Source organism: Mytilus trossulus, chromosome 3 (genome assembly GCF_036588685.1).
Source record: "Mytilus trossulus isolate FHL-02 chromosome 3, PNRI_Mtr1.1.1.hap1, whole genome shotgun sequence".
Lineage (NCBI taxonomy): Eukaryota > Metazoa > Mollusca > Bivalvia > Mytilida > Mytilidae > Mytilus > Mytilus trossulus.
In genome coordinates, this window is record NC_086375.1 from 42,142,398 (window position 1) to 42,208,788 (window position 66,391).

At 33.1% G+C, this 66,391-nt stretch overlaps 3 protein-coding genes across 4 annotated transcripts; 2 read left to right on the plus strand and 1 right to left on the minus strand.

Annotated features, from left to right (window-relative positions):
- Nucleotides 1-6,298: 6,298 nt before the first annotated feature.
- Nucleotides 6,299-19,432, plus strand: LOC134711505 (monocarboxylate transporter 3-like). Of its 2 annotated transcripts, none has more exons than XM_063572132.1 (7): nt 6,299-6,401; nt 12,377-12,440; nt 14,083-14,138; nt 14,580-14,723; nt 15,164-15,310; nt 16,542-17,675; nt 18,506-19,432. In XM_063572132.1, the coding sequence occupies exons 3-7, from the start codon at nt 14,084-14,086 to the stop codon at nt 18,670-18,672; spliced, it is 1,647 nt and encodes a 548-aa protein (XP_063428202.1). In that variant the 5' UTR covers nt 6,299-6,401; nt 12,377-12,440; nt 14,083; the 3' UTR covers nt 18,673-19,432. The 2 variants fall into 2 exon arrangements, with proteins under 2 accessions (XP_063428202.1, XP_063428203.1); XM_063572133.1 differs by lacking the exon at nt 6,299-6,401 and adding an exon at nt 10,430-10,503.
- A 4,585-nt stretch (nt 19,433-24,017) lies between these two features.
- LOC134709417 (monocarboxylate transporter 13-like) lies at nt 24,018-36,099 on the plus strand. Its single transcript, XM_063569578.1, has 6 exons — nt 24,018-24,087; nt 27,845-27,917; nt 29,393-29,536; nt 30,514-30,660; nt 32,574-33,704; nt 35,915-36,099. The coding sequence occupies exons 2-6, from the start codon at nt 27,863-27,865 to the stop codon at nt 36,097-36,099; spliced, it is 1,662 nt and encodes a 553-aa protein (XP_063425648.1). The 5' UTR covers nt 24,018-24,087; nt 27,845-27,862.
- A 4,868-nt stretch (nt 36,100-40,967) lies between these two features.
- Nucleotides 40,968-42,162, minus strand: LOC134709426 (lysophosphatidic acid receptor 6-like). Its single transcript, XM_063569588.1, has one exon. It carries the CDS (start codon nt 42,160-42,162, stop codon nt 40,984-40,986), a length of 1,179 nt encoding a protein of 392 aa, XP_063425658.1. The 3' UTR covers nt 40,968-40,983.
- Nucleotides 42,163-66,391: the final 24,229 nt, after the last annotated feature.

Genomic DNA, 66,391 nt, shown 5'->3' on the forward strand with positions numbered 1-66,391 from the left:
ATATCTGAACGCCAATGCAGACGATATACTGATGTCACAAACGATATTATTCCGCTAGGCCACATGACCCTTTTTGAGAAGCGTAGCCAGAAAATTGCAAACTAACATTATAAAGAAACTGTATAAAGAAGGTAACTCGAATAACTGAAACGGCAACTTCACAGACTCAAAGCATTCTATCCCATATTAGGATAGATTAAATTAGTCTAAGGATCTAAGCCGATAAGAAGTATATCCAAGTATGCAATTGTATTTTCGTTCCCATACCATAAGTTTGTTCTGATTTGTCAAGCATTTAATTCAAGGATAAATTTCATAGAAGTAGTATGTCTAAGTATGCAATTTTGTTTATGTATCCATAAAATAAGTTTGTTCTAATTTTATTTAATTGAAGGATAAATGCCGAGAAGTAGTATGTCCTAGTATGCACTTCTATGACAAGCAGAACAACACATGTGAAAAGATTTTCAAAAATGAAAAAGACGTGTTTTATCAAGCCTACTACAAAGTTACAGTTGAACAAGAAAAGTTGGATCAAAGTGAAATGAAATGTCAAATACACTGTGTGTTGAAAGATCACATGAGAATAAAGAATGGTATTTGTTCATATTTTGAAAGGATTCTAAGTGGTGTTAATTGTTGCTACCTCCCCGATTTGCATTATCAAAATGAAGTTAAAAACTTAACACATCACGAATATTTAATTTGGGTAATCTTTTTAGTAACAGTTTTCCATAATCCTACAATGTATGTTGAAGCAATGTCGTCTTCATTTGAAGAAATATTTGAAGCTAAAAAGCCTCGTTTTGGAACCAATTTCAAGGAAGGCAATTGATCTTATTCCCGACTTTAAAGTATCTAAATTGTTTTATGACTTTCCTATCTTTGAGAATATATATAGTGATTACCTATTTAATTATGATAATGATGTTGATAAGTGCTCTGCAGACTATAAGACCTTAAAAATAGTTGCAAACTTCTTTTGTCCAAGAATCAAACTTCATTCCAACGAAGTCCAACTGTCTACCAGTTACCTTAAAAAACTAAATACAAAAATAGATATTGATATAAACAGTGTTGTTCAAATTGAAAATGATTTCCTAGTTTGTTTAGATGACAGCGTCGTAATAAACAGCGGAAGTAGAGAACAAAATTCACAAACACAACAGAATGACATTGAGAAAATTTTATCTTTGAGTTGTTCAATTTTATCAATTACATCGCTTGCACTAACCTTGGTTGTCTACGTTTTATTGAAGGAACTTCGAACTCTTCCAGGAATGCAACAAATGATGTTGTCCTTTCACTTATTGAGTGCGCACGCACTCTACCTTATTGGAATGAATGCAACAACCGATACAGGCCTATGTGTTGCTATTGGACTACTGACTCACTATTTCTGGTTGGGGTCAATCATGTGGATGCATGTCTGTACGCTTGATATTTTTAGGGTATTCTATTTTATATATCAATATAAAAACTCTATGAGTAATTCAAGTCCAATGAAGCTTTTTAAACGCTATCTTCTGAATTCTATATCAGTGTGTTGTCTTTTTTTAACAATCAACATTGTTAACTTTTTCGTTAGTGAAGACTCCACCTTAGGCTATTTAGGGTACGGCTGTTACATTACAAAGGACGACATGGTTCTATATACGTTTGCTATCTCAGTGGGCATTTTCACACTCATAAACGTCATTTTGTTTTGTTTTGTTATTTTTCGAATGGAAACAATACCGCAAGTACAACCGGATAGAAAAAACAATCGCCCAATGTTGATCCTTTATATCAAAATTACTTGCATCACAGGAATGACTTGGATCTTCAGATTTGTTTATCAATGGACACTTTTAGATGTTCTGTCGTACATCTTCATTATTTTAAATGCTTCACAAGGTTTGTTTATTTTTCTTTCGTTTGGTTGTAAAAGTATTGTTAGGTCACGCTTAAGGGAAATATTATTCGGACAAACAACACAAAATTCTAATGAATCGGATGAGAGTGTAGGTAAATAGATTTCTAAGACTTCCAGAAACGAATCGAGTAGGACAAATCGATGAGGCAAAACATAGGATTCCTTTTTCTGGGTCACGTGAGTTAATGCAAGTCTTTAGTGTTCAGTCCTAATATGTTTTCTGTGTGTGTTTAGAAGGCTTGTTTGTCATCGTTCTCATTGTTTAAGTTTTGTTTTGTCATGGCTTTGTCTGTTTCTTTATCTTATTTAGCTTTGAATTTGTCTGTTTCTTTATCTTATTTAGCTTTGAATTTGTCTGTTTCTTTATCTTATTTAACTTTGAATTTGTCTGTTTATTTATCATTTATTTAACTTTGAAGGTCAAGTTGGTATCTTCTTTCGTAGCAATATTTTGACTCTTTTTACATGAACATTTTTTTGAATATATTTGAGTTGTATGTGAGCTGGTAAGAATTTGTATTCAGTAAATCTCAATTTTATTTCTAAAACATATGTTTACTACACCATTAAAGACTTAAAAGCGCCAATGACTTAAAAGTTATAAAGATAGCAGAACATTAAACGGTCATTATACATATTCAAATTCATTTCCAAATAGTATAATGAAACTACCGCACATGCAACCTCGGTGTTATTTTTTTTACTTTTATCTACTAACAATTGATTACGACTTAGATAGAGAGTTGTCACATTGGCACTCATACTACAATTCTGTTATTTGTCATTTCAGTAATTTTAATGTTGAAAATATTTCAAAATGAATATCCAGTAAAATATATTTATATATTTCAACTTAAATACATTTAATTATATATAATTTATCATGGAATTTGTCATAAACTATTTATTTTCTTTCGTGCTTTTATATTATAAATCATGACTGACTATATTACCATATGTTATTAAATATTTGTTTTTTTTAAAGTATTAAAACTTTTCACACTTTTCTAACGACATTATGGTGATGGAACTGTTTAACAACCTTGCCTGACTGGCTATACAGACCTTGCAAGGTCGGCCCTGGCTTGCGTCTTTTTTGGGGCATAATCTCGACATTATTTTCTCCCCATGTGTTTAAATATTGACAAAATTTTGACAAATGTAAACAATTTAAACGGGAAATTTTGTTTATGAAATATTTAATTGTTATAGCAGACTTAATGCATTCAAAAGATGCATACTGTAATAATTTATGTTAATTTTTCCATTGTGTATATTGTATTGTATTGTTTGTATATGCCTTCAACCCCCAGGGGTATAAATGTGCATTTCATAAATAAATATATGAAATAATAAGGTGTTATTGATCTTTTTTACAGTATGTATTATGTTTCATGACGACAGAGTTTTCTATTTCACAGCAATAATCTGCCATGAAGTACCTTTTAAGAGAAAGTGTTTTTTTATACTCCAATTACAGACTGTTTATAATGGTGTATATAATGGTGATTATTTTTTCAAAAGAATCGCTTTTTGATATTATGGTGTTTTACGCTCAGATATGATTGATGTATGTTATATATGTAATATTGTGTGTTTTAGTTTCTCATATCTACTTTTGAGAGTGGCTCTTGTATAAATTGATCTGTTTATGTTATGTTGTGTTTTATGTTATAAACAAATGTTTTAAAGAAGTGAGACTCCAATAAAGTAAGCGTTTGTTTGTTTTTCTAATTGCCAATTTCCTATTAACACTCTTCTGTATAGTGACCGGATGACGAGAACTTTACAAACAGTTTGCCGGTAAAAGAGAGGCAACAATTACAAAAAGGGACAATGATAAGTCGAAGATAAACTGACTACGCCATTTGATAGAAAGGAGAGACCAAAAGTCAATCAGCAGTACACAAAACAAAACATAGAAAACTAAGGGAGCTACTATTTGATTTTTATGGGGGAGGGGCTAGGATGAAAAATTTTGTCCTTTTTTTTTTTTAGTTGTAATCTCTGTCCTTTCACTCTATCCGGTCCTGCTTTTTTTTTTTTTAGTTTATCCTGACTTTTTTTACATAAATTGTCATCCTGACTTTTTTTTTTGCAAGTGTCTCATACTGCCTTTTTTTTTTACTCAAAACTCCTGTCCTGCCTATTTTTTTCAAATTTCATCCTAGACCCCCCCCCCCCCCCCCCCCCATAAAAATCAAATGGTAGCTCCCTCAAGACCGAGCAAAACGAACCTCACCAAAACAGGGGAGATCTCGTGCTAGTTTATGCAATGCTAACAAATATATCATATTTTCGTATTGAACTACCGGGTAGTTCTTAGGTACTAAGCAATTTCTTTCGGTCGTAAAGCTCTTCCCGCGTCTTTACATCTTTGTTTAACAAGAATTTGGTTTTGATGTACTATAGTTTAAACAGATTTTATTGTTCAAAATGACAAAGATACCAACAGAACATATATAGAACTCCGAAGAAAATGTTTGAGGACACCATGGCTGAAAGATGAACTCTGATAAACAGCAATACGAACTCTGACAAAAACCGGTAGTTCACTCTTGTGCTCAATTAGAATTTACCGATTAAAAAAAAACACAAAAAAAATGTTGTATGATACCGGACTAATGTAAATTGTCGTGATATTGGTATATGACTGTAAATATGACCCACACTTAAAATAAAAGATATACATATGACTGTTGATTGTTACATCCGGACAACTTTGACAACAATAATTAAGGTCATGTTGAAACTGTATTCACTAGTTTATACTCTTTGTTTTTTGTAAAATTACTTGTTGAATAAAAGTAATATTTTGTTTCTGATTTATTCATTCGATTGTTGAAATTAAAGGGCATTATAATACATAACATGCATAAAGAGAACTTGAAACCGTAACATATTGGATTTCAGAAAAATGTATCATCTATTTTTATTTTTGAAAAACTCTTCTAAACATAAGAAATCATTGTTTGTGTACATTCACGTTCTAGTCATGTTACCATATCGTGTAGGTTGCCCTCGTATTAGTGCATCAATCCTAAATTATTTCACTATAAAACTGTTATTGGGTCAATTAAACCTCTTCTGTGTTATATCTGTTAACACAAGTACCATGTTAAGGACTGGATAAAAGAAAGATGTCAAGTTCTGATGACGGAGCTCAGCTGTGGAAATATATATGGAAGGATTAAATGCATCTACGGGCCTGCTCATATTTTATCGTGGTGTTTTATTTATTAAAAGAAAGAAAGGGGTTTATAGTGTTTTATGGTTGTTGTTGGATAATTCAATGTTTATCAAAATTAGTAGATTTGGTAAAAATACTGAATCATTTACCTTTTTCGTGTTTGTCAAAGAAATGGCATTGTCCACGCTGTTATGAAAATGATTCTACAACTAAATAGGCCACCGTGCAACTTTTAGCAATGAACAAAACCAATACCACAGAGAAAGCTTCAAAAACACTGACATGGCAAACGAGGTAACCAAAATTCTGATGTGTATCATTAAATATCAATTGAAATGGCTTAACTCAATCAAAAAACATATTAACACTAGTGAACATACAATGAACGAATATTGTTTGATCTATGATACAAGGTAAATACCAAATAAATAAAATAAGGGGGAATAAATAAAGCCAACAGAAGTATGCCGCTGTGAAATGTTAAAAAATTAAAAAAAAAAAAAAAAAAAAAAAAAACGCCATATTCAATAAGACGAAATCAGAGAATGACCCCATTATAAGTTATATGTAATGCTGTGTGCGCCAAATTTTTAAAGTTGTATAGATAAAGCTAACTAGGCTCTTCTATTTTCCACTTAGGGACATTATTTTTCGGTCTGTGCGTCCGTCTGTCCGATTTCATTTTAAAGGTTTTGGTCAAAGAAGTCCAATCAACTTCAAACTTAGTACTCATGTTTCCTATGGTATCATCTTCTTAATAGTAATGCAAAATAAGAGTTTTCATCACAATTTCACGATCCACTGAACATAGAAAATAATACATACGGTATGTAGAATGATGTACGATGACAGACAATCCAAACTTTGTAAACAGACACAAAACAATAATTGTTATACTAGAATAAACGGATATTTCAGTGTATGCCATATTTTTTTATGTTATTTCTTATAGACAGGAAAAAAATCGCTTAATTTAAAAAAAAAGTTTATTGTCTCGTGAGGGTACATTGCACCAATCTAGTGAAATATTCATTGTTGAATGAAACTAGCTTATTAAAATTAGGATTAGTGGCGTGTGTATAAAACTTTCTCGTCAAAGATACCAGAAATACATACTTACTTTTGTTTTATCAGATAACAGTTAACATAATATTACTTAGTTTTACACATCATCTTAGCCTAATTGTTAATACGATAAGTATACTGTAAGTGCGTGTAACCTTTTCTCTGCGCTTATGTTGGTGTGATTGGATACAATATCATGGAACAGCTCTTGAAAGCCGGTATCAACTGAAGGTTTGTTGTCTTGTTTCGTTGACTTTCTTTTTTTTTTCTGTTTATGGTTTAGAATGCGTTTTTTTCTCAATAAAACAAAGAGAATACGTGAAAATAAACGGTATATTACTTGTCTCCAAAACAAAAATCATATCCCCCTTTTCACCCTTTCATGAAATTATACGGTTGTTTCATAACTTATTTAAAACTCTTCCTGTAATCTCTTAAATTTATAAATGAAAAACAATTGAAGCTCTCAAATATCACAATCACCATTTCAACCAGATTTAATTTAGCTGCGCATAATGTATACATGTATACGTGTTTATACATCCTCTACGGCAAATTAGACAAAAACCATAAAGGAATGCGGTCAGAGAAGTCCGGATGATTTTAACTGAATTAACATTGAGACCTTAAAGTCATTGATCTTGAAACATTTCCTTCATTGACAAAGCTATCCCAATATAAAAGCGATATAATTGTACTTTTATCATCGCGGATAATAACATTGATTTAAAATGCTTACAACGGGAAATGTATAGAAAGATATAAAAGATAAATGTATGAGTGCAGAACTAGATTATAAACACACACAAAACATGATTAATGAATCTTTTAAGGTTAAATATATAAACTTGAGATACTATACGTAAATGTGTTATTAGGTCAATAGTCTACAGCAAATAAAGTACTGTGACGTGTTAAATCATTAATTATTACATCTATAGTACACCACAGCATCTGCTGTATTACATCTATGCTGTAACTCATGAAGGTAGGCTTGATTAATATAATAGTACAATGTATGTGTTATTTCTTCACTATAAACAAGATAATATAGTAAACACATACAGTTGATTATAGTTTGTTGTACTGTTACACCACTGTCCAATGTTAGGGGAGGGTTGGGCGCCGCTAACTTGCTTAACCCCCACCCCATTATGTATGTATGTGCCTGCATGCATGTCCAAAGTCCGGTGCCTGTAGTTCAGTGGTGGTCCTTTTTTGCTTTCATGCGTAATTGTTTGTCGTTCATTACTTTGTAAATTCATTATGCCGTACTTTGTAGGTACATGCAGCCAGTGTAAACATATGCGTTGATATAAATTATTAAAGAGTCAAAGTCAATGTCTCTCACCAGAGACCTTAAACAAAAAAGCAATCCTCTTGTCATTTTTTGCAAAACATTCGATTACTATATCAATGTCGATGGGTGTCTCCTTGTATGCGATACATAGCCCCGGAAGTGGCGCTGTTGTAATTGTATAACGAAGATGTTTTAATCCGGCGCATGGCAATGAAACTGTGTGTTAATATTTCGATACGTGTCAAAATTGATAAAATGCAAGCTTTCTGCATGTAAGAGAACCAGGGATTTTCCCTTTGCTATAGCCCATCGTGCTTTCTACATTTCTACCTCGATGTAAAAAGAATCATAGTAAAAGTAAAATGGAAAGTCATCCGCAAATGTGTTGAAAAGACGGTTCACAACTTGTAAAGAACAATTCTCTAATATTGACGGAATCAAATATTGCGCTACTAACCTATCTTCAGGTTTTATTAGGCTATCCCTTAGCCCCTGAAGTAGATAATTAATAAACTGGATGAATTACGGTCGTTTCCAATACTCCTTCTGTCCGGTAGCTTGAATTCCCCGAAGCTGTTGTCTTACTGCCCCTTGTGTCATCGACTGAGTCTGAGAAGTGAAATCTCTATCTCCTTTATATTATATTTTTTGGTCGAAACGATGTTGAAGTCTTGGCTTCCGCCAAGCTACACCACTCACAAGTTTTAGAACTACTGCAACAGGTATGTTAGGCGTCCGAGGTGGATGATGCAAGACAAAAGTTGGTCGTATAATTGTATTTACCCTCATTTTCCAAAGGAAGTCTTTACCGCCCCCAATACTACAAAACCTATCATTTACATATAATATGTGCAATAATAAGTAAAGGAGGGACGAAAGACACCAAAGGGACAGTCAAACTCGTAAATCTAAAACAAACTGACAACGCCATGGCTAAAAATGAAAAAGACAAACAGAAAAACAATAGTACACATGACACAACATAGAAAACTAAAGAATAAACAACACGAACCCCACCAAAAACTAGGGGTGATCTCAGGTGCTCCGGAAGGGTAAGCAGATCATGCTCCACATGCGGCACCCGTCGTGTTGCTTATGTGATTACAAATCCGGTAAATAGTCTAATTCGGTAGGTCAAATTCATGAAAGGGAAGGAGATGTGTTCCTATCCTAAATATGCATGACATTTTGACATTTGGCTTTCATTTACAACGGCAAAAAACATGCATTGAACTAAGGTTTATATATTAAACAGGCACTTAAAATGAGTACTTGAATTTGACATCGTTTGTGATTGTATAATTTGATCTGAGCGTCACTGATGAGTCTTATGTAGACAAAACGCGCGTCTGACGTATTAAATCATAATCATAATTATTATGTACATGTAATGTGGCAGGGTTAAACATGTGAGCGCTCAATCTCTCTTCTTATCGACGGAAACAGTAGAGTATTCCCAATGTTTTAGCTAAACTTAGTTTAGTTAATGGCTAAAATTAAAAGATACAATCATACAAGCGATAAATATGAATCGATGACTTCATTAAATTCATTCATGGTTGTACATTATATAGATATATATAGATAACAATATACATACGCCTGAGCTAGTGACAACTCTACAACAGATGTATCCATCGGATCACCAGCAGTGATCGTGATACATGGCTGTGTACATTATGTATATGCAACTCTTCTAAACATCAACCCAACAATGTTAAATCTGTAAATTTGCTTTCGCAATTTTTTTGTTCTTCCCTCGCTGAGATTCGAACTCATGCTACTGAGATATCGTGACACAAAATCGCCTCCACTATAGTCGTCCCGCTAGACCACACGACCACTTGGGATAAATCTTATACATATATAGATTGAAGTTGAAGTAGACACACAACTTAATCAGCATGAAGAGTAATATAATAAATCATATCCTAGGCCTTTCAAAGTGTTCTTTTTAAAGTTAGCATGATATTCTCTTAATAGGATTTTACTGAAAAGACACTCATCTTATATTTAGCCATCTTTCTGATTAAAAAGGCTGGACCTGCAAATGTTAAAATTATAAATAAAAACTATGCACACTTCCATAGTTTTTGCTCGTTTCAATAGCCCAAGACGGTTTTAGAATTAAGGGGGAAAAGTTGAAAGATGTTTACTTGAATCTACCAAGATTGCCAGTAGCGCTGAAGTTTATGTATTATTGTACAATAAACACCGATACAACTTTAGTTATACTTGAATTTTTCATTATGCGATTATTGGAAATTTAAACAGAAAAATGTGGTTGTGTGTGCGTAGGCTCATATATATAGCTGATTGTACACTACAAAAAAAAGTTGAGATTACAGTTGTTCTCCGTGGTGTTTTTTTTATGTTTATTATTTCATGTATTTGTATTTTGGTTGATGGTTTTAACTTTCAATGTGCACGTGTATCTTTCGTTGCGAATTTTGTTATCTTTTGACCTAGTACCAAGATAAGATGGTTGTCTCAATACTTCAAATAATCAGATAGCATATAAATCAAGATCAGATTTAATATACCATTCAGAACACTCGAGTCGAGATAGTAGGGGAAGGAAACGATGTCTATTATTTAAGGTTTCTGATTCCTCATTTATTTTTATATTTCCTATTTTGTATACATATATATATATTGATAAACCTATTTGTCATATGTGTTCTGCTTTTTTTTAATATACGTCTATGTTGGACTTTCATATTTATGAGTTTGATTTTAAGTAGAGGAAGGGTGTTGACAGTCAAACAATTGTTATTGTATGGTTCGTAAACGTTTATCAATATTCAATATCAAAAATGTGAGTGTTTGTGTTACACGGCAATATTAGACATAACAAAATAAAACATCCCGGTCTTAAAAGTTGATATATAGTAAGTGTTGTTACCTTGTTACAAGATAATTGGTTTTTAACCAGTAAAGGCAAGTTTGTTATATTTTAATCAGATTTTCAGTTTGGGAGAAATCCTGTTCTGCTCAATGGTGTAAAAAAACTTCTGAGAATAACCGAACCAGGTATGTTTTATCACTTAATTGCTATCAGAATGATGCTTAGGGGTCCATAGATTTTAAGATCAGTATATTTTTTTTTATATTGTTCACAGTGCAAAGCCATGTATCGAAAACAACCCTTTTTTTTAATACTTGTGCCTTTGCTCATGGAAGATATTGTATAGGAAAGAGAGATAGCCCCATAACTTTCTTTTCGACCAGGCAGTTTGGGAAAGATTATTAACCATTATATGATTTCAGCAATTAGTTAACGAAACATTAAAATTACAATTGTGTAGCCTTCTTCGAGTGGCTTTGTCTTTCATAATTTTATTGAATGATTGATATACCATGCAGGACTTCGTAAGTAATCAACTAGTATACATGTACTTTGATGAAATTCAAAACGAGGAGAGTCGGTAACACTTTTGTTGCAAGGACAATTTGGTATAGAACAAGTTTCTATGTATAACCAAGATATAATGCATATCACAAAATCCAATTTTCTATAAAAAAAATACACTTCGGATTTATTAAATGGAAGTTAGATACAAATTGTTATATCCATCCTTGTCGTTTGGTTTGAAACTCCTCAGTCTCGAACCGGTATCGCTTTCGTCTTATATTACAAGGAAAATATCATTGCATTTTGTGTCAGTTTATTTCCTCGCTTATATAATGCATTACTAGTTTATTGTTTCAGTTTATTAAATATTATCTAAATAAGTCAAAATAAATGATGATAAAATACATTTCGGATTTCCCAATCTTCATGTCGTATGTTTCGGTTTATCATCGGAAGAAACTGTATATGTATTTCCCTTTGCAATATCGGTCACATATAAATTAGACAACTAAAATGATAATATTAAAAAAAAAGAATAACTTAAACCTTTTGCTTGGACTAGATTTTATTCTGTGTGTTCTTATTAATCAGGCAGTATACAGTAAGACACCAGATTATATAAGTGCTATTCTCGTGGTCTTAAAAGATTCTTAAAAGCAAACATTATGTCACTTGAATGGTTTAAATCTATTTTTATTGTTCTCCTTCTACCAAAATCATATTTGTAACAAGTCTTTTTTTGTTCTTATAAAACCTTAGCCGTATTTGGCACAACTTTTTGGAATTTTGGATCCTCAATGCTCTTCAACTTTGTACTTGTTTGGCTTAATAAATATTTTGATATGCGCGTCACTGATGAGTCTAATGTAGACGAAACGCGCATTTGGCGTACTAAATTATAATCCTAGTACCTTTGATAACTATATGTGCACCAATGCTCAGTATTAGACTGTATCATGCAGTTGTAGAAATATGACAGAAATATGCGAAACAAAAGACTGTGCGCTTGGATCATCCATATGGGTTAAGCGGTTTATAAAACACTTCAATGATAACTTGCACAAAAATTCTGCACAAATTAATATTTGCACAACATTACATCTTGCACAAACATTCTGTACAAATTATTATTTGCACAACATTACATCTTACACACAACATACATAATACTTACCCCTATTGGTTTATTTTTTGTGAAATGTCACTATGCTCAATTTGTTTTCTTTACTCTAATTGTCACGTTTTATTGCTCTCGATGTTTACTAGTTTATCTATTTCTATAAACATTTATCAATATCACACATGCTGTTTATTCCAACCAGAGACATATATACATATGTCTCTGTCCAAACTGAGAGCCGAGCATGTTTTTTTAATTTCCTTGTGTTTCCTTGAATATCATTAGCTGATAAACTCAATTTAAATTATAGGAAATGACTGGGGACTAATAATATTCAATTTGATACAATGGATAGATTAGGTTTTAGCGTCCGATCTACCGATGTACAAGATGAGATGTATATCTTTGTTGTATTGATATATTAACAACAGGTTGCACATGACAGTACACAGATAAGACACAGGATCGTGTACATCAACTGAATAATATTGAAAGGTAAGAATTAACTGAAAAAGAAAAATATTTCGGTATTACTTTTTTCACAATAATTTGACTGTTGCAGCTTTTCTATCGATCGTATATTAAATATCAGACATGTTTTTATGGATCGATTTGTGAAATACACAATTATTGTTTATATACTCTGTCTAAAAATTAACTGCCAATATTTGTATGAATTTTAAATGCGTTTTGATAATTAAGTTAATATAATATATGTTGTCAAACTCATAAGTTCTAAAAACAAGACAGACAACGTCGTAAAAAACCGCTAAAAAACATGCAACAGAATAGACACAACGACAATCTGAGCATTAAATACCCTACTAACAACTGGGGTAATCTCATGTGCTCCGGAAAGATAAGCTTATCCTTTTCCACTTTTAGAAAATTGACAAATAAAATATATACTAGCTGGCATGGTTTCTTAAATGTAATTAATATATCTATGTATATTAGCTACATCTGATTAGTTACATATCCGTATACGATATTTAGTAAAGTAAATAAATGATGGTCCTCTAAATATATTCCATCCCAAGTTTGCACCGTTATATACTATGTTGCACCAATAACTTACATATTCTAGCGACTACAAATTACAAAATAGGATGTGCACCCGTTCCCCCTTTTTCCTTCTCTGACAGTTTGTGTTTCTGACCTAATTCAGACACTATCATGTCAGTCTTTTTATTGATTATTGATTTGTTCAATTTTACTGTTTATATATTATTTTAGTTTTATCGTCTTAAAATGATTATTTTCTGATCGAGTTGTTTGCAGCTTTGCTGTAATTAAAAATAGATGTACCTTCGTAGTGTGCCTTTGTTTTTTGTTTTGTTGGGTTATTATATAATCTCATTTACCTTTGCGCTATTTCTTTTACTCATATGTGAGAAATTGCAAAACAATGTATTTATAGAATTGTTGTAACATCTGGTTCTTGTTAAATGTGTGTTACACATAACGATTATTATACAATATGTGTTTGAATAAATAATTACATACGTGAACGTTCATATATACATATAGGTTGATAAACATACAGTGGCAAGTATTTCAGGAATAGTCAAGGCGAAAGTTTTGTTTGAGACACCCGGATGCAAAAATCGGTTCCTATATAAAAGACTATTTGTAATTGCAATGTTTTTCATCTGATGTAGACAAATTATCGTTGGTTTAAACCTTACAATCACATTATTAAATATAATAACTGTTAACCGTATATTTGACGGTGGACGTTATTCAATACAAAAAAATGGAGTTATATATACAGTATATTGCATTAGAATATTGCTATCGTTGTCGGCTGTTGCATGGTGACCTTTCGATATGAACATAAAATATCCGGGATAAATTTAAATAAGACAGCATTCCAACAACATTAAAATGCAAACGACAACAAGTGGCCAACACAAAGGTCTTCAAAAACAGACAAGTGTCTATAACGATTTCAAGCTTGAAATCACCCAGAGGTTGTAGAAATTGTGAATTACGAAGACTTGTTAGTACCTTCCATCCATACAAATCTCATCAAAGGACACACGCATTTAGATATCTTTAATTTTATTTTACAATCGTATATTTTCTCATCGAAGTGCACATTTAATTTATGTTAATATTGATATAAATGTACTAGGATGTTAAAAGACAAAGAAACAACAAAAGGATGCTATGCTTGGATAGTTTTATTTGGTAAGTTCTAAATACAGTTTAAAGTATTAGCACGTTTTGGTTGAATATACATAGCTAAATGAAAGTTTTTTTTATAAAGAGCGAAAAATAAAAGTGTTTTGTGAAATCACGATATTTTCATCCTTCAAATTGCTATTTAACTTGGTTTTACTTTTAAAACTCAGTAAAAAGTTGTTTCTAGATAAACTCTATACATTCCAATTAGGTAGTGCTGGATTTAAAAAATATACTATTATATTGGAGAAAGGCAAACACAACTAAAAAGTAAAATCACAATAATACTAAATTCCGAGGGAAAGGTCCTGATCCAAATTAATGGCAAAACAAATAAAGATTTGTTTCACTCGTTAGAGACACTCAAATGTATTCTAAATAGATAGATACATTTAAATCCCACAGATCTACAATACCTAATTGCATGTTTTTTTAATCCATTTGCAGCCTGTACAGTGTTACAGTTTCTGACAGACAGCATTCTAAAATCTTTTGGACTCTTTTACGTTGAAATTATAGACGAATTTCATGAAAGTGTCTCATTTACCAGTCTAATAACAGGAATAATGTTTGGCGTTTACTGTTTATCAAGTAAGTTCAGTGTCCATTACCAAGTGCATCGGAACTAGACTTGTGAAACTATAAAAAAAAAAAAAAAAAAAAAGAAGAAGATGTGGTAGTATTGCCAATGAGACAACTCTCCGCAAGAGACCAATAACACAGAAATTAACAACTATAATACCCCTTTACAACAGGGAAAAGCGCCAGCGGGGTACTGGTACCTGCGTCAACACAAAAATATAGTATATACAATCACCATATATGATTGTAATGGAAAAATTACAAGATTTTTGCAAATATTTAAAACAGCTAATAATGGCACTACTAGTTATCAGAGAGAAAAACACATGTTATATCAAACTGTTTGATACTTGCGTTTGTCGTCCATTATTTTTTTTCTCGCAAAAATCTTCTCTGAAACTTTACTCAATGCTTCCTTATAAACATATTATACGAATTTACAATTTCAGCTTTACCAGTAATGATGTATCTGATAAAAGCTATCCAGCCAAGAGGTGTTATGATAATTGGGAGTGTGCTGATAGCAGCCGGATATAGTCTCAGTTGTCTTGCACCGAACATTTATTTCCTACTCTTTTCAATAAGCATATTAGTTGGTGGGTATGTCAAATGAATGAATACTTTCTCGTTTAATATAGTAAGTAATCATAGGTACCAGGATTGTTGATTGACCGTGTGGTTCTTTCGTTTTTTCAGTTTCGATAATTTGATGTGGAAATTAATATGCAATCTTTTTTAAGTAACCGTACGCGTTAGTTCACGTATTTCTCAAATTTCGTATTACAAGGAACAATTTCCTGCTTACAAAACTTTTGAGTTTTTCGAAAAACTAAGGACTTTCTTATCCCAGGTATAGATTACCTTAGCCGTATTTGACACAACTTTTTGGAATTTTCGGTCCTCAATGCTCTTCAACTTTGTACTTGTTTGGCTTTCTAAATATTTTGATATGAGTGTCACTGATGAGTCTTATGTAGACGAAACGCGCGTCTGGCATTCTAAATTATAATCCTGGTACCTTTGATAACTATTTAGTTCATGAAGAGAATGTCGAAATATATTAATTGGAAATGAAATCTTTTTGGGATATAATAATTAAGTTTTAAAAGTAAGTAATGTGTGGGTTTAATTATAAACTACGCTACTTATGCAATCACTCTGGCAGAAAGAGATCAGAAACACTCTTATCGTGAACACGGTATCTATATCAAATTCCCTTGTATATTTGACACAAAAGGAAGCTATTAACCGAAATTGCATGAGTACTGCATGGACAATTAATCACGAACATAACACGCCGATAAGAACACGGCCGTTAAATTGGTTCGTTTGAATACAGAGTCCATCCCTCTAGAATGTATGCGGTTGTTGAATTGACCCCGGGTCGGGCTAACCATGATGTTAAAACTAATATTTGGGTAATTTGCTGCTTCTCCGCTAATAACACGGCTTCAGGAGTCTAAAACTAAGACTGGCTGACTGTGATTCCCAATTACATGTCAAGATAGAGTTACACATCTTCTTGTTAACGTGTGTGTTGGGACGTATAAATGAAAACCTTACTTGTCGGCTAAATACAACAGCCCTATTAATGAAACGCTCAAATTGTATCATCATTCGGACTTTTATTCAGTTTCTGAGTTTAACACACAGTTAACACATCAATGAATATATCTAAAAAAAATATACTACGACTTGTCTTAGATGCATCTTTCTGAGATGTGTCGAATGACGATGCGGTTTGCAAAATTGAATATTTGAATTCTAATTGATGTTGTAATTAGAGGTAAAGATTAATCATTTTATCTATAATATTTACATTTTCAGGTGTAGGCATGGCATGTATATTTCCACCATCAATTTATGCCTTGGGTACATATTTTACGAAGCAAAGAGCGACCGCAAATGGCATAGCAATATCAGGTTGCAGTTTAGGAGCACTAGTCACTCCGCCTTTATACCAATATCTAATAAAAACATACGGCCTTAGAGGAGCACTGTTATTAGCAGGAGCAATTCTTCTCAATAACTTACCGATGGCATTTCTTCTAAGAACTCCAAACAAAGTTGACCAATCAGAGAAAGCTCATAAGTCGCCTTTAATCAACAGAAACGAATCAGTGCAGGAGATGAAACCGACTAAAACATTAAATGGAGATATCCATATAAATTATTTTCATTTTTTAAATGGACATACTAGTATGTCAGAAAGAGTACATAAATCTAATCATAATGGAATAGGTTTATTTAGTTCTCATCCTCAACTTTCGACTAATTTAGAATTAGAACTTGAAGTGAAAGTACCGAAGATGGATGAAAATAAAAGTAATTCTGACGAACATCTTAATGGTAAAACATTTTATCGGGAGTTTCCACTGAGTTCATTCAAATATTTCAGCAGTAGTGCATTAATAGTATATCCAATATTAGCTGAAAGTGAAGATAGAATTAACGAAAATGAGAGCTCTGTAAAACTAAATGATTCTGTCACTAACCCAGTGTGCGCCTTATTAAAGAAACCAACATTCGTAATATTCTTATTAGCGAACTCTTTATCAACTATTGTGGCGTCAACATTCTTGTCATTCTTGCCTTTACATGCCAAGCAAAACAATATAAGTGATGCTAAAATGGTCATCCTTGTCTCACTGACTGGAGCAGTGGATTTAATTGGGCGAATCTTGTGCGGTATCTTAGCGGACAGGTCACACGTACAAAGTTATCAAATCCTTATTGTTGCACAACTGATATGCGGTGTTACTTATAATTGTAATCAGTTTATGACGTCATTTTCGGGACTAGTCGTATTCTGTGTTTTGATTGGTCTATTTAGTGGAATGTTTTTACCTCTGCGACATTCAATAATGGTGGATATCAGCGGATTAACATTGTATCCAACTGCTTTGGCGATCACAACTGTATCTCAGTTACCAGTTTATGTGGCTGGACCTCTAGCATTTGGTAAGATTTTTCCTTGTTTTTTTAGCTCTCTTGATTCGAAAGCGATTATTATAATGATATCTGCAGGATTTTTAAAGATTTAACATATAATTGATCTTTAAAGTCATATGAAACTTTAAATTAAAAAAAATGATGCATATGCATTTTATAACTTAATAGCTAGTTTTTATTATAAAATTTATGTACATCTACTTTTTTCTAAAGACAATTCTATAATTTGTCCAAATTTTGAAGAAATTTACGTATTTTAATTGTTTGCTTCCAGTCAACAATTAGCCAATATGTTTTCCGTATGCAGTGATCTCAGAGTGACATTCTCGAAAAAAATCCGGTCATTGCAATACGCGTGGATCTGTCATTTAAATAAACTATTATCTTATCTGACGATTATATGATATTAATGCGGGGGAAAACAATCGTGCGCAGAGAACTAAGTTGATGATATCTACATGTATTGGTTCAATAATTTGATAAACATATTTTACACCAGTCACTCAATTCATGACGTGTTAAATAAAAATTGAAAAAGTAAGGAAAACAATTCCTCATGTCCAACTAAACCACTTTTAAATAATAAGCCCAAATACCCATTTATCGGACATTTCTGATGACCACGTCCACCATTAGAAGGGTTCGGGAATACAATTAATAAATCTCTTTGTACATGTCTTAAAGAAGAAGCTGTTATAAGTTTATTAGTCGATATGCACATTCATTATAGTCTTTAAAAACATTTCAGGAATATCGGCAACAATAATTATGAATGGGCTTTCTTTTTTGATCTTTATTTTAAAGGACTTCAATGATCCATATTAATACTTTATTTGTAGGTATACTTCGTGATCTCAACGGTAATTTCATAGCATCTTATCACTTAATTGGTGTGGTTGCCTTGATCTCCGGTGTGTTATTTTTATGCGGACCATTATTTAAAAAATGTAAAACGGATGGAGCATGTTCGTCAAATGAGGATAGACTTAAAACACAAACAACGTAGCCGTGTCACAAATAACTGCAATATTGTTGCTCAAGAAATGAACACAAAGCTACTAAGAATCCCCATAGACATGTCCGAACATCTTCAGTAAAAACAGAGACGTGAAATGAATCCGAAACTAAAGGTTTATAACACCGATGAATGAATGGTTGTCATGAACTCGTGTGCCTTAGCTGTTACACTGTTACAAGTTACGACTGTTATTGCATATATCTTTGTCGTTAGATCGGAAGAGCCTTGCCTATATTTATTGTCATTAAATATCAGCTAATGTTTCTTTAAAAGACATTAAAGCTGCATAATTCTTTTCAAAGTTGATGTGTTTCTAAAATTGTAAAACATTTCACAGCAATTTTATACTTTTACTTTAATATATCATCCCTTATTTTTATTAACTCTGTATATACATTGTATCACAGATCAAATGTATTTGTTCATTGTTTGTTTATTTCTATTACTACGTTTTTTGATTAAGTTAAGCCATTTCAATTGATATTTTGTAGAGTGTCTTTCTATGTTATGATGTTATATTACTGTTTCAGAAAAGGGAGACGGTTTGGTACAATTTGAACGTTTAATCCACCTGCAATTGTTTGCACCTGTCCTAAGTCAGGAATCGGATGTTTAGTGGTTGTCGTCTGTTTATATCTATATAACGAAAAACCTAACTTCGACTATGAGAAACCCGAAGTTGTCATGTATTCAAAACTGTAGATTCGATAAACAGATTATCTAGAATGTAAGGTATCAACAAGTTTGACGTCAAATTTTCCTTTAATTACTGAAATTATTTTCTGATGAAAGATAAAATGTTATACATTCTAATAAAGATTTTGTTAAAAGAGAGACAAAGGAACATTCAAACTCATAAGTAAAAGAAAAAGACAAACAGACAAACAACAGTACATATGAGAGCCGTGGTGTAGTGGTTAGTGCATCCGACTACTAACACAAAGCTTCCTGGTTCGATTCCCGTTCGGGATGAACAATTCAGGAACTCAATTTTCGACTCTCCCTTGATACCATTTGCGAGTATGCCCTTGATACCATTTGCGAGTATGGTCTTAAGGCAACGATGACAGTCCGTCGGAAGGGGACGATAAATGGCTGTCCCGTGTTAAGAGAGAGCCATATCTCTTACACGTTAAAGACACCCTTGTAGATTTCGAAAAAGAGTAGGCTAATGCCGCTACACGGCAGCACTCGCACCCGCAAAGTGGAAAGGGATTAATATAAGTTGCAAAACTTGTTTCCCAATCCACTATAAATACATGTAAGTATGTTTAAACTAAACAACACAAAAACCAAAGACTGAGCAGCACGAACCTCACCTTAATCGGCAGATTATTTAAGGTGCTCTGGAAGGGTAATTAGCCGATCATGCTACACATCAGCACCTAATTATTTGGAAAATGGAACATTACTATTGGCTGGTTTTCTTTCTCATTTTTAACAAAATGACTTAATGAATATAACAGGCTATTAATGTTGTATACCAGAATCGCGTTTCGTTTACAAAAAGACTCATTATTTAAGTTACGAAGTTAAGTGAAGAGCATTCGGGCCCCTAAACGTTTTGTCAAATACAGCTAATAAAGGTAATCTATTTGGATGGAGAGTTGTCTCATTGGCACTCACACCACATCTTCCTATATCTGATATAAAAATGCGTAGTTCATTGTATTACGAAAGTTCCAAAATTTTGTAAATAGTTGATTTATGAATATGACCCCATCAATGATAATTCTTGTCAATACATATACACGAGGTTGAATACTGGACTGATGATACCCTCGTAAACATCATCAAACAGTTATGTGTACTCACCAAAAACACCAGGTTAATAATTGTGTATGTCGGACGAATATTTCGTCTACGAACAACACAGTAATCAGTGAAAAAGATTTCGAGATGTAAATACAAAAAATCACATCATAAATACCAAAAACTAGGGGTGATCTCAGGGGCTCCGGAAGGCCAAGAAGATCCTGCTCCACATGTGGCACCCGTCGTGTTGCTTATATGATAACAAATCCGGTAAATAGCCTAATTTGTAGGTCACATTCATGAAAGACAAGGGGATTGTAGTTACGACGTTAGGAACATATCCGATATCATTTGTGAATCGGTTATTCCACAACGGTCAACTAACTCGTGATGGCGTCCGTAAAATTTACGAAGGGGTGATTTCAACTTCACCATTTGGAACTCTTGGTTTAATAGCTTCATTGTGAACCGCAACCCTCTATCAAGAAAATCATGATAGGAAATGCAAGCACGAGAATATCGTATTAATAGGGAGATATAAAGGAATGAGAACGAGTTAGTCGACTATGTAAGCGTCTTCTGGTATACATACATCACCCACCATGCGAATCTACACTCATTTAAAACATCACATTCTGGAATAAAATGCAACCGCGCAGGATCGGTAAAGTTTAATATTATATAATCATTCTTGTATCTTCAGATATAAGACACAGAAAAACGTCGCTAGCAGGTTGATATACAGACATGTCGCAAGTTAGTGGAGAGCATGAATTTCACTACAAAATTGCTTGTCTCCACCGGGAATCGAACTCGAGATTTCTTTGTCACAAGGCGTTAGCCGACTGAGCTAAAGAAGTCCCCCCTTAGCTCAACTGGCTACGGCTGACTAAGTCTCTACCACATGTTCTAAGGGAAACAATCCTGTCGCATTTGTAATGAAAGAACACAATAGTTTAGGAAAGAAAGCCGAACTGCCAAATCGCTCCAGACCAAATCGTCTTAATTTTTCACCAATTGGCTCCACTTTCTACCAACTCGCATCACTCTTGTTTACAAACTTGCCCAAAGTATACAAAGGGTAAAATTTCATTATACTTATAGTCCTGTCATTGGGATTAAACTTTTTTTCATGAGTATGATGAGGATGGTAATCTTTAATGCAGTACGGTTTAATTCTTTTTTCTTCATTATTGGGGCGAGTTTTTATTGGTACTGTTTGAAAAGAAAGCACATTATGTATCAACTTGTAACACAAAATCACGGGGGCTTGTTTATTGTCAGGGTGGAGTTTTATTTCTAAGTCGTTATTACAACTTATATAAGCTTACTAATGTTATAACGACTTAATTTACTAATAGTTAACTCTCTACAACGGCTTAGTTAACTCTTTTAAACAACTTAAAGTTGTCTAATTGACAAACCTGTAACATCTGATTTAATTATCAAGCTTTTCAAATCTTAAAAATACATTATAAAAATACTTCCCACTTAGGGAACAACTAGCCTAAGTGTTATTAAATATGAGATGAAACCATTAGTTGATAGAAAAAATTAGATGCTAGATGTGTATAGGATTTTTTGCCATCCTCTGAATATAATGAAAAAGCGTGAACAAATACATCTGTCAAGGATTTCATTCGGTTCATAAATTATGCATTAATATTTAAAATCTAGTCAAATCTAAAACAGCGGGAGTAATTCGGCCATTCGTTGGTAACTGAAGTCTGACTATACCAAGAGATAATAATCGATGTTATAAAGTATAGCACGATTTCATTGATGCGGACACAGGTATAGTATTTTTTCTTATTTCTAAATTGTTAGTTTTGTTCTTTCTGAAAGCATTTGAGACAAATCATTGAAATTGATATAAGTTTGAAACATGTTTTTATTAATATTACCGAAAGCATTTAATCTCAGTCTAAAACGCTCAACTTCGGGTCATTCATTCATTATCAGGAAATTTGACACAACTATAGGTTACCGATTTTACACAACTATAGGTTAACGTACGGCCTTCAACAATGACTACAGCTCATACCGAATAGTATGACGTCATTTTTCACTGACCTAGTAAACATTTTTGTAAAGGGGGCAGCTGAAGTCCGCCTCCGGATGCGGGGATTTTTTCGGCTGTATTCTTGCTCTTTGGTCGGGTTGTTGTCTCTTTGACTCGTCCCCGGCTATTTAAATTCTTAATATTATTCTGATGGCCTTCTTTTGAAACAAGATTGCTTTTTCTTTTTTTAAAGAAATGGGATTTTCGCTTCGCTTCTACCTCTGAATTGATTAGATGAGTTAATCTACTATTAAGTATTTTTAAAACTACACGTGTTGTTTCTCATGCTTTTTCAAAAATAAATCTCAGGGTTTTTCTTTACAAATTTGACAGCCATTTCCTCTGGATATTTGAATTTCAAGCAAGGTAATCCACTTTCCAAAAATCTTAAAAGATGCCTTTGAATATAATGCCAGTGTGTACATTCTAGGTACTAGTAGATGGAATTAGTTTTTTAGTTTTTCACGTAACTAAACGGTTCATATAAAGTCATTTTTTTTTACGTGAAAACTTTAATTTATATTATGAATGTGCTAATATATCAAATGTAATCCTCACAACTTTAGATGAGTTTATTTTTTATTAAGTTCAGCAATGTATTATCTACTTAAACAAATATTCATTTATCAACACATCAGAGAGTGTTAGCCTTTATCAGGTCTGTAAACGTCACGCAAACTTATTCAAGGACACATCGTGGTCACTCGTCATAAAGTTGTAATGATGTAAATGTCGAATATGAAGTAGCAGTTTCTGAGATGTCAAAAAAGTAGTATTTTTATAACAGATTCTATAATGACCGAACCTTCACAATAATGCATCTTTGGAAACAAAGCTCAGTTTGAGATCCAAAAAGAACATTCATTTTTTTTACATAAATAAGGCCGTTAGTTTTCTCGCTTGAATTGTTTAACATTGTCTTATCGGGGCCTTTTATAGCTGACTATATGCGTATATGGGCTTTGCTCATTGTTGAAGGCCGTACGGTGACCTATAATTGTAATTTTAGTGTCATCTTGGTCTTTTGTGGATAGTTGTCTCATTGACAATCATACCACATCTTCTTTTTTATATGAGAAATAAATTATAAGCATTATATTTCTTTAACCCAAACTACCCAAGAATAGTAGACATTACCCCGGTTACTTAATGGAGAAGCAGAAGGTAATGGTTTCAGATTTATATCCTATGATGTAAATTTTTATAGCACCATTTTATAACCTACCATTACTGCTCTCTACATTTTTCTTTAGATGTTCAATAAATTAATCTTTATGTTACGTTTCGTTAATCTATTACAGCTTATCTTTGCTACACCTTTCCCGTTAAATAGCCACCTTTTGTTTAACTTATTTCATCATCAAAAATATTGTCTATACTACTATCTTTCGTCCCAGATTCTATACAGACATGCTTGTTTAAAATAAATACAAGTACTTTGAATTCTTTGAAGGACAAATTTGTCAGTCGTTAATATAACGTATCATCGGACCACTGATATCAATAGTTCATATCATCCGAAAGGGATAGTTTACGAATGGACGGTTCATGGTAAATATTATTTATAAAGGACATGTGATAATAAGGTATGGGCAATTAGCTAAATTTGTATATATTTTTTGTAATTTTATGATGCTTTTTTTTTTCTTGAAATGCGATAACTCAGCATAAAACCTTTCCTTTTTTTTTAAGTTGTGTTATATAAAATTGAGAATGGTAATTGAAATAGAACAGACAACAGCAGAAGGTCACCAATAGTTCTTCGATGCAGCAGTGAGAACCACCCGCACCGGAGGCGTCCTTCAGCTGACCCCTTAACAACTATCTATACTAGTTCAGTTATAATGGACGTCATACTAAACTCCGAATTATAAAAAAGAAAATAAAATTAAAAATCATACATGACTAACAAAGGTCAGAAGCTCCTGACTTGGGACAGGCTCAAACATGCGACGGGGTTCCCTCTATACCTCTAGCTAATGTAGAAAAGTAAACGCATAACAATACGCACAGTAAAATTCAGTTCAAGAAAAGTCCGACTCCGATGTCAGAACAGGTAACAAAAGAAAATACATAAATAATAACAGACTACTAGCAGTTATTGACATGCCAGCTCCAGATCTCAATTAAACTGATTGAAAGATTATGTCTTCATCATATGAATATCAGGTACAATCCCTCCCGTTAGGTGTTTAGTAATGCACCATCATAAAATATATGAGAAGAACATGACCCGTGTCATGCCAACCACTGGTTTTTAAATAAATGTGTTTAATTCCGATGCAAAGACCCTATAAATGCATATTAAATCCAAAATATGCATTCTTATTTTATAGCTATTTAATTAAACGGAGTTTTGTGACAAAAATGTCGGTTATTGATTTGGGGATGTACGGCGGTCGGGCGGCCGGGCTGTCGGGCGGTCGGGCGGGCGGCAATCAAATGTTGCCCGTGCATTAACTCATGAACCGTTCAACCAAAGCTTTTAAAATTTTAATATGTTGCTACTGACAACTAAATGAAGGTCAAGTTCAATAATGACTTTAACCGTTCAGGAGTTATGGTTCTTGAAAGGTTGAAAATGGAGTTTCCAGTCGTGTCCGTGCATTTACGCGTGAACTGTTCTACCAAAGCTTCCCAAGTTTTAATATGTTGTTACAGATGACAAAATGGAGGTCAAATTTAATAATGACGATTTTGACTTTTACCGTTCAGGAGTTATGGTTCTTGAAAGATTGAAAAATGGTGTTTCCAGTCGTGTCCATGCATTTTCTCATGAACCATTCTACCAAAGCTTTTGAAATTTTTATATGTTGGGTACTGATGACAAAATAGAGATTAAGTTCAATAATGACGATTTTGACTTTTACCGTTCAGGAGTTATGGTTCTTGAAAGATCGTAAAATGGCGTTTCCATTCACGTTGTTGCATTTACTCATGAACCATTCAATCTAAGCTTTTCAAATTTTGATACTGATGACAAAATGGAGGTCAAATTTGATATTGACGATTTTCACTTTCACCATTCATCAGTAATGGTTCTTGTGATATTGCCAGGACACAAATAAATGTTAGTAAATCCGATTTGCTGTCGTTGTGACAGCCTCTTGTTTTATATTTTAACGCAAAATGTTTTACTGGATACTAATTTAACTCTTACTAGTAACTATTTATTTAGTAATTGGTTAGTTTAAAAAAAAAAAAAATGATCATAATTTCTTGTTTTCATCTAATTGGCCCTACAATATGAATAAAAAAATATGTAAACTAAACACCAATAATCCAACAACCCGGTTCTTATACTGTAACAGTTAACCAATAAGTAAACATAAACGGTACCATTTTTTCCTGCACCAGATGCGCATTTCTACAATACATGTCTATTCAGTGATGCTGATGCTCGTGGCCAAAACATTTGAAATTCAAAGCTTATATAAAAGATGAAGAGCTATAATCAAAAGGTCCAAAAGTATAGCCAAATCCGTGAAAGAAATCAGAGCTTTGCACGAGGGAGCTACATTCCTTAATTTATAATAATTACTAACATTTTGTAGCAGCAAATTTTAATAACAGAAAAAAATCGTGTTTTCATGCCAGTACCGAAGTACTGACAACTGGGCTGGTGATACCCTCGGGGACTATCAGTCCACCAACAGAGGCATTGACCCAGTGGTAGTAATAACATAAACCGTACCAATTTTTCCTGCACCATGTGAATGTGATGTTCAGTTAGTGTCGTTAATTGATGTGGTTCATAAGTATTTCTTGTTTCTGGTTTTTATAGATGTAACCGTTGGTCCTCCTGTGTGAATAGTTTTATACAACTCAATTTTGGAGCCATTTATTATAGCTTGTTGTTTGTTGTCAGTCAATGTTCCGTGTTGAAAGCCGTACTCTAACCTATAATAGATTTTTTACAAATTGTGACTTGGATTGAAAGTTGGTTCATGAGCACTCGTATCACATCTTCAGTAAGCTAGCAACACCACTCATCACTAGATAAGCGCTATTATATATCAACACGAAAGGCCTTCAATGTCAAATTCATTTCAAAAGATAAAATGATTTATAATTTAAATTGTCCTTTGACAAACTTGACAACTAAAGACATTATAAAGAAACTAAGATTCCAATTTCCTTAGGTAAAGTTGACCTTTGGTAAATTTGTCCTTTTTTTAATTTCTTTTAGTTAAAAGTTTGTATTACGTGTCTGTCTTATACATCCTGGGCTTTCAACTTTTTTGGGTCAAGCGATCCAGAAATTCACCTTAGACGCACGATATAAATAGTTTTATTTTTATTTACTACGAGTATGACAAAGGTCTGTTCGCGTAATGCATATCTCTACGGAAGTACTTGACTGTAGAAGTTCTTGCTTAAACAGTTGAATGACAATTATTGTCACGTGGTGACCTCACTTTTCTATCTAATAAAATACTTTAAAAAATATTATGTAAGTGGTATGATAGTCATAATTTATGCACATATTTCATTTCATTTTAAATGTAAAGAATAACAGAACTGAAATTCTTTTTTTTATTTTTAATTTTAATATATTTTTCCAAAATAAATAAGCAATATTGAATTACCAAAAATACATCTGCGACTGATTTTTAGAAATGATGAATTTATTTAAGATGCTAGTCGCCAAAGAATGAATTCATCTGTCGTTTGTGTTTGTATCCAAAGTATATTGCAGCTATAAAGATTTTCTTTAATTCAGACAACTCATTTATGAACGTGATGGACTTCTCTTGAACTGAATTTTAATGTGCGTATTGTTATGCGTTTACTTTTCTGCATTTGCTAGAGGTATAGGGGTAGGGTTGAGATATCACAAACATGTTTAACCTCGCCGCATATTTGCGCCTGTCCCAAGTTAGGAGCCTCTGGCCTTTGTTAGTCTTGTATTATTTTAACTTTTAGTTTCTTGTGTACAATTTGGAGTTTAGTATGGCGTTCATTATCATTGAACTACATGTAGTATATATTTGTTTAGGGGCCTGCTGAAGGACGCCTCCGGGTAAGGGCATTTCTCGTTGCATTGGAGACCTGTTGGTGACCTTCTGTTGGTGTCTGCTCTATGGTCGGGTTGTTGTCTCTTTGGCACATTCCCCATTTTCATTCTCAATTTTATCTTTTATTGACCTATGAAACAAAAAACATATTTCGGCTTATCTACTTTTTAAAATATATGTTTAGTCCAGAATGCTTGTCAATAAGCAGTTTACGATGAAATTGCTGTGTAAAATAAGAGCGAAAGAAGAACTGAAAGGGATATTAACACATTACAGATACATGTACGCAAATGAAACTATAAATATAATTCATTTTTAATTCTAGATATAATAGTCAACAGAAATGGAATCCGACAATTTACCAATTGACAGAGGTTGGGCATGGGTTATTTTATTTGGTAAGTATCCACTTCATCTTGATAGTCACCATAGTACTTAAAACCTTAAGAGGCTGATAAATAAACAAGGGAGGGGGTAAATGAATATTTAGTGGTTTCCGACCACTATGGCTCTGACAACTCCGGTACAAATGTAGCATCAAAACAATAATGTTTCCAACAAAACCGCTAGCGATGTTTGGTTTTCTGATTTATATTTAATTTTGCTAGCTATGACATTTTACAATAAAATTATACTTTGAAAGACATTTAATCCATTGTATTGCAGAAAAAAACCCAGTTTTGAAAAAAATAAGAACAACTATTTTTCAATGGTAAACACAATTTACAAAAATCCTGCTAGTAACCAAACGAACAAATAAAAAAAAAAACATAAGGGTACTCTATACACTAGAATAAACATTGTATATTGGCCATAAAAGCAGCATATGGTATAATTATAGTATACATTTACATTTCTCGCAATATATTGTAAGTATTAGCCTGAAAGATAATAACATCTTATAACAAAATAGTTTTTTCAAGTCGAGATAACCGATGTCAGTAAACCTCCTCAGTATTTATCAAATGAGGATTACTGTTTATCGGTCGTCCCACTGTCTATATCACTCTTTTCAGCTCTTAATATTATTCCGTATCATGTCTTTTTCACGTCAAATACGTTAACCCGGCCTTAATAACTTTAACCCGGACGTATCAGCAACGTCATAATGTATGCACCGACGTTAATAACTTTGACCCGAACTTCATATTATGTCTCGCAGCTGCTATTTTACGATATCAACATGCAGATAACTTGATAATCGATACATACACTTGAATTTTTAGAGAGGGGTTAAAATTAGACATACTGTATTTTACACTTCAATATCCTCTATTGAAAATAAATTGTTTCCGATTGTAAATATGTGTTTATGTATATTATATATATATATATATATAACATATATAAATCAGCTATTGAAAGCCTATGTAATATGCCAATTGGTGTAACACCACCAATTCGGGCCCGGCCAGAAAGCACATACCAGAAAGTAGTACATATTTAACACAAAATAGTTCCTACGCATGGACATAACTTTCAAAAATATTTAGAATATTTTATTAATTTTGGTATCAAATGAAAGATGCATGACTGGTGATCATTGTAGAACAATTTTTGACTGATAAATTTGAATAATAAAAAATGTCATGAAATTTAAAACGGAGGGTACATTTTGCCTTTTTGTCAGATCGGAAGTACCTGTTTTGGTACATCCGAAGTTCCGGGAACCAGTTCTTTCTTATATGCCATGTAAAGTATGTTGTTTTTTGTCAGTACAGGACACCAGAAGGTGTTGCTTTGACATGCAATGATTGTCACTTTATTTGAACTTAAGATAAAAGAGCTGTGACCACTCGAAATCGAGGAATTTAACATAGAAAGCAATGGGGCCATTAATTAGTGGTGTACTTCCAATTGTTTTATATTTTAGCCGCTGTCACTACAAATTTCTTGTACGTGGGGACCCTGAAGTCATTCGGAATATTTTTTGTGGAAATTCTTGCTGAGTTCCAAGAGAGTGTTTCGGTTACTTCACTGATCAACGGTATTCAGACTGCCATGTATTGCACAACATGTACGTTAATACATAATAATAAGGAGATGGTGTATGATAGCCAATGGCACATCTACAGTGTATCAGCCATACGATATAGCTCAATTGATTTATATGCCAACGTACAGTTTCAATAATTAGAAAACACCATACCGTATAGTCGACTATAAAACAAGGAAAAAAAAAGAAAATACTAATGGCCTAAACTGTTCCGGTAAAATAAAACGACAAACAAAAATCAGATTGAACACTTTCATTTATCAAAATAATCAACACGCCATTTTTTTAATTTGTTACTGGTCTAAAGTGAATTAAGAACTGGTTTTTTTCACTATAAATTTAATGATGCGTTGTTAGATGAACATATTGGCAACAGTGTCTTTAGTAGGTTACAATCTAGTTCGAAAGTATGTCAATATGCAAAAGCGTTTTCAGCATTTCTAGATAGAATTCGATCTGTAAAACACACATGTGAAAAGTAAAATCACAAAATACTGAACTCCGAGGAAAATTCAAAACGGAAAGAGCCTAATCAAGTGGAAAAATCAAATGATAAAACACATCAAACGAATGGACAACTGTCATAATCCTGACTTGGTACAGGCATTTTCAAATGTAGAAAATGGTGGATTACTGGTTTTAAAGCGCTAAACCTCCCAACTTGTATGACAGTCGCATCACATTTCATTGCATTGACAACGGTACATGTAAACAGAACACACAGACATAACAGGTAAAAATGTAGGATCACACGCAATGTTTTCTAGACGGGCGGATATATAGCTAATATAAAATCACATATTCGCGGAAAACAGATTTTTCATTTATACAAATCATAAGATTTGAAGGAAAAAAATCGACAAAACTTTGCAAAATCATTGTAGTAAGGACACATGTAACATCAAAACATTTTCTCTCACATATAATACATATGAAATAAAATTAAATGTATCTTCACGACTATGTTTTATATGTAAAATTCAAACTGTATTTTGTAGCTCTTCCAGTATTGTTATTCTTCATGAATAAGATTGGTACCCGTACACTTGTATTTATAGGAAGTTTAACTATATCTATAGGATACGGTATAAGCAGTTTGGCTCCTAATGTAGACTTTCTTTTCTTCTCCATTAGTGTTGTTGTTGGTGAGTTTATATGTTCTAAAAGAATTAAGAAAATAATTACTGAACCATATAAAAGTTATAGAGTTCTGACTTTTAGAATACCTGCATGGTGATATCCTAGCATAATGTTTAATTAATTTTAATTTCCAAATTTCGACAGACAACATCTTTATATTACTTACAACCAAACGTTTCACTTCTTGGCATGGGTCATAGTGGTTGATACGATAATAGAAATTCTAAGATATAAGACGATGTGGTATGAGTGCCAATGAGACAACTCTCCACCTAAGTCATAATTTATAAAAGTAAACCATTATAGATATAGAAAGATGTGGTGTGAGTTGCCAATGAGACAACTCTCCATTCAAATAACAATTTGGAAAAAAAACACATTATAGACCAAGGTACGGCCTTCAACACGAAGCATTGTCTCACACCGAACAACAAGCTATAAAGGGTCTCAAAGTCCAGGTTACCATATTTCTATGGAGCCCGTCAACTTTTTTAGTTGCTAGAAAAAATCGTGCAAAGTAATGAATAATGTTAGAAAGACACATTTTTTCAATTGTGTATCTGCAATCAATTTCAAAGAAAAGGGAGATAACAATTTTATCTTGAGTTACACTACTGTAAACAGTTGTAATTTAACTAAACGATACAGGGGCGGATCCAGGACCTCGATGTCTGGGGGGGCACCATGAACCATTTTTTAAATTGTATATATATATATATATATACATGCGAGTGTGAGTGGTTGCTAGGTTTGTTTTTATTGGGGGGGGGAGCTCGGGTGGGGAGGGGGTCAGATATCATCGTTTCTACATTTCGACATGTTTTACGTTTTTTTACTTTTCACTCTACTGTTAATTGATCTTTATTAAATTCGACCTAAACATGCATCAAATATTTGCCACTGGACGTTTAACAACCATGCAGCAATCAAAAAATATCTTCTTTTAACATATTTCATCGCCTCTCTATTCTTTTATATCTATATTTTTTGGCCTCGCTTCCAGACTTACTTTTTTTGCACATTATTCTAGTAACTGCAAAACACCTTCATATCTTCATAAATGGTGATCTTTTGCATAGCCTCATACGTGTACGTGGTAATTGAGACAATGACAATAAAAACAAATATATCTGCATGCTTCGTCTTTTAGAGAAATGTATAAGTCTTATATTCTGTTACAAACTACGAAAATCAAATAGCATTTTATTAATGATTATTTAATAGGAAATGTTAATTTATTTTTCCTGGACAGGGGGAAAGCATTAGGGAAAAAGGGAGGGGGAGTAAAGCAAATTGTTGATTTCCCTTGAAAATAAGAGGGGAATGAAATATGACATTCCGTTTAAAAAAACATATCTTCTAAGTTATCAAAAAATAAATTGTTTAATTTGTTGCGGAATAAATTCACAAAAAGAAAGGTTTGTAAAAAACGTACATTTACATGAGATGTTTGTACCTATTCTTCAAATACACAGATCAGAAGTTTCATCTGGTAATCGATCTTAATGGTATTGTATTATAAACCAATACAAATTTGTACTATTCCAATCAACATGTAAATGTATTTTACATAAAAGCTTTTGCATAGAGACATTACACATAGGTGTCAATATTTACACACCCACCGATAAGTTGTCATAAATCACGCATGGGGACGCTGGTATTAATTAACGGGCAGTTTAAGAAGTCTAATCAAGCTGTGACAATTTCCGCACTACATAAAAAGTTTCAGTAGCAATAAAATTATGTTAGAAAAAAAATTTAGTGACCTGAACTGGGGGGGCACGTGCCCCCTGTGCCCCCCCGGTAAATCCGCCACTGCGATATATATAACCTAAGTTACAGTGTAGTTTTATTCTTCAACGAACCAACATTTTGTAGATCATTCTAGATTTATATTTATAATTATTTCTTTCAGGAGTTGGGTCGTCGTTTTTGTTTGCCCCATCTCTTGTGGTTATTGGACAGTATTTTGACAAACATCGCGGAATGGCTACTGGCCTTGCCATGAGTGGAGGTTGTCTGGGTAGTCTTGTACTTCCGCCATTTTACCAATACCTTATAGACACCTACGGACTCAGAGGTGCCCTTTTACTAACTTCCGGTTTACTATTCAATACAACTGCCATGTCAGGCTTACTGCGTCCTTTAAATTTTTACAAGAAACAAAAGAAAGATTTAACTTTAGCTAAACCAACAGAAGTGAAAAATGGAACGAAATATATTTCGATTAATCGATCAAAACATGAAAACAACGCAAACGGAAATATCATGAATTCAAATATAGTTTCCTTGAATGGCGAACAGTTTTCTGGTTCTCATCCTGTACTTTCAAAATCGTTTCCACATGCAGATCGTGCCAAAGCGAAAATTGAACGTATGAGGACATTTTCTGAAACAAACAAACGTTTTGATAAGTTTGAAGAAATATCAACTTCAAGAATGTCACTTTCAAGTTTTTACAAATACTTAAGTATTGATGATATAGCAAATATGTCCATAGTTTCCGTAAAGGAGTTGAAAGGTGGACAAGAAGAATTCGATTCAAGTAGTACAGAATCTCAGAATGAAAAATGCTGTATATTAGACTTGTCTGTGTTTAAAAATCCATCATATGTTTTATTTTTATTTGTGCACATTCTAGCAACTTTATCACCAGCGTTAGCGCCTTCTTTTTTGCCTGTTTTTCTAAAAGAGAATGGATTAAGTAAACAAGAAATAGTTATTAATGTTGCCGTCGTTGGTGCCGCAGATTTTGTAGGCAGAATTCTTTGTGGATACTTTGCTGACAAACCATGGATTAAGATCTATCATATTATTATGGTGACACAAGGATTAGCTGGATTAGTTATTAACTGCAGTGGTCTGTTTAAAACATTTTGGCCACTTGTTGCATTCTCGGCTTTGTTTGGAATAAGTGCAGGTGGAATATTTGGTGTAGTGGTCACAATGATCATTTCCATAATTGGAATGGAAAATTTTAGATCAGGATATGCATTTTTAATCATAACTCAAGGCCCAGTCATTGCCATTTCCGCTCCAATATTTGGTAAGTTACAATATTAACGCTTTTTAAGATTTGCAAGTTATTGAGCTCAGCAAGAATTCATAAATACACAATTATAAAAACCAAACAAGCACAAAGCACCTTGCTTTTTACACATTGAGACGGTTTTTTTTTCAATGACAACTTGACAACAGTTATTCAGTTTATAGATAATTCGTTTTGTTTATTATATACCCGTTCAGAACTATGATGAGATGGTTATACTTTTTAACCCCTGTCTGTCCGTACGTTCGTCTGATGACATTTTCATCACGTACATTTATTTGAAGAACTGTAATCAAGTGTGTCCTGACACTTGCTCCCGAGCTTTCTGATGTTATACCGTATGATTCATGTTCACATTCGATTTCACAACTTCCTGTTCACCGAAAATATGTTAAATTCTTATAATATTCATGTATAAAATTATTGGTGCATTTTTTTCCCAGACACTTCAAACTAGACCAACCTGAAATTTGCTATCCGCATTTATGTAACGGCTCTATACTTTGCTATGAGTTTTCACATTTGATGCTTACTCATCAACTACCTGTTTACCGAATACTTAATTTATATGTACAGTATAGAATATTTACACATGTACGCAAATTTGTCAGCAATTATATAACTTAAAATCAAAATATTGCCCTAAAATATAAAAAGCTTGACGTAAGATTGAAAAGTGAATGTTGCATGTTGTCAGACGGAAATACGGAGACAGATCTATGGTCATGCAGCTGACTAAACTTGACGTTAATTAATTCCACAGGGAAATGTTTCCTGTGGAACCTACAAGATTTCTTGTGCAAATTTACGGAGATACGTACGCATAAAATAGTGCCATCTAACTGTTTCCATAGGAAACTGTTCATGAATACAAAGCTGATTAGGTATAGTTTCACAGGGAAATATTTTTATTGTCTGTTGAATATTATTCATTTTCGTAAGGATAAATACTTCTTGGCTATTCTTTTTCATAAAAAATAATCCTATATGCGATGTGCATGTAATTCTCTGAAATAAAACTTGTAAAGTCAACACAAAGTTGTGGCGTGATAGTCAGTTTGCAAACAATTCCGCTCAAAGCGGTGCTACAAGTTGCACCATTGGCCAAGGTTATGGGAAGGGTTTTGCGTAGACAAATTAACCCTGCTACATTCTGTATGTGCCTGTTAAATGCGGTATGGGTTTTGCTCATTGTTGAAGGCCGTACGGTGTTGTTCATTTGTTTTGGCATTTTGGTCTCTTGTTGAGGGTTTTCTCATTTGCAATCAAACCACACCTTCTTACTTTTTATATTCTCAATTTTTATCAATGAATAAATTCCGTAGGAAAAAACTAAAAACTAAAAAGACATTCCTGTGGGAAACAATTCGTTTTAAATTGTTGTCCATATATAAGGTAGGATAGATACCGAGATGATTAAGTTCTACAAATCAGGCTTATGGTTAAATATTTCGTTTGACTGAGTACTTAAAAACAATATTATATTATGAGATGTCTTGGTTCAAGAAGAATGATTTTTTTTCTGTATTTATATTACTGACAACTAAAAACAAGAATATCTTGTTATATATCAGATTTGTGAAAGAGTTAAATGAAAATTTTCCAGATATATATCAAAACAAATATCTAAGTAAAAATAATTAAATGTGATTTAAAAAAATGTATCAGATAATTATTTAGCACTGCCTCTGAAATTCAGCTGACTATCGGAATCCTCATCTTCTCTGTTGTTGAGATAATATATAATAATTTTCATACAGAGCGTGCTTTGTGTTGGAAATAATTAAAATTCGACTTTTATCAATTTACTATGAAAGAAAAATGCATAGATTTCTGAACATAATTCAATACTACATGTTGAAATCATATTGACTTTTAACTGTTTAATTTCAGAGGATTACACGAACAATCGGTGATCGATCAAGAATACATTAAATAGGATTATTTTTTATGAAAAAGAATAGCCCCCAATTTTATTTTTTTTAACGAATATGAATAATTTCCATATAAAACCGACAACAAAAAACATTTCCCTGGGAAAATATACATATTTTAATGATCTTTAATGGTATTTAGGAAAAGTTAGGGGGAGGATTATGTGCAAACGAACAATTAAAATAATAAGGAATCCATAATACTAGATAATAATTTTAGACGTATCTTTTTTTTTCCTTTAATGTTTATTATTTTTTTTTCTCATACAACAGGTTATCTGAGAGATGTTACCGGGAGTTACAATGCATCATTCCATTTCGTTGGTACTGCTTCATTGCTTGCTGTTATTCTGTCATCTATTGAAGTTTTTCTACGAAGATGTAAACAGACAGAAAAGACCAACAGTTTAGACCTTAATGAGGAAAAAGAATCTCTTCATCCTGAAAATGACATATAATTGTGTGAACATGCTCAAAGAACAAATTGTATTTTCAATTAAAAATAAATTCTTAAATCATGACTTCATGTATCATTGGTACAATGCAGACCTTCCTTAAGTACCAAATCTTAGCCGTCCCCGCCCTCTTTAACGTGTTTTCTTGATCAATATACCAGACCAAACACAAATGAAATGTTATTGTTCTCATATGATAATCAAGATGCAAGGGTAAGGACATGTACATATAGTTTGATTGATTGCACTCTCTAGCATAGGCGTTGGATCCACGTGAACTGTTACTTTGTTATTTTGACTTGGGTATATTGTTACATTATTTTCTGTTGGTGGTTGATGGTTAGTGGTTTTGTTGCTTGCCTTCCAACATTTGAATTCTTTGAAGTAGTTGTCTTTCTCAAAAGTATGCTATTGATCCAAGTCTTGTATCATTGTAGTTCAGATTTGTGTTAGCACATTGCTATAAGGAGTATTCCTGACAGAAGATATTTTCTTTAATGTCACTGTTTATTTTACTGGTTACAATTTTCACCTTTTACATCAATTAGACACATTTTGACAAAGGACATAAAGCCATAATACATATACAGTACATTTTTGCACATACTGTTTATATACTAATCACAAGAATGTTGTTTCACCTTGATTAAAACCAGTTATACCATCCAGAGAACGATTTTAATTGAAATGTGCGCCTCTTCTAGCTTACCTCATCTTATTTTCATATGGATCGAAGTTCCTTCAGACACTTGTCAATAAAGAATATCAAAGTAGCCAGGTTATTTAATTTCACATTCAGATATATTGATGATGTTAGCATGTCGAAATGTACTATTGTATTGTTTATTTCTCTGTCCTGAATTGTCTTGATTTTACTTGTACTGTAATCCCGTCATGTAATGTTGTAATTTTAGTGTGATTTTTAACATTGCCATCAAACCACGATGACAGTCGTTATTTTATAGTTCGTTTCTGTGTGTGTTGCACTTTCGTTTGTTCTTTTTTCACTTCAGTGTTTCCGTTGTTTCGTTGTTTTCCTCTTATAGTTTTAGTTTTAGTTTGTAACCTGGATTTGTTTTCTCTAAATCGATTTATGACTTTCGAGCAGCGGTAAACTACTGTTGCCTTTATTTTTTACCCTTAACAATCCGAACTTGTCTGATTGGGTTTCATCAATATATGCCATAGGACTAGATATTATAAAAACAACAGACACTGCTTCCACTGCCTCACTTTTAGACTTACACTTCGAATTTGACATACACAGTCATCTCAGTAATAGAATCTACGATAAACAAGATGATTTTAAATTCAAAATTATCAATTTCCCCCACCTTAGTAGCAATATACAAACTTCACCTGCATAAGGGATATACATATATAATCTTATTATATATTAAAGAGCTTGCAGCTCCTCCTCAGATTTTTTGTAACGTCATCAGTGTCTGAGCAGAAAGTTGAAAGAACCAAAGGTACGTCAAAGAAAGCCTCGAAACAACTTCATCGGAAGGTACCAGGACCTTGTTGATAAACATTCCGTATCAGCTTCCCAAACAATACGCGATGATATTGAAGTATAGATGATGGGTACTGACGTTGTTTATCATATTCTTTTATTTGCCTTTATGAATATCACTTCTACTATTTTGTCTGTTTTGGTGCTATCTATTTAACGTGACTCTGTACTTATACATTTGTACATTCCGTTATTGTTCCATGATAATTCATCTATTCTTATCTTTCATTTTTGCTAATGTGCTTTGTCCATAATGTGCCTTTGTGTGTTTCTTTGATACATATGACTTGGCTCTGTACATGTTCTTCCCGTTATTGTGCTATTGTAGATTTTTGTTTTCTGATCTTTCTTTTTTTCTAATGAGCTTTGACTGTATGCCTTATTGTGGTTCTTTATTGCAAATTTGTTTGTTTTATAGTGATTCAGATTATTCAACTGCGGTACCCATTTTTTTTTTACGAATTATGTCTGTTTGTTTTGTTACATATCTTTGTCAATATAATGGAATTTGATGCGACTGTTATACAAGTGCTTGGTTTAGCAAGCTATAAAACCAGGTTTAATCAACCATTTTCTACATAAGAAAATGCCTGTACCAAGTCCGTCGTATGACAGTTGGTATCCATTCTATTGATGTGTTTGAGCTTTTGGTCTGCCATTTGATTAGCGACTTTTCGTTTTTAAATTATCTCGGTGTTCAATATTTTTGTGATTTTTCTTTTTAAACACAAAATTTATAAAGTTATTTACATTTTCATTTCAAGACAAGGCAGACGGATGATCGCATGCATCGAATTCGGAAACCTTTATTTTAATAAGGCCGAGTGGTCTAGAATGCTAGACACCAATCGGATGGTGTTGTCACGGAAGCATGATTTAGAAACCGCCTTAAAGGAGAGCATGAATAGCATCCACAATTTTGTAGTTATAACATTATCGAACAAAATGTCTATGTTGTGTCATGTGTACTATTGTTTGTCTGTTTGTCTTTTTCATTTTTAGCCATGGTGTTGTCAGTTTATTTTTGACTGTCCCTTTGGTATCTTTCGTCCCTCTTTTAAGCAGACGTTTTTTTATAAATTGTGACGTTGGCCCTGTATTATCTTAGGTTATCCAAGTTAAAAATGTTTCACATATTTCATAAAAAGTTACTGCATAGCCCTTAATAGCGGATTTGGACTTGATTGATATACGTTTATCGAGCAATGACAATTAGAATGCGTATAGAGGACGAAAACCGGATAATATGCTAAGAATCTGGACCCTGCTTTTAGTACAAGACCGACACACTGAATCTGATTTTTTTTGCATGCCAGTAAACGAAAGGGTAACATTTCGTTGAAATACATGCCACACCCAACCGGGACGCCTTATTCTTGCTCCGAGTAAAGCAGTCTTTGCTTTAACACTAAATGTCGTCGTCAGAAAATACCAATTAACATAAAAATTATCTTTAGTTTAATCCTGCTGGGGACCGAACTGCACTACGTCACCACAAGACCACCGATGTGAAGCAGTTTATAACATTGTTTAACATGTTACCATAATGCATTTTAGATTCTAGTTGGTAACGTTGTTTATAATCTTAGTTACGTGTCATAGTGTTCTTTTATTTGTCTTTGTAAATTATTACTTTTACTTTTTATCGCATTTTTGGGGTATTATCCATGTGACTTGGCTCGCTTTTTGTACATCCCATCATTGAGTTATTGTGCTGTAGTTTTTTTAGTGATTAAGATTATACCTTTTTACCTATTTTGTCTTTTTGTGTTATTCACACATTTTAATCAATATAATATAATTTGTATGCGACTGTAATACAAGTGAGTTGTTTATCTAGCTATAGAATTAGGTTCAATGCCATTACAAAGACAGGAATATGACAGCTGTATTCCATTCGTTTAATGTGTTTGGGCTTTTCATTTTTCCCGTTGATTAGGGACTTTTTGTTTTGAATTTTCCTAAGCGTTTGGTATTTTTGTTGTTTCACTTTCTAAACAAACATGTAAGATGAAAAAATACAACTATTTATAGTAAAAAAGTTTGTTTTATTTATATTCACGTGTAAATAACAGCATATAGTTATAAAATAACAATTGAATACACATATATCTTACGTATATTAGAATTTCAATCAGCACAAATCTTTAGACCTACTTTTTTTTGGCGGGCGGGCGTGTGGCATCTAATTTGTGCAATCAACCTCTCCAGTTCTCAATAAAGGCAAAAAAAGTATACTGTTGTTCGAAATTCATAAATCGATTGAGAGAAAAAAAACCAAATCCAGGTTACAACCTAAAACTAAGGGAAACACATCAAATATAAGAGGAGAACAACGGCAAAACAGAACACAACACTAAAAAGCAACACACAGAGCAATGAACTATAATAATATAACAATGGCTATTTTTCTGACTTGGTACAGGACATTTGAAGAATAAAAAAATAGTGGTTTGAAATTGTTTTTGTAGCAATGTTAAATATAACATTAAAATATAACATTGCATGACAGGACTACAAGACAAAAAAAATAGGAGGACATACCGGACAGTAAAACATACAAATAATAGCTATCAACCCAGATCACTGAAGATATAACATATGTTGAAGTTTTACTCCTATTTTTTTTAATTATTTTTAATCTTTTGCCACACATTGGAAAATAGTCATGTTCATCAATTTATATAAGATGGGACGAGCTTTGTGTAATCAAATGATCCTTTCAGTATCAACCAAAGTCCCAGAAACGTAACAGGACAAGCGCACATAGGGTGAAATTGTGCACAAAGTCGTTCTATTTTCGAGTTGTTTAATCACCCTTTTATCGTTTATCCAGAGGTTATCCAGACTTCGGAACTAACGTTTTTTTTATATTAAATTTTATATTAACCACAAATGGGAAATAAGAGACATATTGTTGATTTGAATGGTATAATTTAAATTTAAATAATCATGGTATTTTTTCGTACCCAAAAATGAAAATAACGTCACGTCATTGGTTGATTTTTATGACATTTTTAACCAATCACTACGTTTTGATATACACTTTTAAAATATTACCCACAATTCATTAGATTCTGAAACAGTGACTTGTATACCATGAAATATTGAACATTTTAACACAAACAAAAATCCATTGTCGCAAGTAAAAAATAGATCAGCATTACGTCACAAATTAAATAAATAAAAATCTTATTTGGATTTGCAATTAAACAAACACCATTAGACTTACGACACAATATTGCAAAGATGAAATTAACAGTAAATCAAAACAATTAAAACGACTTCACTTTTAAAATTATATCTTCTGGTGCCTTTGTCAACTACCATCTCTAAATCACAACATATCAAAGGAACATAAATGATTATCATCATCCACTATTATCATTAGGTTTTTTAATGCTACCGGAAGTGACGTAATCTGATGTAACTGATCGGTGTGGCCTAGATATTGTCGACACCCGCCCTTTCGATAGACTTGAGGTCGAATTAAATGTAGATCCACTGCGTGATAATTTCTTACACTCAAACAGCTTAACAACACCTCCTCGGAATCTGCGGTTCGCAACGACGTAAACAAAAAAGTTGATAGTGTAGTTCAGTTGCTCTAGAATCTGCGAAACGTTTCTGAAGATAAGGAATGGTTTCGGGTTGTTTCCAAATGATTTGACGCCCTGGAAAAACGAAAGTAAGTGCAACAGTGTAACTGGTGCAACGCATACTATGTATGTAATTACGATTGATAGCAACATAGTTGTGATCTTGACAATTTCGATATCTTTTCCTTGATTGCGTGTCATTTCCTGTCTTTTTTTCGCTCTCCTCTGAAGAGATGCAATTATCATAGGTGTAAGTGTTACCATTATGACAATTGGAACAAATGAATAAAGGCAGCAACCTACTATCAACATGTTCCGAAATAAAATGGCAGCTTCCGGGTCGTTTTTATCAAATCCATCAGGATAACATCGACCATCTTCAAGAATATTATGAGCCCATGACCATGCTCCATTGTACACTCCTTGTACTATGTAAACTGCAGCAATGGCTATTAAACCATTCCGTTTGCAAAATAAGGTTTTAACTCTGAATGGATATTTCACGGCAACGAAACGCTCAGCACAAAGTAATACAACAAACCAAGATGACGTCATTTTACCGTTTTTAAAGAACCAGAAGTAAAGCTTACAACCTACTTTCGAAAGTGCACGGTAATCTCTGCCGAACAAATTCAACACGACTGGTTTGTTGAATGGTTGAGTAAGAAGAAGTAGATTATCTGATAATGACAGAGCCACGAGGAAGTATTTCGACGTCCAGTTAGAGAAGGTTTTGTTGTTCAATACGATCAAGGTGATAAAGTTTCCACCAACTCCGAGGATAAGACAGGTTGGCAACAAGAAAACATCTATATATTCTAAACCGAGAAGTACGTCGTCATAAATGGTTTTTCCGAATATTTCAGGTACTTCTGTTGTATTTGAGCATGATGTATTGCAGTTGAATGTTGTCAAATTCGATAAGGGACCAATTGATTCTAATGTCTTCATCGTTTCAAACTAATATGTCTGAAAGAGAGAGAAAAATAGAAGTTTTTAAATTGAATTTTAGGTTTTTTTAAATCTATAAGATACTGTGTAAAAAAAATAGAATTTGGTTTTCACATGTTTAGAACATACAGTTTACATGCCTTACTGTATCAATACCAAAAGGTAAAAAGGCTTTATATTTTATTGAAAAACAATTCCTCCTTAATGTTATTAATATTATGTTATTATATCTGCCTAAGAAACCCATCAAACTCTCCAGTTCAATGTATATATACATCAAGGTTAAATAAATTATCAAAGGTGTCTGTACGACATCAATGCAAAGTCCTCCCCTGCTTGCGTGCCTTTAAAATTCATCGCCCGTTTCAAGTCCAATAATATTACCAGACCAGGTTGCAAAAGGGTAACACAAGTGTTTCTATTCAATGTCGTTGGATTTTTTTTTTCGAATCTGAAGTTTCTGGATAGAAATATAAATTCAATAAAAACACGTATGTCTCATCGTGGTAAAACGTCTTGATGTATTTTTTTCTGTAAAATGAACATGTTTATATAAGTTAACTTGAAATCTTACCGTTTTTAAAAGAATTGTGTTTTGCCTAAAATGATTTCTATCATGATGTAATTCTAATCTTATACTATCACTGAAGAATCGAGTTGCATTATATATTCGCACTTTACGACCGAGACAATATACCACTTTTGCAGCGAGCACGTCTAGACACCACAGAGTTTCAAAATTAAAACACCGCAGCCATACACTCTTTCGGTACTCCTCGGCAATTTCCTACGGTAAAGGTCTTGCCCATTTTAGGCTAGATTTACCATAGTTTAAATTCAACTGATCGCGTGGTAGGAATAATTAACCTTAAGAGCAATGCGGTGTGCCAATTGCCAATTTACTTATCCATTAATAGTACGGCCGCATTTGACAAAGACATCAAGTTAACATTAAATTAATAATTGAACAATGTTGGATTACGTTTCAAATTTATCACGTATGATTGATAGTACTTTTTCACAGCATAAAACAGATTCACACAACATGCATATCAAAAGAATTTCATTTTATGTATTATAGAGAAATAGTTTTAAGAATACTAGTATTACGGGGTATGTTTACAATTCATTTCATGTAATATAGAGGAACAGACATTTAAAATAATTTTACCAGAAAATAGTTGATGACGCCGAAAAAAAGCCTGCATATAGTTGTTTTTTTATGTCGTTCACTGCATCGATCTTTCTTATTCCGTTTCATTAATGGCATACTTATATGAAATACATAATTTTTCTAAATTTACATAAATCAAATATTAACACAGGCATGTGTTACAGTTCTTAAACTATTTCACATGTTCACTTTGTTTCTTTACCTCATAATCTTCCGCAATAGAACAAAAAGGGAGCGAGTAAAATTACTGATTTGAAAGTGTAGAATTGTTTATATTGAATAAATTGAGCCCCCTTTCCTGTTCACTCCCTTTCCCTCCCATAAAAAAGTTGGCTGTGAGTATAAATAGTATATATATGATGTCTAAAACAAGGTTTCAGCTTAAGTGAATATTAACAAGACGAAAAAAGTGATGTTGATTTGGGGTTGGGGGTTCAGCTATTGGTATAAAAAAAAACGGATGGCAAAAGAAAGCAACAACAAAACAGAGAGTATTAGACAACTGGAGGAAGAAGTAGATGTGATGTTCTTATTTCATTTTCAAAGACAAGTGAAAAAAATACAGATAAAGAAGCCAGGATGCAAAGCATTGTGCAGAAGCACATTGATTTTTAGCTGTAATTTTATTCATTTTTTCCAGATTTAAAGAAAACAGATAATCGAGACTTTTGGAGGTCTAACGAGTGAATACTAGATAATTATGGAAAATTAGGCATGGCTTTTTTTTAATATGAAAAATATGAATATTCTGTAATGATATTATTCATGTTGGCATCAATGATATTTTCACCATATCTATAGCGATCAATTCAGGACAAATTACTGATATTTTATCTCCTTTATTGCCAAGGCCAATAGATTTTTCAATTTTCCGACAGTTATATAGTGAAAACAGTAATTCTGTTCACAACATCCTGATTTTTCTAGAGAAGGATAGGTAATAATAAGCTACACATCTGCTTGTAAATATATTTATGATACTAGATTTGATGGGCCGATTTTCTCTTTATTTTATAACAGACTGATTACATTTAAATCATGCTGGAATTCTAAAACTTTTTATAGTTCCATTGAGTTAAGATGACACTGACCTATTGAATTCTTGTATAGAGTTTTGTAGCAGATTTCTCTTTCAATTTTTCAAAAGGGTGATTTAGCTCATCTCTTGTTGTATCCTTTATAGGCGCTAATTAAGGATACTTATTTGTAAGCAGATTCTGTTTATATCAAATACAAGAGTGCACTATTGGTTCTTATTTGACAACTTTTTTTATGATCCACGTTTTATTGGGTTAATTTATGTATCTTTTGTAAGTTTTTTTCTGCGGACAATTATGTCAAAGTCGGCACTTAGTTTATAAGATGATAACTTAGTATTCAAATACATGTATCTGCAAAGGCTTTTAAAATTTAAAGCAGAACATGTTAAAGTTTTAAGTTCTAATATCGACTTTTGAAATAACAAAAATTGCAAAATAATGGTTGCGTATATAGGGGAATCATTGAAACGTGACTGGAGCCGGCCCCCTCTTAGGTCAGTTAGTGGGCCCCCACTCATGTAAATTTTTGGATCCGCCACTGAGAGTGGTTACACCGGGCAAAAAATGCATCGGACTGAAACAACATACTGGTTGTGTGTACACTGACAATCAAATTCAAATTAAAAAAATGTATAAAATATTGTAAACATTTTTTTCATTTGAGTGCATTTACGTAAAAATAACACAATGTAACCGTAGACATAAATATCATTGTTACACTCGTAAGTATTCTATGTAGAATTTAGAATTGAATTGTGAAATGTGGCAAAAAGACAACAACGTTATTTTACCCGGCCAAAAACTTTGGGCAGAAAACAGCAGAAGGCCAATAATGGGTCTTCAACACAGCGTGAAAATCCAGCACAATCACGCACCTTGGTACAGTGTATTCAATTTCACTATAAAGGGAAAATACATTGCCTAGCCTGTATCGTTTCTAGTATAATATGAATAAAACAGATTTTTTTTATAATAAATTTATTAAATGTTTTGTCACATAGAAAAGCTTGAAATTAAGTTAATAATAAAATTAAAACCATTTGGAATATAAAAAATCAAATTTTGCTCGACTTTTTTCATGGATTTTATTATTATTTGTTGCAGTTTAAAACATTCTTAAAATTTCTTAATCTGATAAATTTGTGTAATTTCTATCGTTTAGTTTTAAAAGATTTTTAAAAACCTAATAATAATGCTGATTTTTTTATATTGACTGTCCAGTTTCTAAAATAAGCAGTAAATTGGTAGTAAACATTTGTTTTACCTTCAATTTGCCTTTCCTATAAGGCAGTCAACCCTTTGTTATTTACTACTGTCTCGCCACGTCTTCTTTATATTTCCTATTTCACCCACATATTTAGATATGTGTGAATTTATAATGAAAGGGAGAAAATTCACGTCATTCCTATTCTTCTATAATTATTATCATCATTATGATGGACACAGCAACTGACAATGGAAATACATCAATGCGGTCATCTGCGTGTTTAATTATTATTTTTTTTAGTATTTGCTATCATGTTTTGAAGGCCAGTATTTTACCAAGCAAAACTTCTGAATAAAAAAAAGCCGTGCCATTTTGTTACCAAAGGTATATGTACTAAAGGGCACTTTTCGTTTATTCAAAGATTTTGCTGGTTTGATATAATTGCACTTTGAACATTTCGTAGAACACAGGACTTAAAAAGGGATTATAAACCTTAAATAAATATGAATTATATGGTTACTATAATGTTCATAAGAGTTACTTTTCTATTGTGACAGCTTCATCAGTTTACAAATTTGCTAATGATTATAAAAAAAAAAAAAAAAAAGTTAAAACAAAATGCATTCCTTGTTGTAACAACTTACATTAAAGGTGTACCTGAACATTGCGTTGTAGACATCATAGTTACGATACTGTTGTCAGGTCATTAAAGATTGCATATTTTGGCGTTAATTTTGATACACTTATAGGGTCTTTGCATCGGAACTAAACACATTTCATCAAAAACCAGTTGTTGGCATGACACGGGTTATGTTCTTCTCATATATGTTATGATGATATGATACTGAACCCATAACGAGAAGGATTGTGCCTGATGTTCATATGATGAAATCATAATCTTTCAGTCAGTTTAATTGAAGACTGGAGCTGGCATGTCAGTTAACTGCTAGTAGTCTGTTGTTATTTATGTATTATTGTCATTTTGTTTATTTTCTTTGGTTACATCTTTTGACATTAGACTCGGACCTCTCTTCAACTGAATTTTAATGTGCGTATTGTTATGCGTTTACTTTTGTACATTGGCTAGAGGTATAGGGGGAGGGTTGAGATCTCACAAACATGTTTAACCCCGCCGCATTTTTGCGCCTGTCCCAAGTCAGGAGCCTCTGGCCTTTGATAGTCTTGTATTATTTTAATTTTAGTTTCTTGTGTACAATTTGGAAATTAGTATGGCGTTCATTATCACTGAACTAGTATATATTTGTGTAGGGGCCAGCTGAAGGACGCGGGTGCGGGAATTTCTCGCTACATTGAAGACCGGTTGGTGACCTTCTGCTGTTGTTTTTTTCTATAGTAATAAATAAAGATTTATTTTAAACTTTTAAGTTATGTACAGATCAGTCAATGAGAAGAACGAAAGCCAAATATTCAGGAAGTTCCGATGCATTAAAGTTTGGAAATGTGGAAAAAGTTGCAGTTCTACTTTACAATTAAGGAAATGTGGAATGGTTGCTTTGAAACTACATCTTTAATAAATAAGTATTAAGAAAAGATTGCAATGCGACTATGGAAAAGGAAGTTGTGAATGACTGTAATGAACCCATTGTTCATAAAAAAAAAGGCAAAAGATGTGACCAATTACAGGTCATTGTACGTCTTTATATATGTCCGGCTAAAGACCAACATTCATGGAACTCTGGTGAAATTAATTTGTTAACGGCTTTCCATACTAAAACACATCTTCGTTTTGTGTCCGAGATTGGATAGTAAAATAAGGAATTGTGTGCGGTTATGCAGTCGTAAACTTGGATTACTAGCTGTCAGGCAATCTGCTTAATAACTTTGTTTGCCCCAAAAGAAAACTTCTAACAAACATGTACCTGTGTAGCCACAAAGAAATTGCGTTAAACCGTATATGTTTATAAGTAAGATCATTGGGTATTTTCTGATTTTATAACTGACTTTGGACCTTCAAATAAGGACAATTGTCAGGATAGGTATTCAGTTAAAAAAATATTTTATTCAAATTCATTGTAGACATTATTTAAGAGAGATATAGATTATTGGTTGACAGTTTAACGACATTAATACCATACATATTCAGAAGGATATAGATTATTGGTTGACATGCAGTTTAACCACATTAATACCATACATATTCAGAAGGATATAGATTATTGGTTGACAGTTTAACCACATTAATACCACACATATTCAGAAGGATATATAGCATACTAAATATAATTACCTATAACAAACCACAACGTTTTGTGAGAGTATATAGGTGAAAGCTTGTTTTCATATAATGTGTCAAATATTGATTAATTGATAGCTGCTGACTTAACGTCCAGTGGCGAATATTTCATACACTTTTAGCACATAACATGGGATAGTTTTATTTGGAAGGAGGAACATTTTTGTGTACTAGTAAATAATTTTTGCAGCACTGTCTTAAAGGTTTTTATAATTTAAGATCTTCTCTAATTTCGTACCCATATAATATAATAAATATAAATTGCTTTAGACATGGTAACACATGACAAACGTATTGGAGTTTAAAACTAATTTTCTTGTGAACGAAAATATGTGTAATTATATGACGCTGCATTATGAAACAGAGGAAGAAAAACTAAATTGAATTAACAAAAAGTTTTAAATTTAAAGCAAATTGTCTAGGACAAAATTTCCATTTATAATTTCAAAATTTCTTGTCACTTGCGAGATCTGGAAAACAATAATTATCTTATCAATTGAACAAAAATATGGGTATTAAATTTACAGTTCTTGGACATTTGATTTTAATCAGAAGAAGGAAAACAAAATTTGATTACTATGTAGTTTTGAAATATAAAGTCATATTCAGGTTAAAATGTCAAATAATTCCTACATTTTCTGTGGAGGAGTGGAACCCAACAGCTGTCCCCAGAGGAAGAAAAGGTTTGAACAGTGGAAACAGATAAATTATTAGTTTAAATTAAAAAGAAACTAAGGTTTCTACTCCTTCAGGGAAATTTGCCTTTAGTTGGATTGGACTATTGGCTTTCTAGTCGGGTTTTGCCTTGTCACATACAATGTAGCTCTTCAACTGGCTCGGTTCTCATATTATTTACTTTCGAAAATTTGAGTTGGGCGTTTCCGATAAAGGTTAATTTCAAACAAATGCCTTTTGAAGCATGAAATTTAGTGTTGATTTACAGACAGTGAGTATGATTTTTGACATTCCTTGCAAAACGAACATTTACATGAAAAAGGTATAAACGACAGATGAAACTTGTCAACCGAACATATAAACAGCATAAGAGGGGGCCCGCTCCAGTCATGCTTCAGTGATCCCTATATAAGCAACAACATTTTTTCCAAAAAAGCCCCCCCCCCCTAAATCTAGGGGAGGGTTTGGTACAGGCAAACATGTGTAACCCCGCCACATTCTGGTTGTACCTATCTCAAGTCAGGAGCTTGTTATTTTGTGGTTGTTTGTTGCAGTATCATGTTTGTTTTTCGTTTCTTCGTTTTGTACATAATCTGTTCGTTAATTTTTTTTATCTGAATTTTTTTACATATGCTATTTCGGTGCATTTTATGGCTTACTATTTGATATTGATTTTACATTTTGTTTAAGACCGTAATAATACCTGTAAATAACTCCTATGTCATTTGGTCTCTGGTGGAGATTTTTCTCATTGGCAATCTTTTCACATCTTTCTTATTTTCTGAGTGATTAATAACAATTTAGACACCTTAGAACATAAATACAGTATTTAACAATCTGAAAGCCGAAACCTTAATGGCTGAAGGTAAAAACAACATTTTTGTAGAAAAACTATTCGGAGACCTACACCATGTACAATGGGTAAAGGTTAACTTTGGAGACCTTCACAAAATAAAAACATATCATGTCGTTCCTTAATTTTGGCATTTTAACAGGGCACACACTTTCAAGACAGCTAGAAACTTATTTTTATACAAACACTATTTGAGAGATTTAGAAATTTATATCACGGTGATTAACATTTAAAAACATTACATGTACAGTTGAATAAAGGGAAATTTTGGCGGTTACATGGACAAAATTGTACCCCTACGACCTACATAACTAAAGGTATGTACAATGTAAAGGCACCATCACAATACACTGGCGAGTGATAGGAGAGTAACTCTGCCAGTAAGAAAATAGAACCACATAAAAGCCAGGGATTAAATAAACACTATAACATAAATAAAGGATCGCTTAAAATTCGAAGGCCTAAAATCTATACGCCCAACAATACTAAGCTTTTTTTTTACCTTTACCACCTTTTTTTTCTGAGAAATAACATGTGACTGTTATTATAACAAACTTTAACAAGGAAATTGAATAGCATGATAGGATTGTCATTCATTCATTGCACTGATTATTTGCTTGCATTTTCTATTCTCATAATAAACTTTTCTTCTAAGTCAGCACAGCTGCTTTTGTCAAGTTCCATTTTGTTTTAGTTTTAAGTAGTTTGTTTACTAATTTTTGATGAAATATTAGTTTCTTAAAGACATATATCAAACACCTTACCTTAATTCCAGTAATGATCTTGTATGTAGATACGGTGTGTCCTGCAGTTCGTATCCGTCTTTAGAATATGACTTGAAGGTTTATATATACTGAATATATAATTATTATGCACAGAATAGAAGCTTAAAATTTATGACGATAACAATAGTCTGGTACATTACTTGTTAATTCAAGTTAATCCAACCTCTGCTAATTATTTATTGGTTGGGCGGGCGATTTTTTCTCGAACTCCTTAATTTATTGCTTTTTAGTGAGATATTGAAAAAGCATCATCATGAATTCCTACGCTTCTGTCTTTTTTTAAGAAGATTTAAATAATCTGGTCTTATCTGGTATAATTTGCCAAATACTATTGAGGAAATAAATAATTTAGATGCATATAAGATAAAAATGTTTCAAACTATCTTTCAACTTTACACAATGAAGGTAGCTGGATATTCAGACTACCTTATATAGTTAACTGTATTACGTATTTTATTTGTCTATTTCCTCTATTTGAATCAACAATATTTTTTGAAGGACTCGGGGAAGATTTATTTAATATGTAATTACCTTCGTTATATAATGAATTATATTCATTGATACATTTATCTGAATTTTCACCGGTAAAATTGCACAAATAGATATTACAATCAGTAATTTACATCTAGTGTATACGTAGTTAAGATAGTTATAAGGGTCTGGATGGCCCGGGGTCCTTCAATTCTGTATTCTTAAATTTTTAGGTAATTTTTCTCTATTTTTTGCATTGTTTTGTCTATATTCCTTATTATTTATATTTTACCACCACATTATTCTCAATTCTATATCTTTGTCCTCTTTTTCTATATTCTTTACATGTTTTCCCCTTATTCTGCAGTTTTTGTCCACTTTTCTCTTTATTGGAAATTCGCCGCGATATAGCATTTTTTGTGCTAATGCGGCGTAAAGCAACCAACAATCAATCAATCTATATTGAAAACCCAGATCAAGACTCGCAGTAATGTAGTTGCAATTCCGATTAGGGAGCTTCCATTTGATTTCTATGGGGAGGCTAGGAAAGAATTTTGAAAGAAATGCTGTATTATTATATATGGGGTTGCTTTCATTCACTTAAAAAAGTTACCATCATATTATTCTAAGTTTGTTGTAATCAATTGAATTGTTTTACATTGTCTTATCGGGGCCTTTTATAGCTGACTATGCGGTATGTGATTTGCTCATTGTTGAAGGCCGTACGGTTCCCTATAGTTGTTAATGTCTGTGTCGCTTTGGTCTTTTGTGGATAGTTGTCTACTTGGCAATCATACCACATCTTCTTTTCTTATATTATCAGCAATAACCATAGTCGAAAGTAAAAACACAAAAATACTGAACTCCGAGGAAAATTCAAAAAGGAAAATCCAAAATCAAAAGGCAAAATCAAAAGTCCAAACACATCAAACGAATGAATAACAACTGTCATATTCCTGACTTGGTACAGGCATTTTCTAATGTAGAAAATGGTGGATTGATCCTGGTTTTATAGCTAGCTAAACCTCTCACTTGGGTTTCACTATCGGTGATAGTACATATGATCAAGTTTTAAAAAAAAAACGCATAGTAAAAGAAAATATCAGTTTAAGCAAAAATATAGCTAAAAAAACACAAAATCAATAGCTCCCTCCTAAAGAATACATAATACAGTATAACAGAAGACTCTAACTTATTGCTAGGTTAAGCAAGTACGAAGTAAAGATCAATGAGACTAGATTTCAACAAAAACACAAACAACCCAGGTTAGGGGTTAGCGCTCAAAAATATGTTCAACTCCGCCTCATTATGTATGTGCATGTTCTTAGTCAGGAGCATGCAATTTGGTGGAATGTTGCTGTATACTATATTTGTTTTTCATATATCATTTTGTATATAAATCAGGCCTTTAGCTGTCTCGTTTGGACTGTTTAGCAGTTTTTATTTTGGGTCCTTTAATTTCATGCTTTATTATACGCGGTATGGATGTTTGCTAAATATATATTGAAGGCCATCCGATGACCTGGGGTTGCTTGTTTCTTATCATCTCATTTCGGTTAGAGCGTTGTTTTAATAGCAATCGTAAAAACGCAAGTTTATATTTTAAAGGGTCTTTTCATTATGGGAAATATGAAAGCATTCGAAGAATAAAAAAAAGGTTATTAATAATATAACAGACAATATACAAGATATATGCCATCAATTACTAATCACCTAAACGACAAAAAAGAAAAAAAACCGTCAAATGACAAAACACTTTATTGAAAATTAAATCTGGCTTCTTGCACTAAAACAGGGTCCACTAAGTGCTTAACAGAGTTCAGCAACAACGCAATAAAGCATGTAAAAACACGATTTTCTTATATAATTAATTTTAGATATTTCCTTAGAATATGTTTCCATTCTCGATATCGTGGGAAATATCTATAATAAATAATGACAGTTTTTCCTTAGATTGCAGTTTTATTCATTAGCGTACGAGAAAAGAAGAAAACAGATACTGGGTTTACTTCAATTAGACAACAAATCAAACCCCACAAAAAAGCTAGACATCTAAAGGCCAACGTTTTATTTTCGACAAAAACTTTAGTGTACACAATATTCCAAGCTCTTAAAAAAAGTCAGATGTATGTGGATCAGTTCAGCAGAAACTTTCAATAACTTGCAATCAGAACGAAAACTAATAATTAAAAATGATTTAACCAATCACATCAAAAGACAGCTTTCTGACATCAGGCACAATAAGATGTGGCAGGGATCGACGGTTTTCCCACTCTCTCCGTTTTCATTACAGTGCTTCATCATCAAAGGGAGGGATTTTTTATTTGACAGAAAAGGGTAATTTATATATAGCATACAACAACAACAAAAATCAGCTTCAAATAACAATAAAGATGACTAAGCAGTTGAACCCAATAGATTCCACAATCTCGAAAATCTAATTCCATGTTGAATGGAACAATTCTGCTCTGGTATATATATTCCGAAATTTTTACGCAAAGTCATCTGGAAGTAGAAACCTTAACAGAAAAAAAAACTTTTTTTTTTTTTTTTAACTTTAATCCAATGAATGAGAAAGTCTCTTAAAAAAATTACAAAACGAATAAATTACTACGTAAGGCTGACATGCACTGTAACAAATAATTCGTACATTGTACACCAGTTACATTATACCGATCAGTGGCGGATCCATAAATTTTCATAAGGAGGAAACAAAAAAATAAAAAAACACTTAAAAACAATTAATCAAGATCTTATCTGGTTAAGTATTAAATACTTTAACAACAATTGTCCATAGACAAATAATCAACCCTCGGGAGATGGACGATATAGAAATCGTATAACAAGACCAAGACAAACCAACATCTTAATATAAAGTATCATCTATAACAAAACATTTACAAACATGAATTCACATATAAAACAAGAGCGACTCTAAATTTAGACATGATAGACTATATATGGTACAGCTATGATTTGATTTATTAGAAAAATAAATTTTACATAATCTTCAATGATTTTATCAATTTATTTACTGCTATATGTAACCTAAGCTTAGAACATAGATAATGAATGACATCAAAATGATGAGATAATTTATTCGGCCTTAATCCCTCGCTGTATTGATCCTAGTTTCTTTAATAGCAATTTTGTTGATGATGTTTCTTCAACTGAATCTATAAAAGAGGGACAAACGATACCAGAGGTACAGTCAAACTCATAGATAGAAAATAAACTGACAACACAATGGCTAAAAAAGAAAAAAAGACAAATTATAGCACACAAGACACAACATAGAAAACTTAACGACTAAGCAAAAACAAACCACTACACATTGGGGTGATCTCAGGTGCTCCGGAAGGGTTGAGCAGACAAATGATGATCTTGTATCTTTAAACAAATTGTCTACATGTAACATTTTTAAAGCTGCCAAACAAAATCTTTGTATCTTTTTACCTGAAAAAAATTCTGATATTACATCACTGCATATAAAAACCATTTCCTTGAAATTTAAAACACCAAGTTTTGGACCTTACTTTTTCATCTGATGACAAGTGAACTGACCACATGAGAGAAATTTATACTCAAGCCTACAAGCGCATTTACATTTATTTATGAGATATAAAGAAATAAGATTGATAGAGCTTCTTTAGAAAAAAACTCTATATTGGATTTAGAGATTCAATTTAGTCCGTTTTTGAATATGGGAACATTATTTGGGATAAACGTAGCCAGAAAGAAACTGAGCTTTTTGAGTTAGTTCAAAAAGATGCTGCTCGAATAATCACTGGTCCCAGAAAGGGAACCACAAGGATTATATGATATAAAGAACTTGGATGGGACTCCCTTCAGAGTACACGACACAGAAATAAATTATTATATTTTCATAAAGTCTCATCAGAGAGATACCAAGATACATAGCTGTAGAGATCGATCCACCATTCACAAACAATAATACACAAACAACTTACGACATTGGAGAGAATATAAAATCCCCTATGTCGTACTAGTACTTCATGTTATCATTGTTTTTTTTATCTAATGATCCTAGAAAAAATGAATTCTCTCGACCACGATACTAAATGCATTGCTAGCTTTGCTAAATTTAAGAGTGTGTTGCATGATGATATCATCAACGGTCTAAAATATTTTGACATTGGTAAACGATAATACAATATTATACATTGTCAGGTTAGGAATGAAGCAAGAGCCTTCAATCGGCATCTTGTTACTGAACACATGTCTTATAGCTGAAGGTAAGCTTGTAGCAATCCTATTGAAGATGACTTTCATTTCTTTTATGTTTGTTCATTCTATACTAGACACAAATATAAACGTGTTGGGAGTATTAGGAAGATCCCAAATATCAATATTGGTGTCCTGATCTATGACAACCCACATTGAGCCTGGTAATAGCCTAAAAATACACTTTACAATCCACTTTTATAGAGTGCTACCTTTTATATTTAGAAACATACATGTTGAAGACCGTACTTTGACCTATAAAATTGAGAATGGAAATGGGAAATGTGTCAAAGAGACAACATCCCGACCATAGAGCAGACAACGGCTGCTGGTTTTATAATGGTTTACAAATTGTGACTTGGATGGAAAGTTGTCTCATTGGCATTTATACCACATCTGCTTATATCTATATATAATCTCTCTGAACCCATTGTGCCGACTGAGGGTCAACCAAACCATACCAAAAGTTTATGAAATATAATTTAGGTTTTGTAAAATAAGGAAGGATTCCCGTCCCTGACTCACTGTGATATGGTGAATGAATAAATGTAAAATTATTATTCTTTCCATCTTGTATGGGTAAAAAGTTATATAGCCTTTTTCAAATATCAATCAAACAGACATATATATACGGAAGCGTATTAGCGCCACACATTTTTTTTTTCCCTATGTTTGCGTTATAACGCAAACCTTTGCGTTATAACGCAAACCTTTGCGTTTTAGTTTTATCTTTCTTTTTTTTAAAGTACATATTTAATGTTTCCCATTATAGTTTTTTTTTATGTGAACAGGCATATATACGGAAGCGTATTAGCGCCACACATTTTTTTCCCCCCCTATGTTTGCGTTATAACGCAAACCTTTGCGTTATAACGCAAACCTTTGCGTTTTAGTTTTATCTTTCTTTATTTTAAAGTACATATTTAATGTTTCCCATTATAGTTTTTTTTTATGTGAACAGGCATATATACGGAAGCGTATTAGCGCCACACATTTTTTTTTTTTATTTTTTTTCCTATGTTTGCGTTATAACGCAAACCTTTGCGTTATACCGCAAAATGGTTACCGCAAAATGTTTGCGTTATAACGCAAAGGTTTGCGTTATAACGCAAACATAGGAAAAAAAAAAAAAAAAAATATGTGGCGCTAATACGCTTCCGTATATATGCCTGTTCACATAAAAAAAAACTATAATGGGAAACATTAAATATGTACTTTAAAATAAAGAAAGATAAAACCAAAACAAAACAATGTTTACATTGGGAAACATTAAATCTAACTTTGAACTTTGAAAAATAAGAAAGATACAACCAAAGCAATACAAGAATATAAATTGAAAACATTAATTTTGAACTTTAAAAAAATGAAAGATGAATCAATCGTGACTTTAAAAATGTAAAAAATTAATGCATATTTTAGTAAACAAAATATAAGATTAAGACTGAGAACTAAAACTAAAGTAGGCGGGGACGTACATATTGTTCACCTTACGCTTTTTTTTAAAAAAACACTTTGTATTGTGTATATAATGCAATAATTTTAATTTTGGATGTAAATTATATGAAATGACTGTAGTATTTTTTCTGTCTATTCGAAATAACATAAAAATGTGGTGCGCACTGTTAAATAACCCGCTACGCGCGTTATTCAGTGTGCACCACATTTTTGATTTTATTTCTTCATAGCCAGAAAAAATATTTCATTTCTTAAATATCATCATTTCTGTTGCCGTTTATTTCCTGATCGGAAGTTAAAACCGCGTGCACTATGGTAAAATTTAATGTTTTCAAAGATTGTGATGCTCTTATTACTTGTTGTCAAAAGTCTAATTATTGCCGTTCTTTGTGATTTAAGACGTCATATATTTTAATATCACATGTCAATTAATGGAATAATACACATTTCCATATGTAAATGTTCCGGAAGATAGTTTTATCAATTATTCTTTGAATTTTGAATATTTAACGGTAATTGGAAGGGGAAAAAATTAAAATTAAAAATTTTTAAAGAATAGAAAAAACGACTATACATGACGATGTTGTAGGATCTATATAAATATTTTAACCGCATTTAAAAGAGCAATTATACTTTAACATTATTTAGAACATATTTTCTTTGTCAGCGTTGAAATCGCATATTTTAATGCTGAAAAATATGAATTAAACTGAATTTTCAATGTAAGTTATGTTAGTAAAATAACACGTCAGGTCGTCAATATTCCTTTTAAGAAGAGTTATACTTACTGAAGACAAGCATTAAACGATAAGGAGAGTTAAAAATGTGCCCACAGAGTAACATTTTAGTAGTTTGTGAATGTATGGAAATCTTGGTTATAAGTCAACGCAACAGCATCCCAATAATTTAAAATGTACTACAGTAACTATATAATCTATATTTCGTTTTTCTAGAAAATATATATAGCTGAAAATCGTCCCAATTATGTAGGAAAGTTCCGAAGAAAAACGATTAATCAAATATCTGGCCTAAAACCCTAAATTTGACAATAAAACAGTATGATAAAGAGTGCATTCTTTCAAACCAAAGTTTGATAAACGTTGTATATAGTTTGTTAAACTTTACAAAAGTAGATACAGCTGCATCGTTTTGTCTGTGTTAACTGACCCTGTTTGAACTGTCAAAAACGCATGCACATATTGTTGGCATTTGAACTTATTACGTGGGGAAAATAGCCTCCGTAGAAGATGTCATAGACACAGAGAATATCGCCCCTCTATGCATATTAAATTCATTAGAAGTTCTTCATCTTCCTCAGATAAATGTATGAGGGTAGTGATGATAAATTAAGCCTTTTTATTGAAAATAACAGCAATGAAAAAAGGAGGTAATACTAGTACCTAATTTGAGTAATTTTAGGCATTGTATTGAGTTATGACAAGCAAGAACATAACCTCTATTGTAATGCGAAAAATATGATTTAATGTAAAATTTAGAAAGCAAAGCATCGTTTGTACTAACAAACGAACAACGACAAACGGTAGACGGGTAGACGCATTTACAGCGAGTGTAAAGTTTGAGTGTATAGTTTTTCAAACATGTCAAAGTTTGTGCAAACTTTGCAAACGTATGTTAGAAACAAATAATTTTGGCCGCATTTCTCTCTAACCAAAATAGGCCGACCCCCTGTTTTTTGCCTTTTTTCAATTTTTGAGCTTTAGTTTCAGATTTTTTAACATAGCGCCCTCCGATACCTTGCACAAAAGACGCGCCTGTTTCTCCTTTAAAGGACCTATATAGTCATACCCCGTGACACCCTTCATTATTTTTCTCTAGAAGCTCTGGAATAGGCCGAGCCCCCTGTTTTTAGCCTTTTTATCAATCTTTGAGCTTTAGTTTCAGAATTTTGAACATAGCGCCCTTCGATACCTTGCGCAAAAGACGCGCCTGTTTCTCCTCTACAAGACCTATATAGTCATACCCCGTGACAACCTTCATTATTTTTCTCTAGAAGCCCTGGAATAGGCCGACCCCATGCTTTTTGCCTTTTTTTCAATCTTTGAGCTCTAGTTTCAGATTTTTGAACATAGCGCCCTTCGATACCTTGCGAAAAAGACGCGCCTGTTTCTCCTCTACAAGACCTATATATTCATACCCCGTGACACCCCTTATTATTTTTTCTCTAGAAGCCCTCCCCCCTGTGTTTTGCCTTTTTTCAATCTTTGAGCTTTAGTTTCAGATTTTTTAACATAGCGCCCTTGGATACCTTGCACAAAAGACGCGCCTGCTTCTCCTTTAAAGAAACTATATCGTCATACCCCGTGACACCCTTCATTATTTTTCTTTAGAAGCCCTGGAATAGGCAGACCCCCCTGTTTTTTTGACTTTTTTTTCAATCTTTGAGCTTTTTTTAATCATGAATGAAGCATCACAAATATGATTAACTTGACAAATGGACCAAGCAAAGGAAACATTAAGGGCTGATATTATTCAAAGAGCTTTTGAGAGTCTGATAAAAAAAAGTTATATAACCACTTTAAATTCATTATAAAAATCCTTATAATATAAATTAAAGTTTACGATATTAATGCTCAGTTGATATTTCTACAGTTCAGTGATTACTATGATAACAAGTGAACTGATTTTGACATACATTGCAATTATGCAATCTGTTAATTAAGTAACCGTATATTTGTTACGTTGTATATGAACCACTTAAGGATTGTCACAGTTAGCACCCTTTATTTCATCTCATATAAAAAAAAATTGCGCATACAGAATGTAAGAATTTTTATAGCTAACTGAATATAAAGAGCTCAAGAATATTAAAAAAGAGAAATGCAGATGAAAACCAAAAAAAAAAAAGGTTCTTAATACAGGTATATATTGCAAGTTGTAAAATGTTAAAAGACCGGTGAAGTATGACATTTTTATTGCAATAAACAACATATATTTTGCCACATAGTGGTGTACTCTTACCTAATGAAGGTTAACTGAAGGGACGAGTACCAATCTTTCCCAGATAATGGTAGATAGTGGCGTCCTCCCCGATGGACTGTGGTATTCACAGCCGTGAAGGAGTAGAACTCTTTACTGTCATAGCCATTTCGAATCTCTGTCATATTGATATTTCTCATGTGGATGGGAAACTGTCGTATACAGTGACAGTGTGAGATGAGAAGAGAGAGTTACATGAGAGGAGAGACAGTGTGAGATGAGAGTGAGATGAGAGGACAGAGAGTGTGAGATGAGAGGAGAGAGAGTGTGAGGAGAGAGGAGAGAGAGTGTGAGGAGAGAGAGTGTGAGGAGAGAGAGTGAGATGAGAGGAGAGAGAGTGTGAGGAGAGAGACTGTGAGATGAGAGTGTGAGAGAGTGTGAGGAGAGAGAGTGTGAGAAGGTCGAGACTGTGTGTGTATGATAGGAGAGGAGAGAAACTGTGAGATGAGAGGAGATGAGAGGAGAGAGAGTGTGAGATGAGAATGTGAGATGAGAGGAGAGAGAATGTGAGATGAAAGTGTGAGATGATGAGAGTGTGAGATGAGAGGAGAGAGTTAGATGAGAGGAGAGACAGTGTGAGATGAGAAGAGAGAGTTACATGAGAGGAGAGACAGTGTGAGATGAGAGTGAGATGAGAGGACAGAGAGTGTGAGATGAGAGGAGAGAGAGTGTGAGGAGAGAGGAGAGAGAGTGTGAGGAGAGAGAGTGAGATGAGAGGAGAGAGAGTGTGAGGAGAGAGACTGTGAGATGAGAGTGTGAGAGAGTGTGAGGAGAGAGAGTGTGAGAAGGTCGAGACTGTGTGTGTATGATAGGAGAGGAGAGAAACTGTGAGATGAGAGGAGATGAGAGGAGAGAGAGTGTGAGATGAGAATGTGAGATGAGAGGAGAGAGAATGTGAGATGAAAGTGTGAGATGATGAGAGTGTGAGATGAGAGGAGAGAGTTAGATGAGAGGAGAGACAGTGTGAGATGAGAAGAGAGAGTTACATGAGAGGAGAGACAGTGTGAGATGAGAGGACAGAGAGTGTGAGATGAGAGGAGAGAGAGTGTGAGGAGAGAGGAGAGAGAGTGTGAGGAGAGAGAGTGTGAGGAGAGAGAGTGTGAGGAGAGAGAGTGAGATGAGAGGAGAGAGAGTGTGAGGAGAGAGACTGTGAGATGAGAGTGTGAGAGAGTGTGAGGAGAGAGAGTGTGAGATGAGAGCAGAGAGAGTGTGAGTATGAGGAGAGAGACTGTGAGATGAGAGTGTGAGAGAGTGTGAGGAGAGAGAGTGTGAGATGAGAGCAGAGAGAGTGTGAGGAGAGAGAGTGTGAGATGAGAGTGTGAGAGAGTGTGAGGAGAAAGAGTGTGAGATGAGAGGAGAGAGAGTGTGAGGAGAGAGAGTGTGAGATGAGACTGTGAGATGAGAGCAGAGAGAGTGTGAGATGAGAGGAGAGAGAGTGTGAGATGAGAGTGTGAGATGAGAGGAGAGAGAGTGTGAGATGAGAGGAGAGAGGGTGTGAGATGAGAGGAGAGAGAGAGGAGGAGAGAGTGTGAGATGAGAGTGATAATAGGAGAGGAAAGAGTGAAAGGAAGAGTGTAACAGTGATAGGAGAGAATATGAAAGATTGTGAGATGAGAGGAAAGAGACTATGTAAGACGACAGTATGTGTGTGAATGAAGAGGACTTATTAAGTGTGTTTTGGAGAGAGAGTGTACTTCTTCTTCTTTCGTTGATCAGCAACGGAAAATATACCATCACGCTGATGCTGTGTCATCAAGTACAGGTGCTGTACAAGTTGTGATCAACCAAATCGGAAAAAAATTAAATAACTATATACAAGTTTAAAATTGTGGTTGGTGCAGGATAAAAACAAGGATGATCTTTACAGCATCACTGTGTCTCTGGTCTCAGGATGGAAGTGTGACCAGAGGTTTTCCTTAAAAGTGCCCGAGTCAGTGTCAGTTACGATGTTTCCTGATTGATGATTCCAGTCTCGGATTGTTCTCGGGTAGAAGCTGAATTCGTACTCGAACTATGTCCAGTGCACGATGTTTTGTCGATATTGTCAACATCGCAATGTCAACTTTATAGTGTCGTTATTGTGTTTACATTGTATCCTATCAGTTCTATACCTTTCAGTTTACATCGTCCACATCGCATACATCGCAATGTTAACAACATCGTAATTATATTGTGTATGTAGAGTCTATACCTTTCTGTTTACATCGTTCACATCGTTTACATCGCAATGTTAACAATATCGTGTCAACATCGTGTTTATATTGTGTATGTAGAGTCTATACTTTTCTGTTTACATCGTTCACATCGTATACATCGCAATGTTGGCAATATCGTGTCAACATCGTGTTTATATTGTATATAAATATATGAAGTATCTACCTTTCTGTTTACATCGTTCACATTGTATACATCGCGATGTTAACAATATCGTGTAAACATAGTGTTTATATTGTATATATATAGTCTTTACCTTTATGTTTACATCGTTCACATCGTATACATCGCAATGTTGACAATATCGTGTCAACATCGTGTTTATATTGTGTAAATATATATATAAAGTATCTACCTTTCTGTTTACATCGTTCACATCGTTTACATCGCGATGTTAACAATATCGTGTCAACATCGTGTTTATATTGTATATATAGAGTCTTTACCTTTATATTTACATCGTTCACATTGTATACATCGCACTTTTAATTTAATTATAACAGTTGTAAAAACATTATATGTTAATTATCAAATTTCTGCTTTAGTTGAACTTCCCTTTGGGCGGCTCGCTATCTTATAAATAAGCAACTCTTACGACGGACTTGAAAACGGCGACGTCATAATAGAGTCACAACACTATAGCGGCATCGAGAACGATGCGTATAGTGTGATTTCCCTTCAACGATGTCAACGATGTAAACAATATATAAGAGTTCAAACAATGTGTCAACATCGTGTCATCGTGTTAACATGTTAACATCGCGATGTTAACGATGTTAACGATGTAAACAATATATAAGGGTTCAAACAATGTAAACGATGTTGACACGACATCGTGTTTACATTGTAAACATCGCGATGTTAACTATGTCAACGATGTAAACAATAAATAAGAGTTCAAACAATGTCAACGATGTTGACTCAACATCGTGTTAACATTGTTAACATCGCGATGTTAACGATGTAAACAATATATAAGGGTTCAAACAATGTAAACGATGTTGACACAACATCGTTTTAACATTGTACACATCGCGATGTCAACGATGTAAACATTATATAAGGGTTCAAACAATGTAAACAATGTTGACACGATATCGTGTTAACATTGCAGATATTGCGATGTCGACAATATTGAATAAACATCCTGCACTGGACATGAATGTCGTACTCGGAGGTGTTGCATTGTGGCTGCATGATGCTGACCGTGTGGCTATGACGAGTTTTCATATTGTTGACGAGGTAGTAAGTCGGAATTTCTGTGGCTACTTCGTGGTACAGTATTTTCTGAAATAGTATCAAACGATTTGTTACGATTTAGTGGAGACAGAGTGTGTGATTTATATTATAATATATATTATATAAATAAATACATGATTTGTAATACGTTAAAGGTATAAAAATTCATAAGATTTCCGAATGAGATTAGGTTCTATCCGGGCACTCTGGTTCAAAACCTTGGTTCTATCCGGGTTTATTTTTGTGTTCGAAACCACGGTAACTGGTTCAACATCCGGGTTATAACAACGCAACGTATTGGTTATATCAGGGTTCTTTTCTAATGTTAACTTTGAGAAGATATCCGCAACTCAAGTATCCGAATAAAATGATAAAGTGGATCAAAGACGCTTAATTATCTTGTTAATAATAAATATAATGGTACTCTTTAAACAAAATTAAGTCTACTGCTATGCAGGTTATGTGTTGCCGTATTGCATGCGTATAAGATATGGTACAATGAAAGGTTTACACGTGGTCAGTGTGACGATTTTCTCCCATGATCGTATCACACAAAAGTAGTTTTAATAATCACGTTTTTACACTTGTTTTGTATGTGTACGTTTTCAAGGACTTTTAAAGGGTGGACATTTAAGTACCGAGGTTATTGAGAACAAAATAAATACATGTATTTAAATGACTATCATTGTGAATGGATATTTTTCATAGATAAGCTATAAGTAGCTTTCTCGAAAAGTCAGGTAAAATAACTTAAAAACGTTTAATTTTTAAATATCTTTTAACAGTTATCTGAATCATTGCAGTTCGAAATTTATACAAGACAAGACAGTATTTTATTCATTCCTATTTTCACAGTTGGTTTAATTTGAACCAGTTTCCGGTCACCGCAAGATATTTCCTTCCTTAATAGTTCCTTCCAAAATCGTACATACTCTTATAACATAACCGGCTCTTATAAAACTTGACTTTTTCATTTGGAACATAATCAACAATCTGAGAGTTTCAGCATGACCAAATTTAGATATAAACATTATGATAGTTTCAAAATGACCACATTTATCTGACAATCTCAGAGTGTCAATTATTATAGGCTAAGGGCCAAGTTAATAAAGATTTAGTAATTCTAAACTAGTTGAGATGCAAACACCAAGTCATTACAGAGAGACATAAAACGAACACAGGGACATTCATACTCATACGTCAAAAATAAACTATCAACAACATTGCTAAAAACGACAAAGAGACAATACATAAAACACGAAATAAAAATCTAAAGACTAGTAAGCAATACGAACCCACACACAAAGTTGGGCTGATTACAGGTGCTCCGTAATGGTAAGCAGATCCTGCTCTACGTTTGGCATCTATCGTGTTGCTCGTGTTAGTACAAACCTGGTGATCAGTCTAAGTTGGGAGGTAAATTTCGGGGGGGGGGGGGGAGGGACGGGACTGCAATTTAGATAACTCGAACATATCTGCCGTCATCTGGGGGAACCAACCCTCTATCAAGAAAATCATGATAGGAAATACATGATCAGGAATATCATATCAATTGGAGTCATTAGTCTTGTCAACTGTTAGCATTATCAATGTGTATAATGTTGCTATTGTAGCATTTTCAATTTGTACAAATAGCAGATTAATTATTCACCTTGACTTTCATGTTTCAGAAATACATGGGATACAATATCAGTATTGAACTCCCGTTTAACGTCATGCTTATGACTGTATTATATATATAAGAGACATGCCTTGTTAAAAGGAATAATCGGTTAATGAGCGTTTGGTTTCTGTCGGTGTTTGTATGTTTGTACAGAACTCAATGTGCTAGTGTACAGCTGACGTGTTATTACCGTGCGTGTTCTATAATTGGGTTACCGGTGGAAAAGCAAATTAAAGTGATATCTCATTTATTTTGGCTAAATTGACTAAAATTTATCATCAGGTTTTAAGTATAATGTGAGCCTACATAGATTGCAATTGATGTTGACCATACCTAGCATGTTTCGCATAAGTAATTAAATACATGTTTCCTAAACTGTCAGCAGTAGATACAAACAAGTTACAATCCGTACTTTGTTTTCATTCTTTAAATAATATGTTCACCATGGTTTGAAGTTTTACAATTGAACGGTTCAAATTCATCGATGTGGGACATCATAGTTTCGACCATCGGTCTGGTTGGTTAAAACACTTAAAAACTCGCAAAGCTCTATTAAGCAATCACCCAGATTTATGGCGGGGTATGTGAAACGTATAATTAGCTTTTTTTTTGTTTTGTTTTCTTCTTTTTTTTGTAGACTGTTTGCCTTTTTGACATTATTTTTCTCATTTTGGCCCTGTTTTTTCTTCAAATTTGTGATTTGCTATTGTCCACTTTGTATCATCTTTAACAGGATTATTTTTTTTGTAACTACTCTCTATGGTTTGCTTTATTTATCGGTAAGATGTTCGGTTTGAGATTTACGTAAACAGCAAAAAATATTAATAATAAAAGATCTTTTTAGAAGTTACTGCCATTGAAAAGAGATTTGTTTTGACAAATTTTTGTTTTTTCTTTTATTTTGAAAATTAAAACAGACCAGCAGAAACTGTAATAACAAATTATCAGTAATTCCAGACATACAAATATGCAAATGTGACTGGAACCGATGATTTTGGCGAATTACAGTCTGGTGGTTTTTGCCCGGATTCCTACTATAGATATATCATTAGAATATTGTGTTATGAATATCATCGTAAAAACGATTATAGAGAGATACTGGAATGACATAATATGAGCAATTCAAGATCTACAAAGTTGGCATTTTTGTCTTTTTTTTGTCTATACACACATGGTGTTTTTTTACGAATTTTAACATACTATAATTTTGAAAACAGAAATAGATAGACAGAAACTGTAAAGAGTAAAAATTATCAGCAAAAAAAAACCAATCTTTATTTGTTGTTAATGAAACCACTGCTTACATCGTATACGTTTAGAAAGTTTTTCACAAGAAATTTATTTGGACATTTATTGCGTTTTTGCCTATTATAATTTGAAAACTGTTAATGATAAACAGAGATGGTCAGCCATAAAAAAAAAATTGCACAAATCACAATGTAACTATAACTGTCATTTCGCTTCTTATGAGAGTAATCATGGTTCTTTTGAAAATGACGATAACAACATATTTTTTCAAATTTTCTTTTTATCTTTAAAACTGTTTATAGAAACTTAAGAAACAAGGTCTCTCAAAAGGAAATTTATTAATTTTCAATTAACTATTTGTAGAAGTATTACCTTTCAGTAAATGTTTTGACCATTTTTGATTAATTGACAGTCCGTGTCGTTAATCATACGATATTATTTTCGCCTTTTGGAATATGATTGCCTAAGAAACATGATATTTTTATTAGTTTTTATTGGCTTAGAAGTAGCGGTCAGTAACTGCGAGTACTCTCAGATCTAGTAAAGGAATTTTAATTTAAATTTTTCCTGGAGTTTTATATTTTTCATTAATTCATCTTTTTCTGAATGTAAAGAACCATGCATAGATTTTACACCTGTGGTCGATGACCCTTTGCAGGGCAGTGTTTGTACCGCCGCAAGGAAACATACCTTCGTGTTCCTGTTGAGG

Bases quoted from the DNA above. Each gene is read 5' to 3' on its own strand.
- LOC134711505 (XM_063572132.1), top strand. From the start codon at position 14,084: ATGTTAAAAGACAAAGAAACAACAAAAGGATGCTATGCTTGGATAGTT. The intron at 14,139-14,579 runs GTAAGTTCTAAA...ATCCATTTGCAG, and splicing joins TGCTTGGATAGTTTTATTTG to CCTGTACAGTGTTACAGTTT. The intron at 15,311-16,541 runs GTGGGTATGTCA...TTACATTTTCAG, and splicing joins TTCAATAAGCATATTAGTTG to GTGTAGGCATGGCATGTATA.
- LOC134709417 (XM_063569578.1), top strand. From the start codon at position 27,863: ATGGAATCCGACAATTTACCAATTGACAGAGGTTGGGCATGGGTTATT. The intron at 27,918-29,392 runs GTAAGTATCCAC...TTTATATTTTAG, and splicing joins GGCATGGGTTATTTTATTTG to CCGCTGTCACTACAAATTTC. The intron at 30,661-32,573 runs GTGAGTTTATAT...TATTTCTTTCAG, and splicing joins CTCCATTAGTGTTGTTGTTG to GAGTTGGGTCGTCGTTTTTG.
- LOC134709426 (XM_063569588.1), bottom strand. From the start codon at position 42,162: ATGAAGACATTAGAATCAATTGGTCCCTTATCGAATTTGACAACATTC.